This window comes from Dermochelys coriacea, chromosome 13, assembly GCF_009764565.3.
Source record: "Dermochelys coriacea isolate rDerCor1 chromosome 13, rDerCor1.pri.v4, whole genome shotgun sequence".
In the NCBI taxonomy this organism is placed as follows: domain Eukaryota; kingdom Metazoa; phylum Chordata; order Testudines; family Dermochelyidae; genus Dermochelys; species Dermochelys coriacea.
In genome coordinates, this window is record NC_050080.1 from 12,099,589 (window position 1) to 12,171,677 (window position 72,089).

At 41.2% G+C, this 72,089-nt stretch overlaps 2 long non-coding RNA genes across 3 annotated transcripts; one reads left to right on the forward strand and one right to left on the reverse strand.

Annotated features, from left to right (window-relative positions):
• Positions 1 to 15,192: 15,192 nt before the first annotated feature.
• Positions 15,193 to 18,470, reverse strand: LOC122456453. 2 transcript variants are annotated; one of them, XR_006275393.1, is made up of 3 exons: positions 17,961 to 18,470; positions 16,321 to 16,447; positions 15,193 to 15,646 (listed from the first exon to the last, which is right to left on the reverse strand). It is a non-coding gene; the product is annotated as an uncharacterized LOC122456453 (long non-coding RNA). The 2 variants fall into 2 exon arrangements; XR_006275392.1 differs by lacking the exon at positions 15,193 to 15,646 and adding an exon at positions 15,692 to 16,023.
• A 6,416-nt stretch (positions 18,471 to 24,886) lies between these two features.
• Positions 24,887 to 35,344, forward strand: LOC122456454. The gene is made up of 2 exons (XR_006275394.1): positions 24,887 to 24,962; positions 33,146 to 35,344. It is a non-coding gene; the product is annotated as an uncharacterized LOC122456454 (long non-coding RNA).
• Positions 35,345 to 72,089: the final 36,745 nt, after the last annotated feature.

The following is a 72,089-nucleotide window of genomic DNA, read 5'->3' on the forward strand; positions in this document are numbered from 1 at the left end:
GTGGAAGCTTTGCTATTGTTTTTATTGGCAGCAGGCATATGCATATGGTTGCTGTCATAGTCTGTTCCCTAACTAAAAGAGAATGGCATTTATGACTTTGAATCTCTATTTATATGCCTGTGTATGCATTTACCCTATCTTGGACTTTACTCATTCGTAGGACTCATCCGCACATTGAAAGGCTACTTCAACATGCTTCCACTGCCACTGACTAACTTTTCCAGGAAGAAAGTCCCAAGAGATTTCAGCTGTACTGTAATGCAGAGTATAATGACAGTTTAATAGTATCTCCTACAAAGTGCTCTGAAAATGGGGAGGTTGGCTGAGATTATTCACTGCTGTGAACAAATCCCCACATTCCTCTGTGCAGATAAAAAAACTCATGCCTAGCAGCTCCAAGTTGGTTGGAATATTCATGCCTCTAATTAGAGAAACCTTTATAACCCACTCCTTACGCCATTCCAGAGTTACTGTGAAGAGGATCATAAAGAGCCTGCCGAATGTACTCTCTGATTCACCTGTCTTATTATTTTTGCTATCAAGCATAGTAGGGATGCCCAATGTAAGTGTTTCGCAAGCAGCAGCTTATGGAGCGATATATTGTGCGTGGCTGTGGTGATATCTTTGTAGCATGACAACAAACAGGAGCTAATAACATAAACAAAAACAATAATGTTAATATTATTAGCAGATAAATCCTTTCTACTTTCCTGAAACTCAGACATTACTCAGTAAAGCTTGGCTTTGATATTATCCTTGAGTTTTAATTAAAACATTTTTGTTTCTGAAGTGTCTTAAGAGTCAGTTAATGCAGCAGCATCTCCTGGACCCATTGGGAATTTCCAGCAGAAATGTCCATGGAGGCATATGGTAAATACAGTTATTTAGAACCAGTTGGTCAAATCCTTCAGCCTCTTTGAAATCAATGGGAGTTGTGCCTGAATAAGGGCACAGCAGCGTAAGAGCTGGCCCGTGTGAATTGATAGCGTAACTGGGCCCCAGGTTTGTTTGCTCACTCTTGAACTGAGATCTGTTTTTAACTGTAAGTAACCAAGAGGAGACTTCTGTATATCATTTACCTCAGTGTGTCCTTTTTCTCATTCCTACAGTGTGCACCTCTGTCTCTCCTTTCTCACTGGAGTCAGACATAATAAAAAGACATCACCGACGATTAAAATTATTTCTCTCCATTCCAACACCTGCTGCTGTCTTCCAGCACCTGGGTAGCATTTTAATATTGGCATATACAGTTGGCAAATAATTATCACCAGTCATCATTGTAACTCATGTTTTATTAGCATGTAAAGTGTTGTAGGGGACTGGGTTGAACATTTCTGTTGAAAGTCATAGAATGTGCCATACTAATAACTTCCAGGTACTATTCTTCCAACTCCAGGGCCTGATTTCCCCTTTGCTATACATGAGCAATTTCCACTGAAGCCACTGAGAGATGTGCTTGAGATTTCAAAGCAGCCTAGTGGATTTAGCAAGATATATTCCATTAAAATTAATGAAAAACAAGTGTCTAAATGCCTTGGACTACTTTAATCTTAATATATTTGTAACATGAAGGTAATTAACCATTGATGCAACCTACCTAAGGCTATAGAGGATTCTCCATCTCTTGAAGATTTTATATCAAGAGTGGATCTCTTTCTAAAAGATTTGCTCTCACTAAGTCAGAAGTTGTATACTTGATGCAAGAATGACTGCTTAAATTCTATGGCCTGTGTGAAGCAGAAGCTCAGACTATTTGATCATAGTGATTCCTTCTTGCCTTTAAATCTACGAATATCCTATAGGAGGAAAAACTGGGCTGGTAATTTTCCATTTACATTTCCCTGCTATATATTTGTTTTTGCTTATAATTGTTCTTTTCTGGTGTTTCAAACCTTGTTCCAACAATCTATTATGAACTGTGTGTCACCAGGGGTTAACTAATTATTTATTATTAATTATTACTATTTATTTGTTTATTTATTCTGATCATTCATAGGAGTACCAGTCATGGACCATTGTGCTAGGTGCTCTGCAAATACAAAACAAAAAAGATAGTCCCTGGACCCAAAAGTTCAAAATCTAATTAATTGTTCTATCATATATTTAATCTGTCTAATCAAAATAACTGATGATTGTCTAGGGATCTGATTAATAGTTTAGATGAATATGAATATGCATAGCTCCTTTTTATAACTATGAAAGAAGCTATCTCATTTCTTTCTTTAATTTTCCTTTGAATTTTTTGGTGTTTTTCTGCAGCATATTTTCCTATGTTCTTAACAATGATCAAAGATCTGGAATCACTACAAGCCTGTAGCTTTCTATTTATCCATAGACCAACTGCCGGGCATGCAGACATATTGCATGCTCTTATACAATATCCTGCCAAAGAAATGTCTTTAACTACAAAAGACCTCTTATGGGACACGAGAGAGATGAGCTGGTGGGGATAATGAAAGGAAAATATTCACAAGTGTTCATTTATTTCCTTTCCATGGATATTTATACAGTTATTTATACATACTCATTGGAATGTTTGTGTGAAGAGGAAGCATTCTGAATACGTGTATGAATATGTTTGGGCACAAGTATTTCTGCTTGTAGCCGGCAAGCGGGCCTCATGTTGATAGAAGTTTTAGTCATGCATTGAACGAGTAGTGAGGACATCATGTGACCATGGACACAGGACGAATAGTCTGTTATAACTGGTGGATTCTCAAAATAATAGCTACAGTGGATAATTCATGTGCTGCCCATAGGCTGAAATGTGCTGGCATAAGCCATTTGACATATAATTCCAAGAAATGAACAAACTCTGACAACTGAATTTGAGACTAGCAAAATGGCTAAATTCATTGAATAAATTGTCTCCCAGTGCTAGAGGTAACTTTGGGTTGGATCCTGTGTGGTGTTGAGAACCATCAACTCCCCGTACCTTGGCTCCTGCAGAACTCTGTTAACTGCAATACAGTTACACTGGTTTGAATGAGATCAGACAAAACCCGTGTGTGTTGAATGAGTTTCCATACGTATTGACTTTGTCCAGGTCTTACCTTAAAGAGAAGCTTCAAAGGTTTGGTTACATCTAAAATGTCTGGTTCTGTCCTGCCTTTCATGTACACCAGGCCTAAAGCATCTGTGACCATGGAGACACAGCCCATTCTACTTGGGACAATCGTCGGCTGGTATAGAGGTGTTCCAGTGACTTCTACATCGTCCCCATCTTGTCTCTACAGGGCATACAGGAGGCTTCATTATTTTATGCTTCCACAGAGAGATTGCTGGAGCATAGGGATTATGAGTGGCATAGGGGTCATTGGTAGCTGGCACTATGTAGAGAAGCCTTGTGACTGATCTACTTTACACTAGGGACTGTGCCAGTGGCCAGACATTCCCAGTTTGAGGGATGCCTGAAAGTGGTTTAAAACTACTTTGACCCACCTATTCTTGAGTGTGCTGAGCTCAACTCAGACACTAGAAGGGATCTGGGTTGTTATTATTATGTACATCCATAGCATGTTTTAATTTGCCTCCCCAAACAACCAGAACCTAATCCAGCATTTCTTTTATTTAGAAACAGCCATGTATTCTTTAACTCCTACAAGAACAAACTAACAAGAACAAGAACAAGAACAAACTAACAAGAGGTGAAACTAACAAGAGTAAAAGAAATTCTTGGAGAGGGAACACATTTTAGCTTGAAGGGCTTATTATAAAAAAGAGTGTGTGAAAAAGCATGATATAATAAGGGGAAATGCCTAAGTGTAGTCCATTCTAAATCTCAGTGTGCATCTAAAATTATTTCTGTAGTTACCTGTCCAGATATGAGCAAGTAATCATTGTTGGTCTTATACTTATCTGATTAAAGGATCAGAACTACAGAAGGTGAGTGTTTCAAAGATTTGTAGAAAAGACAGCTCAGTGCTCAGATCAATCTGACCTTGAAATCCAAGTTTTGTTATTGCTTCTGAATCTTGGCGTTTTCAGAAAATGGATTATTTCTGGCCAGAGAGACAGCAGAAACACAGAGAGCTTGAGAGAATCTGGCTTGTGCTTCAGAGGCGTAAATCATTTTCTCTTGATTCTCTTTTGGATTTTGCATAGACCGAATTAAACTAATTAATTATGGCAATGGCTTGACCATTAGGTGCCCAGCCATGCGCTAGTTGAGGGTCGGCGAGGGTTTTCCCTTTAAAGTTAAACACTGCTTGTGTTTGGCTCTGCGTATGTGGTGGACTTGGATGTTAAACACCAGGGCTATTACAAGTGGGCTAAAAATAAGCAGAAAGGTTTGCATCCAGGATGTGAGAACTATTTAATTTTTCTCTTTTGTCCTTCTTTGTTTCCTCTGTCGCCTTCCTTCATTCCCTGGTCTTTTTCACAAGAGCTGCCCTCTGTGCCTCAGTGCCCAATGCCAGTACCCCTCACGTGCTCTACTTTCAGGTTTTTTTGTGTCTCTTTCAACTCTTCAACTTCTGTCTCACCTCATTTTTCTCCTACCCTGTCCACCATGCCAGCTACAATTCTTGCTGCAGAGAACCCATTCTCACTGCTGCAAATGAAACCAGGATGGCCTATTTATTCTAGTGGGTTTTTAGTGTAGCAAAAATACCATATTTTGTATCAATACTAGGACCCTAAGTGCTCTCTGGGTGATGCTTGATCCAAGTCGGCTTAGAAGCAGCCCTTTATTCATACTCCGGGTGAATTATGTACTGGGAGGCAATTTCCTTAGGTAAAATGAGGTGAGTTAAGAACAAGGGCCGGCCCACAACATTTTGGCACCTGAGGTGGGGAGCTCAAATGACACCCCCATGCCCTCTCGCTTGGGCGAAAACTTTGAAACTCTGGGTCCTAGTGCCCTCCCTCCATGTGGCACCTGAGGTGGCTGCCTCAGTTCACCTCATGGTAAGGCCAGACCTGTTACAAACAGACTGTAGCCTTCATTTTGATTTTTCTCATGTCTGTGGCTTTGTGTCAGGCCCTTTGGGGTGAAAATTCAGAGTGTTTATAAACGGGTGGACAGTTTTACTCCACAAATTCAAGAAGCACATTTTTTGCCCGTTCTGGTTTAGTTGCAAAATTTCAGGAGTGGAGGGATCAAATCTTGAGCATTGCTAAACAGCTAGGGTCAGCTACTGCTCTCATTGACAAAATTTGCATTGACTTTGATAGGAGCAGGATCAAGCATCTTCAGTTCCCATTGGATCTAGTCCTGCAAGGTACTGAATGTCCTCACTTTCTATGGCATTGTGGGTGCTCAGTGTCTCTCAGGAGATGCCCCTAATGTGGGGTTTATTCATGCCCCCATACCACTTTACATTACATGGGGGGACATGGGAGTGCAAAAGTTCAAGATTTTCATGAAATCACACCAAAAATAAGCTCTCAGAAAGCAAACACTTGGGTCCAGGGTTGTGCAAGACATTATACTTGCTCAAATCCTGCTAAAGACCCTGGGATTTGTGTGGCTTACACCCTGAAAAACACCCCTTCAAATGACTCCCACTGAAGTCAATGGCAAACCCCCCAGACTTCAGTACTGCAGGTTTGTACCTTAACTAAGCTCATTTGGGAGGCATGTTAGTTTTGGCAATGTGGGGAGGATGCAGGAGTGGGACTCGGGAGACCTAGGTTTTATTCCTGGCTCTGCCACAGACATGCTGGGTGACCTTGAGTAAGTCATTTCAGCTCTTTGCATCGAGTGGGGCCCATCCGCTGGATCAGGTAGACCACCTCAGAGAAAGGAAACTCCAGTTTCAAATCAAGACCAGCAGGTCTGGCCAGCTAGTTTATAAAAGTTGTGCCAATGACATATGCTGATGGGCTGCTCCGCCAACCCCAGCTAATGAGATAAGCTTTGGCTACATTTTGGGCTAACGTCTCAAGCATTAATTTTGGTGATGTGTGGGACACTAGAGTCATATAGAATTGAGACCAGAAAGGACCACCAGACCATCCGGTCTGACTTCCTGTATATCACAGGCCACCAACAATACCCAGCACCCAAGGGAGACTGCTCCTGCCCCCAGCATTTTATAATCTATAAAATAGGTTTAATCTTCTCTAAATGTCATCTTTGTTTAGCACTGACTGGGCCTTACACAATGGCCACGGAAGTCAGTGCAAAGAATCTCCTTCACTTCACTGAGCTGTGAATCAAGCCTACGCTGAGCATACAAAGTTCCTGGTCTGTGCCCAGAACTGGGTCGATGTTAATGGAAGCAGAAAGACAGAAAGACTTCACTCTGAAAATGTGCCCTCTTTTGGAATAAGTCACATGCTCAACTTTGAATTATTTTAGGTTGCACTGGCAAAAAAACCTAAAACTTGTGAAGCTGCCACTGGAACCCTGAGATTTTTTTTTTTGGCCATTTCACAAAATTTTCAAAATGCCTAAATCCTCCCATTTCACTTGCTCTGCAATGGGCTCCATACAGCTCTCTGCATGGGATGCGAAGTATTTGCTCCATGCTGCACTGCATCCCAGTGAAGCAAAAATCATTCCTTGCTGACTGGTACCCTGCTGACATCCCATTTCTGTTAATTAGGACCCTGAGTGTTTAGCACAAAATATAACTGTGGCAGGATTCCAAGCTGCGGAAAGAAAAGGGGGGGGGAAATGGTTGGACAACTAAGGGGATATGTAAATGTATTTAAAATAGATTATTCTAGCTGCAGTGAACAGATGATTTTTTTTATTCTGACTGGATGGCTTTAATCAAAAATGATAGTTCATACATCTGCTCTTTGAAGATAAGCCTGCAGTTACACAAATCACTTAAAGAAGGAGGCTGGGATGTGCTAATGAGACCTTAAAAAGTCTAACCCATGACTAGGACGATTATAGTCTGGTTACTTCAGCAAGTTGCTAATTCTGAAATATTAGGCTGAGTTATATGTCCTGTGTGAGACATGAAAGTGAAACCTGTAGATTGTGCTGAAGCAATTAAGATGTTTTACAAATCATTAGAGAACTTTCTTGATTTAATAGGGCCTTACCCCCTCCCCTTCCCAACTTTTCTCCAAATGTTTGACCCAGAAAGGTAGCCATCATCCTGGCATTTATTTTATAACAAAAGGTGGAGATTATAAATTAAAGCGAGCCAGCTTTAGGGGGATGCAGGGCTCCTCTGGAAGCTGCAGACTCAAATTTAGGATGATACCAGAAAGTATTTACTTTAGAAAGATTAAGTGACATAGATCGATAGAACTCAGATGCAATCTCAGGAGAAACAGGTTCAGAACGTATAGAAGAAATCCATTCTTCCAAGCCAAAAGAGAAAGGAAACACATACTCATCTCGCTTCATTTCCATTTGATTGATTCATTAGAAACAATATTTAAAAAAAAGAATGAGTGAATAACCTGCTTTATTTCATCAGGCTCATGTGTTCATTGTCCATGTAAAGTTGCACAGTGAGGAGCTAATTAGACAGAGACTTTGTGGCTTTGAATATGAAGCACTTGGACTGTACAGTCATCAACAAGTGTGGATTTGGGGCCTGATCCAAAGCCCATTGAAGTCAGTGGAAAGTTCCCATTAACTTCACTGGGCTTTGGATCAGGCCTTGGTGAGAATGTGGTAATGGTGTGGCACGTAGCTGCTGAAGAGATCAAAAGCTGAGGATCAGAAGAAAAAGATGGGTCCTCCTCTGTTTATCCTTTGCCAGATGTGGTGTTTCTCTTTCCATGCTATTTACATCCCCATTCCCTAGCATAGCAATGGCAGCACAAGAACTTTGTTGGCTAAGCTGCCTTGACTCCTTACTGCCCTCTGGCCCTTGTGATGGGGTCAGGGTACATTGGTCCCAGAGGATATGTTAACACGATTTCCAGCAGCATTCAATAATCTCCATTTTCACATGAACTTTTGTCTGCAGAGACAGGGAGATGTGTTTGTGGAACAGCTCTTTCCCAGGACTCTTTATTTCTTGCAGACCTATTGGTGAGGCGAAACAATCTATTTTTGAACTACCAAGTTTAAAAAAAAAACCACTGTATGTGGCGAGAGCTTCTGGAGATGTTGGGCATCTTTCCCGCTGAGTCAGAATGGTGGCTGAGTGGATGCCAATGGGTTCAGTTTGCCTGGGGTGGTAAGATTCTCTTTGGGTTTTGGATGCACATTAACCTGAAACCTGGCTCCCCCAACTCTCAAAGGAGGGACACTGTGAAACTTGATAAGCCACTCCTTCTATCAAAACAGGGCCTAAGACGCCTCATTACTTTTTCCTACTTTTGGATCTCTAGCACGTGGCAGATTGGGGCAGTTAACCACATCTGACATCTTTGTGGGACCAGCTAAGCAGGCCTGTTTCTCTTCTACTTGTACCATCTCATCACTGGTATCTTCCAGAGAAAGGTCCACCTGCCTCCTTCATCCCCTGTTCAGCAGCATTTTGAAGGATCACAAACACCTTTCTGCTGCTGATCACCTATGCCTCAGTCTGCGACCTAAGGTGTCCAAAAAGGGCACTGTTCAGCTAGGAATTCCCAGAGGTTCCCTGTTCTCATGAGCCTCCGAGCTGATAGTAACTGAACTACTGATGGCCTGGGAGGAGAGTCCAGCTGAGGCTGGGGAAGGTGGAGAAAGAAAAGGAAAGAGTGGGAAAATGTATTAAAAACCTTCAGAAAATATTGTTAATATCTATCAGTGGTTTAGGTTGGTTTTTTTATTAATTATTATTAATAAATTAATATTCCCTGGACACAGCTCTGAATGTTGTGAGCTTTTCTGACTATATTTCCCTTTGGTTCAACAATAGGTGTCTACAGCAATTAGCATTAGACTTGGGCTGAGATGTTTCATTTCCTTGCTACAAAGTGCAAGGAGCATTGAGGAGCTCCATAGAACCACTATAAAATGGCTAAAGCTCTTTAACTATTATATGGTCCTAGAGAGGATATTTTTTTATAGCTATGGACCATTATAAATTCTCTAGCTGATGAGCCTTACATTGAATTTTTTGTCCAGACTCTAAACTGTAATTGCTTAATAATTAATTCTCCTGCTATGGTGAAATAAGTAACTGGAATGCGTCGATATTGTTTACAACCTAGGATTGTTCTTCTTCTTTCAGGCCCAAGTCTGCAAGGCAACGAGCGCCTTCAACTCTGTCTCAAGAGCCTCTCTGCACCTTACAGGATGAAGCCCCCTCTTCAAGTCAGTTCAGTTTGCAGAGATTTGGGAGCTGGATCTCTCGGTGTGATGCTGTTTGGGTTCCTACTTTCATGGGTCTCATTCTCATCTCCTGGGAGGTTTGGATCCAGGATTTCAGTTTGGCCTACTGTAACAATGGATATTGTCACCACTTTCTGCTTCCAGTTTTCCCATACACTTTGTCTCTAGGCTCCAAGTCTTCAACCTCTCAGCTGCTTGGCCTTTGCTCTACCCTCTTGCTCTAACCACCTTCTTCTCTGTAGGTGCCCCTAAGATATTTCACTCTAGTGAGCACCATGATTTAGTTTAGTACATACACTTTTCAGGAAATAATGCCCTTCTTTAAACTCCCACTGACCTTTTAAGTCTTGGATAATTAAAACACAGGTGCATTTTAAAGAATGGCTCCAGATGTCCAGCACATCCAGCTGAACATAGCACAATCCATATAACATACAAACCAGGGGTTACCTGGTGAAATTAATAGGCAGCAGGTTTAAAACAAACGTAAGGAAGTCCTTCTTTTTACAATAAAGTCAACGTGGGGAGCTTGTTTCCAGGGGATGTTGTGAAGGCACAAAGTATAACTGAGTTCAGAAAATAAATAGATCAGTTGATGGAGGATTGGTCCATTAATGACTATTAGCCAGGATGGTCAGGGATGCAACCCCATGCTCTGAAGTGCCCCTACACCTCTGACTGCTAGACCTGGGACTGGATGACATGAGATGGATCATGTGATAATTACCCTGTTCTGTTCACTCCCTCAGAAACATTTGGCACTGGCCACTGTTGGAAGACAGGATACTGGGCTAGATGGACCAGTGGTTGGACACAATGTGGCCATTCTTTATGTTCTACCAGTTAACCACTTTACTTTATCAGGACAACTACATGGGCTCAGGGAAAAATACTGACAGTTTTTAATTCATTGATCCCATTCAGAAACATCAAAGAACCATCCTCCATCATCTAACAATTTGGTAGCTGCACAGGACTTTGTCTGTTCCCAATTTTATTCCACTATACTGCACTGCAGAAAGTGTCATGCATTGCCTGGAATAAAATTCCAGACCTTCTGCACCACACAAAAACACAAATCCCACCCTTTTGAGCTAAAACATGTTCTTACAAATGGGCCACTGGCCTGTTGGTTTACTGTGATACAATAATAAATAAATAATTGTTCATTAACTGTAGCAACATTAGGGCCTGTTAAGTCTGTGATTCAGCCACTTGAGAGCAGCACATCTGAGCAGGTCTTACATTCTGTATGCAAGGGGGATTGGTATACTTGTAAACGCACATACAAATATATTGCACTCACTCCATTAGTCCTATAGTTTGGGCTACATTCCAGACCTAATTTATATGGTGCCCCTTCTTCAAGGTCAGTTCAGTTTGCAGAGATTTGGGAGCTGGAACTCTTGGTGTGATGCTTTTTGGTTCCTACTTTCATGGGTCTCATCTTTCAACTCCTGGGAGTTTTGGATCCAGGTTTGTTTCAGCAAATATTACTAAGTCTAAAGGGTCCCCCCTTGGGTGAACCGTAGAGTCTGTATCTCCTATTATATTCTCAGTGCTATTATTTCTTTGTGAGGGCTGTATTTTCATCAGAACTTCTTCTTTTTTGTTGTCTCACCTCTTATAAGTGATACTATCACTTCTTCGGAAGCAAGTGTCCACCTACTCCTATGGTGTTCTCCAGATGCTTTCTGACTGTAGTGTAGAAGACTTACCTAGTCTTGGAAGTTTGCTGTCTGTATGCCAAGCCTTTTTAAAGGATTGCAGACCAGTTTGGGTCAAGTAAGAAAATGTCTGAACTTACACCCAAGACAGCACACTCATTCTCTTCCCCAAAAAGTGATTATACAGTGTGACACCCCGCTTCCCCCGCCCACAAACCCCCAGCCCATTGACACTAGTGGGAGAGTTATACAATATTTAATGGGTCCAATCCTGTTCTCATGGAAATCAGTGGTAGTTTTGCTATTACTTTCAAGTAGGATTCTGGGTGCAGGATTGGGCTCATCATTGTTATTCATGAGTTGTATCTGCAAGTATTCAGTGTAATCTTGTTATAATGTAATTCAATAAGGTATATGTTTCTACTGCTCATCAGTCATAAAGCTGGTAATTAGTCCTACACCTCTACAGCTATGACAATACCTAATAGTATTATCACAGAGAATGTATTGAGAATGTGTTTTGTATTTTCATTCTTGCAACTGAAAGGGAACAAATCTGCACTGTGTTTTTTTTAAATTAAATGTATCTGTTGAATCCCACTCTAATTTAGGTTTTAGAGGTTCCATCAATATCAGGGCAAATAATAAATATGCAGATGCTTGGACTGCATCAGTTTTCGTGCTGTGATAAAGAGCTCATTTAGTGGAAAGCTCTTGTGTTTATACATACTCTATTTCTTCACCAGCACTAAATAGATCAGTTATTTCATTCGTTCTTCCACAGAATAAAGTCGCTGATGGTACAGTGCCCAACTGCAGAGAAACCTCTTTATAAAAATGATGTTCATTCCCCTCCCACCCTGACCAACCTGATTTCATGTCTTCAGGAGCCCTGTGTCAATTATAGGCTAGGAAAGAAAGAAAAAGCTGCTGTCAAGGGATTTCCGAGGAGTGGAATTGCCATGCAGATCTAGTTACGCCATGTAAAATTAATCATTGTATTTCTGCTGCTACCTTGTTTTTCTATTTGTGTCACACAGGGATTCTTAAATGACCTAATACTGAATCTGGTGACTTACAGGCTGGAGACCACAATGTTTGCTATGCCCTGACAGAGAATGGATTGATCTGTAGGTTGCAGTTGATCCTCATTTGCTTTGGAGTCTGCTCGCCTCTTGAGCCACCTCATTAATCATTCCTGGATTTCACCCTTCCAGAAATGCGGAACTTGTAAGTGGACTATTGTTTCTTTGCAGACTATATTTTTTTTAAATAATTTAATGTGTGATAAGCACAAAATCAAAGGGACATTGTGCAATCTTTCAGAGGGTAACGAAAAGTGACATTGGAGGTCCCAGTCTGCACTCTTATTCCATCCCTATTAATCAATGCACTTTAAGTGCATGCTTAACTTTACACATGTGTTTAGGATTAAGTGCTTTGCTGAATAAGGATGGACTTACACAAATACTTAAATGTTTTGCCAGACTGAGGCACTAGTGTTTTAAAAAGTGAAAAGTAATCCTAGGAATTTGAATCAAGCTTAATACATTGCATATACTATTAAAGTTGATTTATTTGAGAACAAAGGGTTTTCTAAGCACAGAGACAAAGGATTAGGAATTCCAGAGTTCTAACATTGGCTTTCACAGAGATGTTGTCTCTGTCCTTGGGCACTTTTACTCAGTTTCCCCATCTATAAAATGGCGCTAATAATAACTCCCACCTCAAAAAGTGTCATCTGGTTAATTTTCACTGTTTTGTAAAGTGCTTTGAAGAAGAGTGTTATTATTTACACTCTATTAGTAATGCAGTTAAATGGATTATCATTTTAAAAGAAGAATGTTCCCTATAGGTGAAATATTGGTAACTAAATATTACACATTTATTTAAACTTTTTTGGTTGTATTTCTCTCCCAAGGGCATGGATTTAGACAGTGTGTTAAAAAGAAGCTGCCCTATTAATGAATTTTCAGTTGCTTGTCCTAGTGTTGTATATACATTGTATTGAGTTTCACCAGCTGGTATTTCTTGATTAGTATATTGTCAGGTGATCACTTCATTAACAGGACCCAAATAACCGTTTCTAATATTGTGACAAGTCCTGCAGCTTTTGCTCATGCAAAATGGCCTCCATGGGAGTTTTGCATGAGCAAGGGCAGCAGAATTTAAACTTAATGCTTTGCACATCCTTTTAAAGTTGATTTTTTTTGAGAACAAAGGGTCTTCTAAGCACAAAGATAGAGGATTAGGAATTCCAGAGTTCTAACATTGGCTTTGACAGAGACATTGTCACCATCCTTGGGCACTTTTACTCAGTTTACCTCATCTGTAAAAATGGCACTAATAATAACTCCTATCTCAAAAAAGTGTCATCTAGTTTAACTTATCACTGTTTGTAAAGTGCTTTAAAGAAGAGTGTGATTATTTACACTCAGTTAGTAGTGCAGTTAATGGAATATCACTTTAAAGAAGAATGGAAATTTTTCCTTGACAGTTTCCACGGTATTGAAAAACCATCTTCCACTGAAAAAAAGTTTTGATGGAAGGTTTTTCACCAGCTCTAACAAATGTTGATTTATACAGCTTCCCAACTTGTCCATAAGGTAAAGGCACAGAGAAGATGAGACTGAATGTTTCAAATGGGAATACCTAAAGTTTGGGAACCAGCATAGCACCTTAACTTTAGGCACCCTCATTTGAAAATTCTGGCCTAAGGTCAGGAAACTCAAAGATATTTAGGTGCCTAACTCCTATTGAAATTAGTGGAAGTTAGATGCCTAAATACCTTTGAGAATCTGTGCCCAAGAGACTTGCCTGTGCCCAAGTTTACATAGTTAGCCATTGGCAGAGTCCTAAATAGAAGCCAGGTTTCCTGATTCCCAGACCTTTACCCATTGCAAGTTTCATTTTAGCCTGCTAGGTCCCTTTATCAAACTATTCCCGAAGAGCCGGGTAATGGCATGGAGAAAATTGCTGTGCTTTCTGTTCAGTGATGACCAGGGCTTCTAATATGAGATTCTTAAATATGGTATCTACCTGGATGGTTGCTGATGAGTTAAATGTTTTCATTTGGGAGCCTTGATCTTAGTATTCGTAAATCGTGAGCCTGTTCTGTTCTATAGGAGTATAGCTTTCTATGTTTATAAGTATCCTTTTGAGGATGAAATTGCTGATGTCATAGTCTAGAATTTGGTAAATTAACTCTCTTTGGGCTAAGGTGGGAACTCAGTGAAGCATTGTTCTGATCCGATCCTCCTGTGAGTGGGGAGGAACCTTCAACTCTTGTCTAAGTCAATGGGAATTGAGTTTGGGAGCTCTCAGAATATATGGAGCATCTTGGAGGATCAGACCATAAGAAGAAAGAGGGCATTTTTGGCTCTCTAAGGTATACAAAGGGTTTATGTCCACCCTTTTACTTTTCAGCAAAGAAACAGGTATTTCGTTCAAAGAGACAGATCAGCTAACCCCCCAGGTAATTATCATTAGTATAAGTTGGAATATGCCCTTTTATGTTTACACTTTACCACCAGCTGTGATATTGGGCAGAATCTGAACGCAGGTGGAATTAAATAACATGCATAGAAAATGAAGTAGTGAATGGGAGACATGAAAAAAATCTTTTCAGTCTTGACCTTTTGACAACGCTGGCTACAATTCCACTAACCTAGTGATGCACATTTTGAAATTATTTCCAAAGAGCCTGGTATACTGGATGGCTGGGGGATTAGTAATGGAAAAGGGCAACCTCAGTGGTTCAAATATAGCCCAGGTCAGTAGTATCAGAACATCATAACCATGTGAAATGCATTTCTTGGTCTCTGTCCCATTCTTAAGAGCTGATCCAATGAAGTCAATGTCTGCTTTTCCACTGACTTCAGTAGACATTGGATCATGTTCTTAGGGCTCAAAATTCACTACACAGCACAAAATTCGCTACAACCATTTGCCCCCCTGTGGATAGTCTCAGCAGAGACTAGCTGCTTATGTAATCTGAACAATTCTCTCATCCTTTGAGTCGGTTCCTCCAGGAAAGGACTGTGGGCCTAATCTGCAGATCTTACACATGCAACACTGCCTCTAACTAAGTGGTATAGATGTTTTGTGTGGATAAAACAGGCAGACAAAACACCGATGCAGTGTGAAGAGGATTGCACTGCCACTGTCCATGCCAGACCTCTCCCTTGGATAGACAGACAACATCATTCCCCATTCTCTCCTTTCTGATAGGGTGGCATTCATTTCAAATAAACATTCCAAAGACACTTCATAATCCATGTGTGCAGTTCAATATCCATTGTGATGGACTTTTTTTTTAAATGATCTTATTATGAGTTTTGGCAGATATGTCTATGTAATAATCAACTGTTGTCTCTCCTGACCACCCACCGCACACATATACACTTAATATTAGAACTGGCCAGAGAGAAAATTAATGGCTCTCTATTAGACAGCAAATAAAAAATGTATTAGTCAACTATCCACTGTAAAATATTATCTCTCTGCAGGCATACTCCGCTATTTATTCACCTCAAGAAAAGTATTTCTGCTGCATCTACTGTAAAACAAGTAAATTGCTCTGTAATTGCAGAGGTTGCAAATTAACATGAAGTGGCCGTGGCTGGGTTCTGGTCCTTCAGCAGCACTCACTTGGGTTTTTATGGTGTTGTATACTCACTCCGGTTCCAGGCACTTATGTGGGGGTGCTTAGTAGCACTTTGAAGGGGAAGGATTCTCATCTGTCCAGCTGAGTTTCTCTGGATGCTCATCCTTTCTGGGGTTTTGATAGAACTAACATCTTATGAGCAAGATAATAAATGAAGGAAAAGGAAATAATCAGCCAATCCCTACTGGGCCACTGACCTCTCTTCCTTCAGAGGGGCCTGCGGTGGGCCACAGTCTGGTTTAAAGTCCACTGGTTCACCAGCAGAATGAACAGGATACAGCCCTCTTCATCTCAAGGTGATTTGTGCCTCTTTTAGGCAAGGGATTAGGCTCTGCCCTCTGCTAACCTCTCCCAGGGAGCTGGGAAGCTCAGCATTCTTCTCACCTCCAAGAACAGCCTGCTACTGAACTGAGCTTTCCTGCTCTTGAACCCCATCTGCATTCTTATCATGACTTGCAGGTCTGATGAAGCGGGGCCACTCCAGCCCCCAGCAACTCCTTAACCCATTCCTGATTGGTGCAAGGTTTATACATCATATCACAGGTAGTGATTAAAAACAGAATTCCATCAAACACATACGAGCATTTGGGTTTCTATGTCCAATCACTGTTACACAAGGGAAAGGCATAGAGATGACTTCGACTGCAATTGTATTTTTGACAGTTGGCACATCAGGTGGCATGGAAGTGCCATTTCATGAGCTTTTTTCCTGCAGTGAATATTTGTGTTTGCAAAGGCTAAGGAACTGGCAATACTGAGAAACCAAATTTTCTGTTGCCTCAGGGGCTTCACTTTTGAGTATTTACAGTTCCTTTCTGATATACACAGCCTCAGTGAGTACCCATCTGTACTGCCCTAGAGATGACCTGGAGGAACTTCTTATAGAGGGTGTTTTGTTTGCAGAAAGGAGATAGTTCAATCTCTATCATGTCTCTGAAAGACGAACATGAATCATACCAATTTTATAGAACTATTCAAGGTGCCATATGAGGCAATCTTCTGTCTCGTAAGGATTGAGACCACATGATCTATTTGACTAAGGACTCTATCTAAACTGGAATTCTGTCCAAGAGATGGCTGCTTAGTTTCCTGTGGATACTTAGTAGCTCATCTCTAGTTTGTACAGAGGTTTGGAATATTTTAATTCTATTTTTATCTTGCATACTGGTATTGTTAAAGCACAAGGAGTTGTAACTTCTGTTACTGCACATTCCAAGGGAGTGGGGATGGGAGAGTATGGCTTGACTTCTGTATCTCTTGGAAACTGTAGGAATTTAGAAAGAAATGGAACAGTTTCTTCCCTCTCTGTGGGATGGAAGGGTTTCCTTTGAAATGCTCTAGTCTCTAACTCTTTCAGTGTATTTTGGAGTAGGTTGTTTACTGATCTTCAAGTTTCCCCCTGGATTGGTTGTATCTGTGGCCTATATATTGCTGCTGTAAGAATAATACATAGGTACCTCCTCAGATAAGTCAAACTTCATGAATAGGATTGGAATAATTAACCCATCTTCACAGATTTGATCTTTGCACATGCTAGTCTGGGCAGGCTGCTCTTTTTAGATCCCTCAGACTTGAAGTCATACGTTCTTTCTCTCGAGGGAGTTTGCTGAAGTAAATATGGCAGCATGTGTCTTTTTAATAACTGATTTTTGTCCCCTGGATTTTTCATATCAGCAATTCTATTTTGTCATACTCTGAAGAAACCTTTATTATCCTTCATGTCCCACCAGGGATCTGAAGACTTTGCAAGTACCTGAAGCACTGGTAATGTAAGCTGAAAGCTCACAATTAGAACACTGCTAATTCCTTTCTACATCAGTGTCTGTACTCAAGATGGCTGGGTTCAGGGTTGGTAACATGGGAGCTATATATCAATTTAGCCTTTAGTATTCTGTGTCTAGCAAAAGCAATAACCTGATCAAACTTCCTCTTCAACTCTATAATTCTGAACTAACTCAGACACAAAATCGTGCACTTTCTTAATTAATATAGCTTTATAATCCTAGGGAGATTTATTTGGGCTTAATGTAGGGATGAAACAGGGAAGTTAAAATCCAAGGCTCTGCTTCAGAATGCTAGGGAAATTAAAGTTTGTTTACATCCTGAGCAAACATTGGCCTTATCTTTTCATTTTGAACTGTTTTTCATTCTCCACAAAGTTTAAAATATCTAGGCAGATTAGACTGGAGAGGCAGCTAGCTAGGACATTCTAAGTCATCCTGTATTTCTCAAGCAGCCAATGAAAATGTTTCTTTATTGGAAGCATAAAGAGTCTCCAGAAATTCCCACTGATATGCACACAAATATCTGGCTGGATGGAGATGCTTTGCAGGAATTGTGCAGCATCCTAAACTTGATTGGTTTGGGTAGCATTTTAACCAAATATGTAAATGCACCATTTTCTGTAAATTGATCATATGGTGTAGATTAAATAAATATGCCTTACCAGTGTCTTGGTGGGAAGGATTGTGTGCTGAGGGTTCAGAGAGTCCAAGAATGAAAATAATTTCTTGGATTTCACTTCTCAGGCTCATGGATCTCAGAAATTAGGTTTAGGCATAGATTCAGTGCTGAATAAGAGCTAGGGTTTGCATTCAGATTTGAGCTTTTCTCATAAAATTTCATTCTCAGATGGATGAAATCTTGCAAAATCAGCCAATCTCTTGAGTCATAGCTGTAAAATCAGCTGTCATTTGAAAGATTTTGGACACATATGAAAATAAATCTTCTCTCAGATTTATAATTTACCCAGAACCAAAACTGGCTGGGTGCAATCCTAGGATTTGAGTTCAAAGAATGTCAGAATTTGAAGGGGTTCGCATACATGTTGCTGGTTTGGCCTATCTCATTGCAAGGGTAACCCCTGCAAGTTGATTGACTGGATCATAAAATGTTGTTGTGACAGGGCACTACCTGAAGAACCCTGATCAATAAGGTTGCTGCTGCCCTGGGAAGGTTGCAGGCTTAACTGAAGTTAATTTGCCAGTTTCTTTTGGGGTTTACTGACACTTTTGGGTGGCAGTTGCTGGGCTAATGAGGTAATTGGCTCAGTAATTGGGATGATATATTTGAGAGGAACAAGGATGTAAGGGTGGGGGTTCAAAGAGTGAACTGGGAAGAGGAGAGAATGTTTTGTGGAAATTGCCTTTTGCTGTATAACTGTGGTTCCCTCTATAACAACTTTGTAATGGAAGATTAAAACATACCTGGTGAAATGCAAACAGCCTACACATATCTGTGGCTAGGACACCCTGAGAACATGCTAGGTAGTGCTATTCACAGGGTAGGTGAAGGGATCAATGTTGATCTTGAAGCGGGCTGGCAACACCATTAGCATTTATGGAAAATGAAGCACTAAGTGGTTAAAATCCTCACCCTGTAATGGGCGAGGTGTCCTCAACTCTTGCTGATTCCCAGCATCTTGTAGGAGCAGTTGTAAGTCTTGCTCAAAGTTGCATAGGACGTCTGTGGTAGAATCAAGAATGGAATTCAGGGCTCCTGACTCCCTGTCCCATGCTTTTAACTACAAAGCCATCGTCCCTCATTACAGAAGAGAACAGTGCTGTATCCTCAACAAGAGAACAGCACATGGTAACTTCCTGTTGTCCTCTAATCTATCACCCCTGCTGAATACCTCCCAGGGGCACTCACAAAAACTTAATGGGCTTTACAAAATGAATTAAGAGGCTTTGTAGCTTTTATGCTGTGCACAAAGGATTCTGAAAACTTCTGTCATCGGTGCAGTAAATCACTCAGAAGTAATAGGACGGAGTGAAGAAAGTAGCATATAAGGTGAAGAATACTGTTGCGTTTACTCCCAATGGAAAGGATAAGAAATAATGTTGATTTTGAAATACGTATCAATCTTAGCTGTACATTCCAGTGAATATGAACAATTCTGGAACCTTTTAAAATTCTATAATGCCCAAAGTGAGTCAAATATGAAAACTGCCTCAAGCTTTCTGAAGCAGTGTTATTTGAATGAACATTAAAAGTGATATTCTTATCTCAAGAACATAATGGGTGCTGCTGGAACAATTTCCCATTGGTGTAAATGGGAACTGGACACTAATTCCAGGACGTAGAGCAATTCCTCCTTGAGTTATTAGAGTTGCTCAGTTTTTTTTAAAGAGTCCCAATGGATAGCAATGCTGTCTGTTCTGTGGTGTGACACTAGATGCACTTCTGCTGAAATACACCACTTTTGTGAGCTTCTTTCAGAGATTAGTTGAATCCTATCCATGAGGACTCATTATAAAGTGTCTGTCAGCCTTTTCATTAAAAACCCTATTTTCCGGGGCTTATAACTGCGCATAAGTATTAATTCCAGGCTGCAACCTATGATCTCAGTTCAGGAGTAGATTTTTTTTAAGAGCAACAAGTTCCCCCTTTAGAAGAACATTGTGAAGCTTGAGAGCTTGTCACTTCTACCAGGAAAAGTTGGTCCAATAAAAGATATTACCTCACCATCTTGTCTCGCTCATCTTCTGGGACCAACATGACTACAACCACAGTGCAAACAACAATAGAAGATTTTTTTAAAAATAAATTTAACAATAGCTTTATCAGGGTTAATGTTCTGGGAAGTATAAAAAAGTGAGAGAAAGAAAAATGCTTTAGAGGCTGCTTGAGTCATTTCAAACGTTTGGTTCAGGTTTTAGCAAAAGTTTTAGCTGATTCTTATTTTATCCCAGCTGGTTCTCCATGTTTAAGACAGGTTTCAGAGTAGCAGCCTTGTTAGTCTGTATTCGCAAAAAGAAAAGGAGTACTTGTGGCACCTTAGAGACTAACAAATTTATTAGAGCATAAGCTTTCGTGAGCTACAGTTCACTTCATCGGATGCATTCAGTGGAAAATACAGTGGGGAGATTTATATACACAGAGAACATGAAACAATGGGTGTTATCATACACACTGTAAGGAGATCAGAGGTTTCAGAGTAGCAGCCGTGTTAGTCTGTATTCGCAAAAAGAAAAGGAGTACTTGTGGCACCTTAGAGACTAACAAATTTATTAGAGCATAAGCTTTAGCTCACGAAAGCTTATGCTCTAATAAATTTGTTAGTCTCTAAGGTGCCACAAGTACTCCTTTTCTTTTTACTGTAAGGAGAGTGATCACTTAAGATGAGCTATTAGCAGGGGTGGGTGGGAGGAAGAAAACCTTTTGTAGTGATAATCAAGGTGGGCCAGCAGTTGACAAGAATGTCTGAGGAACAGTGGGGGTTGGGAGGGGGGAAATAACATGGGGAAATAGTTTTACTTTGTGTAATGACCCATCCACTCCCAGTCTCTATTCAAGCCTAAGTTAATTGTATCCAGTTTGCAAATTAATTCCAATTCAGAAGTCTCTCGTTGGAGTCTGTTTTTGAAGTTTTTTTGTTGAAGATGGCCACTCTTAGGTCTGTAATCGAGTGACCAGAGAGACTAAAGTGTTCTCCGACTGGTTTTTGAATGTTATAATTCTTGATGTCTGATTTCTGTCCATTTATTCTTTTACGTAGAGACTGTCCAGTTTGACCAATGTACATGCAGAGGGGCATTGCTGGCACATGATGGCATATATCACATTAGTAGATGCGCAGGTGAACGAGCCTCTGATAGTGTGGCTGATGTGATTAGGCCCTATGATGATGTCCCCTGAATAGATATGTGGACAGAGTTAGCAACGGGCTTTGTTGTAAGGATAGGTTCCTGGGTTAGTGGTTCTGTTGTGTGGTGTGTGGTTGCTGGTGAGTATTTGCTTCAGGTTGGGGGGCTGTCTGTAAGCAAGGACTGGCCTGTCTCCCAAGATCTGTGAGAGTGATTCACAGGATAGGTTGTAGATCCTTGATGATGCAATGGAGAGTCTTAGTTGGGGGCTGAAGTTGATGGCTAGTGGCGTTCTGTTATTTTCTTTGCTGGGCTTTGTAGTAGGTGACTTCTGGGTACTCTTCTGGCTCTGTCAATCTCTTTCTTCACTTCAGCAGGTGGGTACTATAGTTGTAAAAATTCTTGATAGAGATCTTGTAGGTGTTTGTCTCTGTCTGAGAGGTTGGAGCAAATGCGGTTGTATCGTAGAGCTTGGCTGTAGAAAATGGATCATGTGGTGTGATCTGGGTGAAAGCTGGAGGCATGTAGGTAGGAATAGCGGCCAGTAGGTTTCCAGTATAGGGTGGTGTTTATGTGACCATCGCTTATTAGCACCGTAGTGTCCAGGAAGTGGATCTCTTGTGTGGACTGGTCCAGGCTGAGGTTGATGGTGGGATGGGAATTGTTGAAATCATGGTGGAATTTCTCAAGGGCAAATACATCCCTGCTGTAGCTCCAGTGGTATGCATGAGGTGAATTTTGTCTAGTATGTTTTAAGAACTTACATGATGTAACAGAATGTCTCCAGAAGTGGTTAGAATTTCAGTTGCATTGGCATCTTTCAAGTCTTTTTTACATGGCAGGGGAGGGCGGGGGTGGAGGGGAGAGAGAATAAATCTATTGCAATCATTCTATCCATAGCTTCCTTTCCTTGATGGTTGAATTACTGGAACTTGTGGCTATATTTCCATCCCATACTCACTCATACACTGTTGGCCTTTTGACTAGTAAGCGGATAGTAGCGTTTTTTTTCCCAAGATTTGGAAAAAAAAAAGAAAAAAGGTTGAAATTTCAAATATAGCTGGGAGGCTCTGGAGATCTGCCAACCAGATAGAGGACAAATATTCCTTGGACTAAAAGAAGAGCATAGTTATTGCATGCTGTTGTTCTAATAAAGGGAGCACATGTGCTGAGTATCAGTGTTTGTAATTGCTGTGCCTTTTAATGTTGTGGGGAATATTATAGTTTATTGATTGGGAGTTGGTCAAAATAGACTGGCAGGGAACAGCATATGGGTGTTTTTTGCTCAAAACCTCAAAAGTAAATCTGTTCTCAATTTACAAGTAAAACAATGTTTTTTCTAACTGCCAGCAGCATACACTTAAAGGATACTGGACTTGTATGGAAGTAGCAATATGGGCACAACCTAAAAACAATGGGATTGTGTAAGTGAATCTGAGAGCATCCTCTGATACATTGTCATTCGTTGTATCTTTGCACAGTCCCACTGGTATAATAAAAATGTTAAATAATGACTAACATAATTAGTCCTGCAGACCCTTTTTTGTTGGGATGATGTGATAGGTTAAAAAAACCAAGCCATACTGAATCCAGGCTGCGTTTGTGGGGCTAGTGGCTAGAACAATCACTGTGAAACATAATGGGTCTGATTCTCCATTGCCCTGGATCTTGCCTAGTCATTTACACATGTGTAAAGTGGGTATAAAACGCCATCCAAATAAGAATCTTAGAGAGAAATCCTGGCCCTCCTGAAGTCAGTGGCAAAACTCCCATTGACTTCAACAGAGCCAGGATTTCTCCCTTAATGTTTTGCATTCACTTTGCTGTGGTGTAAATGATTAATCATATGGAGAATCAGACCCCATGACTAGGGAACCCTAGTGCTATTTTTGTGATCTGTTTTTAAAGGCAGATGCACACTGTAAGTAAATGATTCCTTCTGGTATCCTTCTCCTGTAGAATTACTCCAGTGGAGATTGGGGAGAAATTGTCTTTTTTTTTTTTTGTGAGGCAGAAACCATTGTTTCAGTTGGGGCTTCCCTCAGATATTATTAGCAAGAATCTCTCCCAATGCAGTATAGTATTACAGCTTTGTCAATTTTTTCTTGAGACAAAAAGCATTGAGGCATAGACAGAGTCAATTTCAAATGGACACTCCAGTTCTGACGATTGTTCTCATTAAATTAAATGGATCATCATTTGAGCAGAGAGCTTATTACCTGTCTGATATTGGAAAAGATTCTGTTTACGGATACATTTGTTTAGTGTCCTCTCAGTTTACCTGTTTATTGTGAAATGATTCATCATCTTAGGGGCTTATTAGATTCATCACTATTCCTTGCCTGTCATATTGCATCCTGGTCAAGAAAAACTTTTGTTTCGTCTGCAGCTAGCCAAAAGATAACACCCTTTTTTCTCAGATGCTAACTGACCACTGTTATCCACCTGTAGGCATGACTGTCACAGTGCTTTGTACCTAGCAAGAACCTTGATGGCCACCAGATACTTTGACTAATGCAGAATCAGAATGAAGATGCCCACCTTCCAAGTGGAGGAGAACCTAATTACTTCTGTGCTGTTTACCTTGTACTGGCTACAAGTCCACTTCTGTGTGATATTTAAGGTGTCACTCTACCTCCAGACTCAGAGTCTGCTTCTGAGAGCTGGATGTGGGAAATTCGTAGCAACAGTTAGACTCTGTAATTCTTGTCTACTGGATATATACCTAAGATTCAGAATTGGTTACAAGTAGAGCTGAGTGAAATTTGTTGCCTCTTCTTTCAGTGAAAAATGCAGATTCTGAAAGATTTCGTGAATTTGTGTCAGTTTTGCCATATTGTTCATTTCAGGGGGAAAAATCCCCAACCAAATTTTAAAAAAACATCAAAACATTTTGTTTTGAAAATGTCAAAACAAAACACTTCAATTTTTCCATTTGGAATGACTTTGTGTGTCAACGTTTCCTTTAATTTGATTTCAAGAATTCAAAACTATTTAAAAGTGGTCAAAATCAAAACATTTTGTTTGACCTGAAACAATTTCTTCCCTGAAATCTCAAAAACTCTGTTATTTTCCCAGCTGTAGTTCCAGGATGAATCAGCTGAGCCCTACTCTTCCCTCCCCATAGGAAGGCGGGCCCACAAGCATTCAAGAGACACATGAGCTCATTTGGCTACCCCTCAATTGTAGCAATACAAGGACCTGTGATGCTTATGAGACTTCAGGTCTGTAAAGTTTCTTTTTCCATTTCCATTTTCTCAATCCAACTGAGACTGTTAGTTGGGTAAACTTTTAGCTTGTGCTTTGTATTCTCCTGAGATCTTTGGATCTGCCAGTTATATTAATCCAGATTGGTCTGCACCTTTGCTTATTGAATATTATCTTTTTCCCCCTTGCCTCTTCTTTCTAGAGAGGGGATGGAATGAGAGCACTAATTAGACTCTGGTGCCAATTTACTGATGCACCACTGCCTGTTAACCCCGGAAGAGAGGGATTAACAGCATTTTGGAGCTCTTAGCGAGTGTTACTAGCATATGATATTTGTAGTAATTCTGTCACCAATGATATCTGCATGACATGCAAATTAACCTTTTCTCCATATTGAACTCTATCATGTACTCTTTCATTTGAAACCCCTCCCCACCCCCAAAAAACTTCACAACTCCTTATCCAGCTAGAGCCATAGTTTTATTGCTGCAATAAGTCTCTAGATATTTGGGGAGTAGAAATCTCAGTGTTCCTATAAAGTCCTTTTTTTTCTTAAACAAAGTCATTGACATTCCAGGTGTGGATATGGAAAATTTGTTATGGGAAGATAAGCTGCCCATGCCATTCACTGTTGGAAAATGTAAAGTAATGAGGTAACGTACCTTTACAGTTTAACAGCAGCACAGCTCAGAATACAGAGCAAGAGAGAAACCTGAGGTGACTGTGAATAACCCACTTTATCTCTCCGTAAAATATTTAGTAGCAGTGTGTAGGGAATGTGTTTTGTGGAAGCTATTTTGATATAAAACAAGGTAATAGAGAGACTTCATTTTAAAGAGGTGAAATTTAATGTATGGTCTTATATAATAAACGACAGAATGAGACAAAAATGTGGCACATCTTCATAATTATTATTTCTATTGTGGCAGCCTTTGGATCCCAGTCAAGGATTCTGGGCCTTATTGTACTAGTCACCACAGAAACAAATAACACAAAGACCATCTCTGCCTCAGAGCTCACAATCTAGGGGTTTAGACAATACACAACAGATGAATAAACAAATAAACAAGGATGGGGAGGAAGACACAGTAACAGTAGAGGGAAGTGTGATGACATAAGGGAGTGCATAGGGCAGATAGTCCCCAGCCTGACCGCTTTTCACAGAGTGCCCTAATGGTAGAACATTACATTGCCAAATTAGCTAGTGAATTCAGTGTCCAGGGGATTCCCCATTTGTCAACCAGGATGAAAAGATTATGGACCATTTACTTGTCTCTGTGTCAGGGCTCTGGTGAGAAGTTTTGGGATCTCTCTTTCCCTGCTGTCCAATCACTAATCCATCCCATATAACACAGATGCTTGCCAGTGCAAACACATGACTGGGCAAGCCTAGCATTACTTTCCTGCTAACCTTCCCCCAAATAAGACTCATTGGTTCAAATGTATGCAGAAAGTGGGCACAAAAGTACAAAACTAATTCCTTTTTCAGTTCAAATGCCCCCTCTGCTCCCCCCCCCAGCCCGCCCGACTTGGGAAGATATTTGGTGATATTTGCCCAGCTCCAGTTCAAGTATGCAGTAAATTGCCTAGCACAGCGATAGAATTGAATGGGAGTAAATCAGACCTAGAGGATGTTGGACAAAATAATGGAAAAAGAAGGAACCTGACGGTGCAGCCAATAGCTGGATGTTTGGTATTAAGATGTGGGACACATGGGTTAGTTTGATTTAATGCTGAGAAGTTAATTAATCCAAACATATGAAAAAAATAAGAATCCCAGGGCAGTCACAGCAGGAACTGACACATTCCCCTACAGTTAAAGAGAATCATAATAGAAGCAGAGGTTTTTAAGAGTCTTCCTATGGAACTTTTTGTCTTTGAGTTTGCAATATGGGAGGGTTGCGCTCCTCAGTGATAAATTCTCTTTTGCAAACTGGACTGAGAAGGAGGGGGGATGGAATCAATTACAAACCATATCAGACATTTAAGTTTGAACACACGACCTTGCAAAGGCTTGCATGAAATCTTACTAGCAATATAAACAGGATTGGTGCCAAACTAAGCACCAGAAGTATTCAATAATAAAATACAGCTGTCTCCATTGGCATTTACCCATGAAAGTTTGTCATTTTTACTGTTAGAAATGCTGACAAAGAGAAATCTGTCAAATGAAAACATTTTTTCAGAAGAGGGAGGCTTTCATGAACTGCAGCCTAAATATTCATTTAACATTTGAACATTCCATAAAAATAATTTATAATATAATTTCTTCTTAGAAACTCATTTCATATGAGTACTTTCCAAAGACCCTAGTTGAGCTTGGCAATGCTAACAGCTTTGCTTTGAAACCCATAATTCTTAATTATTAAAATACTCAATATACACTTTTCTTGGATTCTAGCAAAGCACATCAAAGCAGGGGCCCCTCTTTGCTTCAGCTTAATGCACACCATGTCAGTTAAGGAGGAAATAGGAGTGACACTGGTCTGTAGAGCATACGGCTTGGATTTTGCAACCCTCGTTTATGTAAGCAGTCCTAAAAAACTGCATAGAGCTGCTTGCATGAGTAAGGCTATTTGTATAAGGGAGGCTTTGCAGACCTGGATCCCGTGGAGGCACTTACTGTACCTTTTGGCCACAAAATAATATTGTGAAACTGAGAAAGTAGAACTAGACCAGCATTGGTTATCACTCATAGGTCACCCTACCTACTGACATTGATGGGAGTTACTTGAACCTTGTGGCAGGACAATAGGGCAATTGAGGTCCCAAACATGGGGATCAGCTTTTCAGTACCCCTCCCACTCCCTAAGCATTAACAGGAAGGGAAATGAGAGAGAGACATACAGTGAATTGTTAACTCGCCCACATACACTCTGTAGCTCTCACCCATTGTGCCTATTTCCTCCATTAGGATAGTCTTCTGAATCAGTTTAGCTTTTTGAATATTGTGTTATTTGATTGGCTGCTTGTCCAAATTCTTTACTTCTATACAGCCTTTCATCTGAGTAGCCATTCAATCAAAATGCACAGTGCTGAAGGGATCAGGTAAGTATGACGTACCCCCACAGTAAGACCACATCTCAACACATGGGGCCACATCCTGAGGTTTTAAGCATAGCCCTTTCTTAAGCAAATCCCCATGGATATCCATGGATCTTTTGTCTGATTAAAGGAAGAGTTGAGCCATAGATTTAGTTTCAAGTATCTCCTTCTTATTGCAGAGAAGGTGACAGTTGCCCCCTCCATGAATCCCTTCACTGGATGCCTGTCTCTTACCTCAGTAAATTCAAGCTTCTCTTCCTCACCTACAGGACCCTACATAGCCTTGTCCCCATTTTCCTGCTTTTCAATTCCTGCTCTCCCAACTCTCTCGTCTGATGGCTCTGGTCACGGCTTCACTCATGCTTCTCCTTGCTTCACTTCTCCTTCCTCACAAAGAGCTTTCTTGCTTCTCCTTAAAACCAGTCAGTCCTTTCAAGACCCCTCCTCTTCTTTTTTCCCTTCTTCTGCAGTCCTCACGGAGAGAAAGGGCCTGAAGGAGGTGTAAACTACACCAGCTTGGACTGCCTTAGGCTCAGCTCTGGGTACAGCACTACATTTTTAAAGCATTGTAAAAATATGTGGTTGTTTATAATAATGATAGTAATCAGTTTTCCAAACTTACAATGATAACGGGAGGATATACACTCTTTCTCTTCAGATTACCTACATTGTTTTCTTCGTACCAAGTCAAAGGTCCTTAAACTGACAGATTATTAAGTGCATTTAGTCCCAGACATGAGAGAGAGAGAGTGTTGTAAAAACCTCCTCTTGTTAAAATGATGGTCCCTGTAGTGTCCTCCTTGTTAAAATACTGCATAGTCATAAAATTCAGCTTGAAAATTATATGATCGGTCTCAAAGCAACTACCATCAACCATTCTCCTTGTCAGTCCTTTACAGTTTAAGTACCGATTAAATTCTATAAAGGTGGACAAAAATGACATTCCAGGTTTGTGAAGCTGAGATTGCTTGGAGCTTGTAGGTAATACACGGTCCAGCAATTATTACTGTTTAACTGAATGACATTGCAAGTAATGAGACGACACTGTAACTTTAAAAGAGTAATTTCTTTAAAGGCTAAGAATGACTTATCTTTTTTTAAAAAAAATTCTATATTTATTCCAGCTTAGCCCTTAACTCTCAGCTGTGCTATGTAATAATAATGGAACTGCTCAGTCAGCAATTTACCAATGTGCTTGAGGCCCTGTCAAACCACATGGAGTGACGCCATAATCAAATTCACAATGTCTTATCTTCCTCAGATAAAGTAATCATCAAAGGAGTGCTGGCATGAACAGAGAAAAGATTCAGGGCATAGACCTATCTAATATATTGAGCTGGGACACAAATTTGGCTGTCCTTGTTTGCCTTTCTTCTCTGTCTCTGTTTCCAATTGGTCTGCCAAAGCAACACTGCTAGTTTGATTTCACACCATCTATTTGAGACAACAGACCTTTAAAACAAATACATCTAGAAAGGGTTAAAATTCAGACTGCAGTATATTTTTTCCTTTCCTTCTTTTTCCTTTAACACACTCATTGACTGACATTATAAAGAGTAAATCCATAGACTAGAGATTTTCTATTAAATCAATAAAATATTTTTTAAAAACTGAGTTAAGTGCATTATCTGTCCATTACTACATTGTGGTTTGCCCTCAGTCATGAAACTGAGATAAAGGCTCCCACAAGGCAAATCACATTTGTTGTTAACCTATATTAGATTTTCCATATAAGGGAGCTATTTCAGGGCCTCTCTTCTACAGGGTACTTAAAGCACATGACTAACTTTAAGCACAATGAGCAATCCCACTGATGTCAATGGGACTACACACATAGTTAAAGATAAGCTTAACAACCTTGAGTTGAGTATTAAATATTCAGTATAAGCAAAGTAAAAAGAAAAGACAAGTGTTTGATATTAATGCCTATTTAAAGAGTAATCTTTTCAATTGTTTAAGGACAGCTAAAAGGAGAGAAGAGGTAGAATCAGAGTTTCCATCAAATTGTAGAACTGTAAGACTGGAAGGGACTCAAAGTCATCAAACCCCGACCCTCCACCCCTGCATTGTGGCAGGATCAACTAAACTTAGACCATCCCTGACTGGGAGTTGTCCAACCTGTTTTTAAAAACCTCCAAAGAGGGGGATTCCACAACCTCCCTGGGTAACCCTGAGTGAGAATCACTGATCTAGACCACCTTTCTCTAGTTTGCTTATGAAAATGTCTCATGGGGCTATGTCAAAAGCCTTACTAAAGTCAAAATATATCACATCTACGGCTTCCCCCCATCCACTAGGCCAGTAACTCTGTCAAAGAAGGACATCAGGTTGGTTTGGCATGACTTGTTGTTAACAAAGCCATGCTGGCTATTTCTTAAACCCTGTTATCCTTCAAGTGCTTACAAAGAGATTATTTAATAATTTGTTCCAGTATATTTCCAGCTATTGAAGTTAGGCTGATTGTTCTATAATTTCCCAGGTCCTCTTTGTTCACCTTTTTAAAGATAGGTACTATGTTTTCCCTTCTCCAATCTTCTGGAACCTCAACTATCCATCAGGAATTCTCTAAGATAATTGCTAATGGTTCTGAGACTGCTTCATCTAATTCCTTAAGCACCCTAAATTGAAGTTCATCAGGCTATGCCGACTTGAATATATTTAACTTATCTAAATATTCTTGAACCTGTTCTTTCCTGATTTTAGTGTTCATTCCTTTCTCCTTTTTAATATTGTGCTGACTATCAGGTCACCATTAAATTTTTAGTGAAGACTGAAGCAAAATAGGCATTAAACACCTCAGCTTTCTTGATATCACTGGTTATTAGCTCTCCTTCCCTGGTACATAGTAGACCTATACTTTCCTTCATCTTTCTCTTGCTCCTAAAGTTTTAAAGAACTTTTGTCACCTGCCCCCTTTGACCCTAGTTTAAAGCTCTCCTCACTAGATTGGTGAGTCAATATGCAAAGACGCTCTTCTCTTTCTTGGTCATGTTCACCCCACCTCCTCCCAGCAGACCTTCTTCTCAGAACAGCATCCAATGGTCTAGAAAACTGAAGTTCTTCTATCAACACCACTTGTGCAGCCAGCCATACATTCATCTTCAGAATATGTGTGTCCCTGCCTGGGCCCTGACTCTCAACTGGAAAGATGACAAGAATATAACCCTTTCCTCTGACTCCTTCACCCTAGCTCCCAGAGCCCTGTAGTAACTGCTGATCTGCTCAGGGTCAGACCTGGCAATGTCATTAGTGCTCACGTGGCTGAGCAGCATGGGGTAGTGGTCAGAGGGATGGATGATCCTCAACAACCCTTCCATAATGTCTTGGACATGGACTCCAGGCTGGCAACATATCTCACAAGACATCATGTCAGTTCCTTTCTAAGGGCCTGATTCAAAGGCCAGTGAAGTCACTAAGATTCTGTCCATTGTCTTCAGTGGGCTTTAGTTCAGGGCCCAGTTGAACAAATTATAAACTGGCCATGATCCAATGATATAAAACTCCATCCAAGACCTAGAATTGGGATGCTAGCTTTGCAGAATCCTGCTCTACCTTCTTTTTAATTTTTGTGGATTTTATTAGCTACAAGATAATGAAGGTCTAATCCTGCAACCTGCTGAGCACCCTCAACTCCCACTGACTGCAATGAGAGTTGAAGGTGCTCAACACTTCACAGGCAATATGTAGCAACTTGCAAGATTGGGCCCTTATAATTATGTTAATTCTTTAGCATTAAGATATAGCTATTTTCCCTAAATCGTTACACTCACAATTAAACCAAAGAGTATTTGCATTCCCTGGGACTTCAGCACTTGTAAGAAGGGGAAGCATATTTGATCCAAACCCTTTTAGCCTTCCTCACAGGCATAGTTCATTTGATTTTGAGTCCAAATCTGTAGCAACTCACACTGTTACTTCCCAATGTGAACTAACTCCAGCAAAAGTTGTAACAAATTTGTATAATTCAAACCCGGAATATAGATTTTTTTTAACCTTATCTTAAATGTATTGTAAGATTTGTAAAGCCCACAAGTATACTATTCTGAAAGGGAGGGGGGAAACACAAAAAAGACTCTGTAGGAAAATGTACTGCAACATTCCAGAATTCTAACCACTCCTACACTGAGAGTGTTTTTGGTTTACCTTGTTTTGCAGAAGGGTTTTATAAAGTCAGATTTTGGAATAACTACAACCCCATCACAACTAAAAGAGCCAAAGATGTGCATTTGACCTAAAGGAATGTTTTCTGAAAGATAATGATGAATAACTGGCTTGTGCTTTTATAACCATGCAAATGCTAGGTAGATAGAACCACACACAATAAGAATATATTCAATAAGCCAAATGCTCTCCCCACTAATAACCCCCTGCAACTCTACCAGCTCCAGTGCGAATTCACAATCCTGGCAGAATTTGGTCCCAGCTGTGTGTATAGTGGGCCTGCTCCCATTCCCAGTGATGTCAGTTGCACAGGCACAAATGCCTCTTCACATGTCTCCAAACAGAGGGGAACCAGTGCCTGTGGATTCTGGCTATAGGGGTGCAGAAGGAGGCAGTTTCCTTCTTTCTGCTTATCCTGTAGAGCTCCATGGGTCTCTTTGGGTTCTAGCTCCACAGGTTGGGAGAGGTCATCCAAGCTCCACCAGATTCTTGCCCCCACAAATGCACAGATCATAGGGGCACCAGTTACTGCACACATTCCCTGTCCCTCTGCAATAGGTTCCCTGGAGCAGGGTAGCAGAAGAATGGCTGTGCTGGGACAAGGTCATCTTCATATACGCTGTATGCTGGGAAGATGGTTTCTTCAACAGCTCTGAAAGTGAAGCAGAAAGGAAGATTTGGGGGTGGAGTCACTGGATCCATACCTATGAATATTGTGCATGGAGGGGCAGTGTGGCTACTCCAGGCCACAGACTGGATCAGTGGTTGCACAGATGTACAGAGCACCGCATCCCCACAGCCTTCTTCAGGACTGGAAAGGGATATTCCAGTCCCTGTTTAGCTCCAGTGCAAAAATTAATTGTCTCAGGCTTTGAATAGAGGTTAGATATCACCTAGAGAGGATTAGAAATGAACTAGAGCAGTCAAGGAAGGATTTCTGAGTACCGGAGTACCTAGCTGCTGAGTTAGATGAATTCACATCAAGTGTAGGATTCCTCTATTACTCAGGTTGAAAGCTCTTTGAGCAGGGATTGTCTTGTTTGTTCTGAGTTTATACAATGCCTATCACAATAGGGTCCTGGTCCATGACTGGGGCTCCTAGTGATATACTGGGCACTACAGTACTACAAATAATATAAAAGCAATTAATAACGTGTGACATCTTGCACTGCAGGTGCCAATTTCAATGTGTCACCAACTGTGACACATACAAGAAGCATTGTGGTTGCAGTGCCTACTAGGAGGAAGCAGAATTCAACAATTCCAGTTCACAAAGTTCAATAATAAAGGGAAGCGTTGGTGTGATTAAAACTTTCTTTTAAAAAATCAAACTTTTTCCGACCATCTTTGGACATTACTTAGGTGGGGGGAGGGGTTTCTCAGTGCTTGGGACTTCTTAAGCGGATGCAGGAGGGAGAAATTTAAAAGTTTTACAAGGGTTTTCCTAACTTTGTATTATGATTATTGGTTTGCTTCTGGGTTTAAGTTATTGTCAAAGTTTAGCATAGATTTCATGGGACCAAACTTATAGCAAAGTCATATAGCATGAACACAAAATAGGTAATACAATAAAGGAGAGACTCTTTTGTTTTGTTTTGTTTTGTTTCTGAAATGTTTGTCTCATGTTCAGGAATCCTGAGCATAAGTGTCATATTCTTGCAGGCATGGTGTGTGGAATTCTCTGCAAAGTATCCCATCCTTATCCCTCAACTCTGATGTCTCTCTGTATATTCACCCTTATCATAGAGATGGGTGTCAGCCAAGTGATGGATCCAAACATCTCAGAACCTTGGAGAGAAGAAATGGGAATCAGAACCCAGATCTGCATTGTACATCTGGCTTTTGTCTCGGTAATGGGCCAAAACAAAACACTGGATCCAAACGCTGCTTTTTGGAGAGGGGGGCGTGCTTTTGCATTTTACTACTCAGGCCTAGATAATGTACACAATGAGTCTATACTCCTATATCCATATGATTTATCATTTATGCAGTCCCATAGCTGTGCAAAGGGATTATATGTAAAACTTCATCTTTTCCAGGGATGCTTACCATTGACATACTCTGGGCACGTAGCAATAGTATGGGATTTGCTGAGACCTGCAGCAGGTGACGAGTGTTCACTACTCGGTAAATTCCCAAATCTGCTTATTATAGCTGGGTTTTTTTGTCCTTGCTTCTAGGCATATGTTCAATACAAGCAACAACAAATCTCACCCCCCCTCAAAAAAAACCCAAACAACCTCCCCAACTTCTACACAAATAAGTTATGAACTCATCTCACTTTTTTGAATTATCAGGATGAAGATATTCCCTCCCCTTTATCTCAGTTACCCCCATGTTAGCTCACCCCACTGTTTGAAAGACTGGGAGGCACTGTGCTTAGGGTCTGTTGGAATAAGGGTGGAAAGGCAGAGGCGGAGGGGTCTGAGTGAGAATACTTTGCCAGTAGCCCCCAGCCCGTTAAACCAAAGCATAAGCTCAAGTGCATTTACTGATCTCAGCTGGTGGTATTGCATACACAGCTGGAGGAGTAACGATAAGAGAGCAAAAGTGGGGCAACAAAACTACCTCTATGTATATCACCTAAGCCCTCTGGGGATGGATTTCAGTTCCCTTTCACATAATACCAGATGAAGCATCAGCGAGAGAAATTCTTTTAGCCTTTTGAAAATTCTGTCTAGACACTCTGGGAACGTGGTTCACTTCACTACACCATAGTTACCCATAGGACTTATCAACCAAGATAAATCTATGTCAACAAGAGCAATAGTAACTTAGGCCAACAACCTTGGCAATGGCATTGCAATTTTTTACTCGTTTTCTGTTTGTTGGGTGTCTCCGTGAAATCTTATTGCCTCAGCCCCATGCTGCAGCCCACTGGTCTGAATCCTGCCCCCCTAAAAACCTCCCTGTTGAGCAAAATGCAAAAATTAAAGACTCAGAAGAGAAAATGAATGGTCATGCACAGTGCTCCTTAGGTCCCATTTATCTCACTTTGATTGGAGCTGAGGTTGTGGATTCCACAATGAACTCTGCAGCTTGTAGATATTGTTTTGCTCCCATGGATATCGTCTTAGGCTGAGAGACACCCATTGTTTTTTGTTCATTGGTCTCAGCTGGTTCAGATACATAGAAGCATAGTTATATAGACATTGCCTTTCTGGATCAGACTAGTCCAGTCACTTGTCTCGAACAGTGGCCAGATTCTTCAGAGGAAGGTTCAAAAACCATCAGAGTGGACAGTTCTGGAATAATCTGTCCCTAGGGGAAGTTTCCATCTAATCCCAGCCCCTTAGTAGTTGGATGAGCATTTAAATTGTTTAAACTATCTAATGTAACAGTGGTGGTTCTCATTATCCATATAAATAGCTAATACTGCATTGCTCCTGGAAAAGCACATGAAGGAACATTGGTATACACTGGGGTTACGCAGATTTGTGAGAGTTTTGTTTCCTGTAGCCCAAAACCATTAGCCATTTGATCCTGGACAATTCACATATTAAAGATAATGATAACAGGGCACCTCCACTGGGTTAACACTTTAGGGTTGGGTTTGTACTGTGGGAGTGGTGACCGAGTTGCAATGCAGTCATTGTGCAATGCTTTTGTTTTCATGATTTACACTTGTTCACAAATGTCTGTTATTGGAAGCATGGAACCCCAATTAGCAGTTGATATGGAGCAGGAATCCCTATTAAGGTTAAACTGGTCAAAGTTTCCCAGTGTTGAGTGAGAAAGAAGAGCTGTTTAATCACAGGGTAGTAACTAAGCAGATGCCTTTGTGGTTACTTGAATTGTGAACTAAGTCATAAAGACGTTCATCTATGAATTTCCTGCGCTGTAGATTTCTCTTATGTTGGGAACTAGTAATGCTTTCTGTTGCCACATATCACTAATCTCACTTTGCCCATCCCTTCCATGTATCCATTGGACTCCTGGTATTTCTGAACCTGGTGGTGAAACAGAAAAATAAGTGTTTGCGGTATGCTGGCACCAGACAGTTACACCACTTCATTCCACGTTCTGTGAATCGCGGGGCCCAATCCTGAACCTGAAAACGTCTGTTCATCGTCATTAGGAAGGAGAATTCAAAGTCAAAGAAACTATAACATTTATAAAAAGTACTTGATGGAATGTGTAATTACAATATTGTAGAAAAGAAATGCAAACCAACAATATTTAAAATGTAATGGGACTGAACAGTGGGCAAATATTAATATCTCTGCAACTCTTCTTGCCCTCCACCTGACAAGGAGGGGAATGACAGGGAGAAACTGTTCTTGGGAACAACAGGGACATCTCTTGCATGGGGCTCAGGGAAGCAGGCACTTGGTGGGGTTCAGAGGCTACCACAGACTCATTGTTCTTGTCCTGGATGTGCAGGGCAGTTCCCCGATGCAGGGTTTTGGGTGCCAGTGGAAGGTAAGATCCCAGTAGTACTGAGCTCCTTGTTTTCCTTCTTGTTTGGTGGGGGTGGGGGGGAGGGTTGACCCCTCTGACTGAGCAGCAGCACCATCGGCAGCAGCTGAAGGAAGAGGAGATGGAGGTTCATGGACAGTTACAGTGGCCATGGCAACAGGTGGATCCCAAACTCATTTGGCCACCAGTTCAATAAGGCCCTATACTTGGGAATGCTCCTGTTCCTTATGGCATGCCTCCTGCTACATGAACCAGTTCACCAATGTCTCCTCCTGCTGAAGCACCCGCTTCTCCCTGGCCCTGAGGAATTCAAACTGCTCCTGGTTCCTCCTGTCCATCCCTATGAGCAGCTCTTCCAGAGTCCTTCTCAGGCTGTCTCCGCTGTCCCTGGAGTGTGGCTTCCTGGAAGAATGGTTTTGCTCTCTGGAGCCAAAGATCCTGCCACTTCAAAGACAAGGGTCGCATTATATTTTGTTTCCTTTAGAAGAAGCTGAGAAATTCCACCCCCCTCCACACACACACATAACATAACTTTGCTGTCAATGGCCACAGCATTGATATTGCTCAGCATTCCAGGAATGAGATTATCCTTGGTTCTCAAACAATGTGGTGCATGAGGAAGAAGCAGAAACTCTGCTACTGTTTTCTAAAATTTAATTTTTTCATATTGTCTCAAAGGAGGGTGGCAGTTCCTTCTAGGGGTTATGTTACCCGTTTGTTTTTCCTTAAAGGCTGGCCAATTTTGGGAGAACATAGGCATTTTCAAGGTACCAGAATGGAAAGAGAGACGGCTTTTCAGTCTTATGAAGAAGATCTAGAAATCTGTGCCAGAGCGATCTTTCCGCTAATAGTCGCCCGCTACATATTGCTGAATGGAGGGGTTTGGTCAACTATAAAGGTGGACCAAGCAGATTTGCACTGCCATTGAACATCAAGACCCAGCTGGATTTTCTGCTATACCAGAAATTTGTTGAAATTTGCACTGGGAGGCAATTCGACTGGGAATTGACTATATTCTTAATTAGCATATGAGCTTCTATGCAAAGGGAGATGCAAACTGCAACCCACCCCCATTCCCTGGTCTCAGCATCACTAGAAAATCGTGCCCAACAATGGTGGAATAGACACCGAACGTTTATTTGGTTTCCCGATGTTTCAGGTCAGCACCACAAGCCCCTCACCTCTCCACTGAAAAGGGGCACCACACTGTGTGTATCTAGCTGCCATACCAGATCCTTCTCTCACCCCTATTTCCCTTGGCTTGTGCAGCAGGACTCAGCCCCGAGAGAGGCCAGACATGAGGTACAGACAGGGTAAACATTTTGTGATCTTCCAAGGGAGAAAGGACTGCTGTGACGAACTTCCTCAGATAACAAAGGTGTTACCTTCCTCCCTCTATCTCCTGATTCCACATAGCTCCCATTGGTAAGGGGATGGTAAGACAGGGGGGAGAGAGGGGCAGAAGCATTGTAACTGCAATTTTCCAAGGGACAAAAGACAGCTGTTACTAACTTTAGACAAACAATGGTAAGTGTTTGTCCTATCCCCAGCTGGTACCTTTCCAACACTCCGCCTCACTTCCGCTGGTCTGCGAGAAGCCGGAAGCATCACTGCCTGTGTGTTGGCTGAGAAATGCACAGACACGGGCACAATGATTTTTTTGCTATTGTTAATACATCTGTTTTTGAGCCATAGATTCAGCCAAATGTATAATAGTGGTTCATCAGAAATCAATAAAGTCATTGATTTGTAGCCATGTCTTCTTTGGAGTCATTTCAGGGTGGAGTGGTGTGGGGCCTGGGCTTAAAATCAAGAATGTCACACCAAAGCAAGAGGAGATATTGATAGGGAGGGTGGGGTTCCGTTGTAATTTACCAGCCTTGAGGTCTGCTTCCTACAGCGGCTTGGCGTCCTCCTCAACCAGTTTCTTCAGGTAGAGGTGCAAAATTACATGCTCTCAATCTTCTGGGACTTCCTTCTTGCTCTGGCCTTCCACAACATCCTGTCGAACAATGAGGCAGGCTGGCTTGAGAAGGGGGTCATGAGCCACTTCAGGCTCTGTACTGGGAGCCCATGACAGCTCCCAGTCCAGCCCATTGTAGAAGGGGCATGAACGACAAGCCCTCCAGAGCGACTGTTCAAGTTTTTTGTCCTCCTGTAGAGGAGCCTTAAGTGCTTTAGACGTTCTTGGCATGGAGCTGGAGTCCACTAAATGCCCATCCAGTCCAGCCTCCAGGAAATTTCCTAGTAGAGGTAAATGTTCCTGCCACTCCAGAAGAAGTCATGGAGGACGGTATGTGCTGAACACACATTGATCAGCAGCTGGGTGTAGTTGGCAGGACAGGCAGCTGCTCTCGGAGCAGGAGCCATGGTTACCAGTTGTATTGATCAAAAGAATGCAGTGGAAAGCTGTTCTGATGTGGTCAATACAGCTCGCTACCGCTAATGGACACAAGGGGACCTATGTAGACTAGGGAAGGGTCCGGAAGAAAAGGATTCACTACATTATGGGACTGAGGGTGGAGGACTAATGAAACTTGAGACCTGGTACATGCCTCTTACCCCCAACCACACTGCAAACCGGCATGGGTACAGAGTTGTGCCACAGCCTGAGGCATGTACTTACCCACAACCCTCAGGTGTGCTTGCTTGCTCACCTCCTATTCACTTTCAGACATCTATTTCTGGGTTTAGAAGTGGACAATATGGGGGTTGGACACATGTACAGTTACTAGCATAGATGTGCCCAAAGAAAGACTTCCTGAGCAGTATTGTGTCAGCATTGGCTGTCAAGCTCAGAAAACAATGAAGGTCCTCAATACCAAGTGCCAATGGCATCGTGACTTTTCTCCTCCCACTTCATTTTCCTACAGTGCTGAAAGACCAAGGCTAGTAACTGTCTGCAGGACACAAACAGCTTGAGGCAATGCAGTTCCAATGGAGGGATGGTATGATGTCTGGACACATGGGGCATCATTTAAAGTAAAAGGAGTACGAAGCGATATCAGCTGGCTGATCCCCAGAATTCATCCACAGGGGCAGTTTCCTAGTAGCAAGAAACCATCAGTACCTAAAGCCTGCCAGTGCTTGTTAGAAGAATGCTGGCAGACATGCTGTACAATACAAATCAATCAGCAATAATAATCATTAATAACACTTTGTACCCATGTGACACTTTTTGTCTGAGGGTCTCAGATCCATGAAAGGGTAAACATGACTTGAATTTTACATTTTGCTTAAGGTCATAGACAAAGTCAATGGCAGAACAGAGAATAGCTTTGTTGAGTCAGGCTTCCTGCTCTAACCATTAGACTCATCAGTTCCCTTATATAATCACAGATATTAGCAATAGAAAACCTAATGTTCTTGTCCATCTACCTAATCCACCTAGTCCATCTATCTAAGCTTTAACCTGCAATTTTGTGTTATCCATGATAAATCAGGAAAAAGATTTGGGTTCCTCTCCTAATTTAGAAAACAACTCCGCAGTTGTAAAATCACAGAAGCTTCACAGGCAAAATCCTCGACACAAGTCCTGTACATGAATTCAACCCTCTGGTGGTGAATAATTTTTACTGAAGTTCATTCAGACTTCTGAGAACTAAGGAAGGAAACCCTGTTGAATGTCAATATGATGTTGGCACTTCACCTTGGATAAATACTGATATTCTGCTACGATGACTTTAAAACACACAAAGATAAACAACCCCAGAAAGGTTTCAGAGTAGCAGCCATGTTAGTCTGTATTCGCAAAAAGATAAGGAGGACTTGTAGCACCTTAGAGACTAACAAATTGATTTGAGCATAAGCTTTCGTGAGCTACAGCTAACTTCATCAAACCCCAGAAAGATATGTCTTAAAGCAGTGCCTACAACTTCACCATAGTTCAGACAAGGTTTTTATTCTACCCCCCTTACATTTACATAAACTAGTACCAAACTCTCTGTGAGTTGTCCTGTTGAAAACAATGTGAATACGGCTGGCAGAAGTGAGTTCCATGATGCAGTTTGGTGTCTGACTTTTTTCAAATTACATTAGGCTGAAATTTGGATTTGGAAGCTTGGTTAGCAATTGACCTACAGAGGGGAAAAAAAAAAGTTTATTTCATTATTCGGCAGCAAGTCCATAATTTTGAATCAGTTTCAGAGATGTTTTTATTGTTAAGTTCTTCAAACAAAAGAAAAACCTCAAACCAATCAATCAAACAAAAAACCCCACCACAACTATGCTTTGTAGTGCTTGTGATCTCAAAGCATTGAAGAAATATTAACTAATTCTGGCAACATCTTGGACCAGCACGTAAGTATTAGTATCCCTGTTTTACAGATGGATTAAATAGATCCATACACATCCAGAGTTATATACTGAATCAGGGGCAGAGCTAAGAACAGAGGAGAGTAGGTCCACATCCCAGTCCTTGCATTCTAACCACTTCATAACACTCCAAATTGCAACTGCAGGCAGCAGTTTAAGGTGGATTAATGAACTGGTTTATGTTAGTACCGCATTTTGCAGATGCTATAGACGGGCTAACCATATTAATTACAAATAGTTATATATTAAATAATATAATTTGGTAAAAACAATAGTTTGCTACGGGCCACAATTTACCTGTTTTAGCTACTTTTCACACCCATGATTTCCCAATCCTTTCAATGGAAGCCTATGAAGATATTATTATAAGGTCAACCAGAGATGCATGGCAACAGACAGTGAAAGTCTCACCTTGGTATTTTAGGACAAAGTGATGGCCCATGTGATGGGACACACTGACCTGGTCCATAGGTTGGCAGGGAAAGGGCAAATTCTTTCTCCTTGGGGTTAGCTGAAGGAACACAGCTGCCTGCCCTGAGTGCAGAGTAGCAGAGCTGAGCCAGCTGTAGAGAATTCATTAATTCCCCACAGGAACATTACAAAAGGAATGTGCTGGCGAGAGTAGAGGTTTGAGTGTGGCAGCCATAGTCTAGGCAGACCAATCTCTCGGGAGATCGTTAAAGGGCGTGGGTGTGCGTGTGCAGGGGCATGGGAATCCTTCTTTTCTGATTAACTTGGTGGAAGTGAGCTATGCTCAGAGTGTTGCTTTGCACGTTGGTTGAGGGAAATTTTATATTCATGGTCCTAAAAGGGGCAGAGCATGCTTTCGAGTGCCACTTTCGTTTTCCAAGGAAACAACAAGTTAAGGGGGATTAAGTTCCTCTGGACCCAGACCCAGGGCACTTTCCTCCTCCAAATGGAACGTTCTGACTCTCTAGGAAGCTTCTAACTCTGTAGATACTTGCTACCACCCAGGCAGTGGGAATTTGACTCCCACACTTTGCCAATTGGAGACAATGTGGTGGTGGTGGGTTTTTTTTGGGGGGGAAGGGGGAATTAGCTAGAGTTTAGAGGGGTGGGGACAGTTACGCTTAGTGGCTCAGATCCTCAGCTCAATAAATTGGTACAGCTACACTGACTGACCCTAGCTGAGATCTACTGTTCTGTCAGACATGAATTACCTGCCTGGGAGCTGCCAGGGCAATACAAGGCAAAACTACTGAGTTACTGGCTAATTAAGTGACAGAAAAAGTGAAACTTCTTCCCCCATTGTAGAAACAGGAGGAAAGCGGCTAGACTGTCCAGTACCTGAAAAAGTTCTGAAACCACCGTGGCTATTAAATGAAGCCAAGATTTCTTTCTTGCAGACACTAAGTCATCGCCTTTAAAAGAACAAACGTCTAGCTAATGAGAGGAACTTCCAGTCTGTCTTCACGGCTTTTCACACAGGATGACCTTGTCAGCTATTCCACTGGGTATTGATCCCCCCCAAAGCCCCGCTCCTCCCAGCCTTCCGCTTCAGACCCGCCACCCCGGTCCCCTGAATCTCACCGCACAGAAATGGGATCAACACAATTGATTCACGGGCCTGTAAACCCCCCCCCCCCCCGCCCCTTTGCCTCGCAGTGCTGCAGCGGCGGCAGCCCCCCCCTCCTTTTTTTTGTTCTTTCTTCAAGTCGCTGACTTGGGGGAGGGGGAAAGTCGCTAGCCACAATGGATCCGAGTTCTAGGTCTTTGATACTATAATGCACCCCCCTTCCCCCCCACACACACACTCTGGTTTTCTCACGACTGGAACTGGTGCTAAAATCTCTTCCCCTCTCCCCCACCCAGTTCAAAATAAGTTGAATAAGGAACTTCAAGGCATATGGGCTACACCGGTTAATTGTGCAGAGCAGTCGCATTTTATGGGAGCCATTTCCCAGCTGAGAAAGGAAGGAGGAATTTCCTTATTTCGGTTCAGTTTCAGGCAACAGACCGTACACAGAGCAACTTCCAAGCCATGCAGAAAACACACCACTTTTCATCCTCCAAGTGCTGTCCTAATTAATCTTTACCATGCCCCATGAGGCTGGTGAGCTGTGGTTACAGGTGGGCAAACTGAGGCACGGAAGTTCTGAGGCTTGTCCAGTGGGATAGCGGGGGCCCGTTAGAACCCAGGAAGGCTTGGCCCCCAGGCCTTTGTTTTAGAATGGCTAGGCGATTTGTATTCTTCTACTTATAGGGGTAGAAATAGGGAAACCAACAAAGTATGTCTCAACAGGAGGTGAAATCATTCCCTCTGATGAGGCTTTAAGTTGTATCCTGAAAGCTCATGAGCCCTGTCTGCCTTCGAGTAAATAAGAGAGACGAGGTGGGTGAGGTGATATCGTTTATGGGACGAACTTCTGCCGGTGGAAAGGACAAGCTTTTGAGCTTTGAGTAAACAAACAATGGAGAGAGAGAGAGAGGTAGATGGATAGCCGTTTGTATTGTATAGTGCAAAGCATGCTCTGCTCAGTAAATAACACCCAGCACAGGATGGCAGAGGCTGGGTGCTCGGTTGCCTGAGATTATTGTACGAAAATGAGTATCTGGGGTTGAGCTGAAGGTTTTCAGATTGATACCTTGCCCCGTTGGCAGAATGACTCCCCAAGGATTCATTCAGAACTTCAGGTGTCGGAGGGGTAGCCGTGTTAGTCTGAATCCACAAAAACAATGAGGAGTCTGGTGGCACCTTAAAGGCCAACTGATTTATTTGGGCATGGTTTCTTCAGAACTTCTGTGCTCCCCTCTCCCCAGGGCCTGCTCCCATGGAGTTTTCTGTCAGAGGAGCAAGCCCTTTCCTTATCCTCCCTCAAACCATACTTATATTCACTAAGAAAACATACAAGAGACCACAGGTAGGTTGGGCAGCTGCATTCTGTTTCTGGCTCTCCCACAGATCCCCCTATAAGATCTGGAGAAAGTCACTCTCTGCCCCTCAATTTTCCTCTCTAGTTTCTCCCATCCCAGAGATGATATGACTTCCTCCAAGGTTGTTAGGAGACTTTGTTCTTCAATGTCTATAAAGCCCCAGAAGATTGGCTGAGGTGAGGTGCTATGAGACAGCAAAACACATTGCTGTGATGTGTTTAGTTTCTCTACTGGTTGGGGTAACTGCCTTGCTTTTGACATTCTTTCCCAGAGGATGTCTCGGAATGAGAAAGGGTTGCTGGAAATGGCAAACTCTTACTCATCATTGATATAGTGCAGGGTATCTCATCACTCCTGTCACACAGGTGGGTGTTTTCAAAGTACCTGTGATGAGTAAATCCTATCCTTTAAATTAGAGTCGGGGCTGAAATATTCTGTCCACTGGGGCTGTTCATCAGATGAACCATCAATGGTGGGGAAACATGAATCACTTAGTGCCTGAAAAAGTGCCAGCCGGCTGGCTGCTTTCAAGCTGATGAAATTACCCAACAGTGCCCTGGGGCTGCAGTAGGTATTAGCTCCTTGGTAGTCAGCACCATGCCTATTGCTCTAAAGGGGCATGAACGATAGAGGCACACATACAATAGACTGGTCGAGAGTGGTGAGAAAGGAAAAAGCTCATTTTAAAAAAAATCACATTATTCATAAGGAAACAGGTAATTGTGGGTCACTAAATAAACCAACCTAATGTATTCTTGTGTGTCTCATGGAGTAAAGGCTTACTTGGAAAATCTATCTTGTCACTGTGGTCAATGCCAAGGGATAGATTCCTTTAATTCCCTCTTTTAGCTTCCACGTTCCCATACAGCAACTTTTCAAACTCCATCCACAAAGCATCATTTTGGATGGCTCATTTCTAGGCACAGGTGACTTTCCTATCAGAGTAACATCTTGTATTATAAAGAAATGAAGCTTCTGTCTGGAGCAGTGAGTCAGGTTAGAGTGGTATATAAGTAGGCAACCTTATGATGTCCACAGGGAGAGCTCCAGAAAATCTGCACTATCCACAAAGACAGGCAAATTTCATAGTTAATCTCCGAAATATTTTTGACTGCAATTGAACATCTGTCTCCTAGTAAGATCTAAAGACCTCAGCCACATGCAAAGATAATTGTTTTCCTACTACCAGTGTCTGCTGAATCACATGGGCAGCTCATACATAAATAGCTATGGGCTCAGGTAGGCATCTTCTCATCTCTGCTCTCATGGCATTCAGTTCTTCTGCAAGATCATATGTGATCCACCCCTACAGAGCCACCAACACCTCCATCCCAAGTAGCATGTAGCTCTGCTCCAAGGGAACAGGGAAGGTGAGCCACCAAAACTAAAGAACACAAATTTGGGAGAAAAATGACAGAGAAAAGAAAAAGATAACAGAGAGAGAACCTGTGGTGAAAGAAAGAGAGCAGCTACATTGGGGCATGGGAACAGGGGACATAGCACAGTTGCTTTCACAGAAGAAGGCTATGCATCCCTGAATTAATGCCTTAGGCCTCTCATCACCCTTTTACAATATTTCCCCCCTTTTACATATGGGAGAACTGAGGTAGAGAAGGGTTAAGGCCCTGTTTGCATTTTCAAAAGTCTGCTTCTTTGGTGCACCTTTATTTTGGTTGCTCCATCCCAGAGTTTTCAGCAGGGATCAGCAACCTTTGGTACGCAGCCTGTCAGGGAAATCTGCTGGTAGGTCAGGACAGTTTGTTTACCTGCAGCGTCCGCAGGTTTGGCCGATCGCAGCTCCCACTGGCTGCGGTTCGCCGTTCCAGGCCAATGGGGGCTGCGGGAAAAAGCGCGGGCTGAGGGATGTGCTGGCCGCCGCTTCCCATAGACCCCATTGGCTTGGAACAGCAAATCATGGCCAGTGGGAGCGGTGATCAGCCGAATCTGCAGACACTGCAGGTAAACAAACTGTCCTGGCCCGCCAGCGGATTTCCCTGATGGGCCGCGTGCCAAAGGTTGCCAATCTCTGGTTTTCAGAGTTGTTGAACACCCATCACTCCAGATGGAGTCAATGGGAGCTCACCTATTAAAAACAGGTCTTTGGCATCTCATGATGGGCACCCAAAATTAGTGGACACTTTTGAAAATTTTGGCTTTAGTGTCTTTTGCCTTAGTCCAAAATTAACTTCCATCTTATTTAATGAATATGTTTTCTATATATTACGTTACTCCATTTTAATTTAAAGTTAGATATAAGACTTGATTAGTAATTGTCTGTGTCTAGCAGTACTGAATCCTGTTTACCACTGCTTTAATGGCTTCCTTGAGCCCAAGCTCCACACATCTGGTGTTGATGGAAGTCACTCACCTGCCCTGACATTCTGTTCTTTGAACAGATGTTTTGTAGGATACAGTTATATGCATGTCTAGGAATGGTGAAAATGGTTAGCATGTATAGGATGGATGAGTAAATTTTCTAGATTCCTCCAATCCGACACATTTCCTCACCAGAGCTATAAATATATTAAGCAGAGGAGATCTGCTTCTGATTGAAGTCAATGGGAGTTCTGTGTAGGGAGCAGCTTCAGGTCCTAGCTCATGTGTTGTACATTGTTGTAACTGTTGCAACTTTGGACACCACGTGCTCCTCTTCTTTGTTGCAGCTCAGACATTTCCATCAGTGTTTTCTTTCTTCCCTTTGTTACCCCAAATTGCCAAAATTAGAGGCATCTGACATAAGAAAGAAAGTCAGTTTTGTTTAATTCATCTCAGATTTATTTTGTGACATTTCTGGATGCATTTATCCATCACATTATTAAACAATTGTTTACTTTCTGGAGGCCAGAGCTTCAGCTTTGGCTATATTTCTGTAAGACAGGAATTCAAATAATGTCAACACACTGAGAAATTAGTCTCTTTCAGGTGCTTTGCAGGAGACAATTCAGAACTCTCCTATCACACTTAATCATAGGCCTCAGGCCTTTTAAAAATATAATCTTATTTTTACCCTCATTTGAAATGTAAACAGAGAATTTTCACAGAAGAGAAGGAAATCCATCAGCAGATATTAAGGTATTTGTTTTTTGGCAATTTGGTCCTTTAATTATGATAAATCTCCATTTGGCAATAGCGCAAAGGAATATGCTTTTGCATAGTTTTTGCAGGTTTTTATGCTTTTTCAGGTTTTTAAGACCTGGCTTGACAAAGCCCTGGCTGGGATGATTTAGTTGGAGTTGGTCCTGCTTTGAGCAGAGGGTTGGACTAGATGACCTCCTGAGGTCTCTTCTAACCCTAATCTTCTATGAGTCTATGATATCTTTGTTCCATCAGAGGGACTATTAGAAGCCAGGTTGATCTCCTTCAAAAAGAAGTTCAACTATATGTCCATATGAGTCTCATAATTTGCCCAGCAAAAAATATGAAGGACTTTTTCTTTTCTTTTCCCCATGGGAAGAATACTTGGTTGTGTTTCACAGAACATCTTTTTGCTCTCTACTTGGGCAAAGTCTGGCTCATGGAGCTGTACACAAAGTTCCAAGATCAAACTGACCTCATCTCATAATAATGCTGTGATGAGTAAGACGCAACGAAACAAGTTTTCTGCTGAAGTAAATGGATTCAGCTTGATGACTTCATTAACATTTCACCCATATATACCACTAGGGAACTTGGCCTTAAAGGCTTGGTTTGGCTCAAATTAGGGATGATCCCAAATCAACACCACCAATCTGAAGCCCTCCCCCCAAACTTGTGGCTATTGGAAACATGGATTCAGATCCAAATTTTGCAGCTGGAATCCATGTCTATATAAAGGATCATTCAAAAATTTTAGAGGTTATTTAGAAATTTTCTCTGGAAACTGGTTTAGAAACTTAATGAAAATAATCTTTCTTGTGACATTTCTCACAAGTTTTGGAGAAACGTGTAAAGTTGGTCTTTCTGCTTCCTATCCAGAGATAGACAAGTGGAGAGGTGCAAGTGTAAAAGAAAAACATAAATAAAATCATTGTTTCAAACCTTTTAAAGGGTCCAGATTTGGCCTGGTTCAAGAACCTAGACTAAAATTTTATTCATTTCCCCCCCACACACACACACACACAAAACTAGTTCACCCATCCCTAGCATCACACATTCCTAGAGATGTGTATTTGTTTTTGATTTATATTTTACTGAAATTCCCCTAGCCCCTCTATAAAAAAAAGACAAAAAGAACAAAAAAGTGATATATTTAAGAACAAAAGAGTTAAGGCAGTTTTTATTACACATTTCTGGGACTGTTAAATCATTCCATATTTAACACTATATACAAGTGATGGTCCACTTGAAACTTTGGAAGACAGTATGGTAAAATCCTTTTGATCTTCAGTTAATACATTCCATCCATCGCAGAACTCTGCTCAGACAGACTCCAAAAGGTTTAAGATGGGCAGGACATTGATTTTATTAAATGATATGAATTTAAAATACAGTCAGAGGCTGAACAGCAAGAGAGGGTTTGGTAATTATGAGCTTTCTCCTTTAGGTCATTCTTTCAAATCATCTAGACCAGAAATCAGTCAACGGAGCTACCCTGATTTATGCCAGCTGATTAAATTGCTGCTGGTCTCTGTTTTGGTGGTCTCGGTCCAGTTTGTGGCAGACAGGTGTCTACAGCACAAAACATCACCCTCACAATGGGTAGCCTCAGTAGATAGGCCAAGGATTAAAAAAAGGAGGACTTGTGGCACCTTAGAGACTAACAAATTTATTTGAGCATATGCATCTGGTGAAGTGAGCTGTAGCTCATGAAAGCTTATTCTCAAATAAATTTGCGAGTCTCTAAGGTGCCACAAGTACTCTATTTCATTTTGCGAATACAGACTAACACGGCTGCTACTCTGAAACCTGCCAAGGATTAAGTGATCCATGGAGACTGAATACTACATTGTCAGGCATTAGAGGTGAGAGGCATATTTACAGAGGATAGTCTACGGTAAATTTGCACTGCTGCTTCCCATTCTGTACCTATGCACTGATTGAATAGAGCACACCAGTCTATGGAATCGGCACCTTTCATGAGCACTAAGTTCACAGAAAATGTTTGTTTAAATAAATTTGAGAAATAATAAAATCTCAGAATGTCCTGCTTTAAAGAAGAATAAATAAATTACTTCAACCTCCAAATGTGGGCCAAAATGCTATTGTGAGCCACAAATGACCCAAGGGCTTCACTTGCTTCTTTAGTCTTCCATCCAGTTAAAATATATACTTGCTATGGCAACCCCTGCCTTCCACGTACATATGCAAGCACTGAGACAAGAAGCAAAATGCATCCATTTGGCAATGCAAAATGTACAAATTATGTGTTGCACTAAAGAGTTCAGCCTTCTGCATTTAGAGCCGGTTTGATGATCAGTTCTTTTACCTTTAGAACTGTTAAAATCTTTTGGTTCTTTTTCATCCCCTTGCTTTCCCCCCCCTTTTCCACTGCAAAATAAAAATACTTTGTTTTTGAAAAGGAGGTTAAAAAAGAGTATACTTGGCATCTTTTTCTGGGCTGATATTATGTTGTTTGGAGAAAGTTCAAAAGTGTTTCCAGGGCTATTACAACAGAAGAAATAAGAAATAATAAATTCCATTCATTCATCATAATGTGTTCATTAAGATTACTAGTCCTTGGATGGGTAGGCATGAAGTTCTCCATCTACCCAGACTTAATTTCTGCATGTCAATTGCACTGGTTCACTTATACGCTGTCTATATGCTGACACATAGTCATTTGAACCTTTCCTTGTTCGTTTTTGGGGGAAAACATCATAAACCCCACAGCTCAACTCTACAAAAAGAAAATATGAAACACCCACAGGGGATAGGAACATTTCATATTGCTCAAATGCTGCACAGGCTTTTATGAAATAACTGTGTGAGGAATGTTCAGAATTCAGAATAACTGAATGGGCCCCTATAGAGAGAATAAAGCTGGATGGACCAGTCATAGTTAATGCTTTATTCAACAGATGTATCCCTTTTCTATTTTCAGATTTACCATGAATGGATTCTTTTAAACTACTTTGTATGGTATACTGTTTGATGCACGCTTTGTATGTATGTAGTTCAACCTATGGATTGTGAAGGAGTTATTCATGTTAAACTGTTTATGGTGTTTGGATGGTTACCTAAGTCAGATGGTATTTTTTTCTGCTTCTTGACTGGATGACTGAAACTTTTATAAAATGGTGGAGGAAGCAGAATAGACGTTGAAATCTCAAGATGACCTTGCAAATACTTCCAAAGCAAATAGTGGGAGGGAATATATTTGCATAAGTATTCATGAGATTTGTGTTTTCTGTAACATTATTGCAAACAACAAAATAAAATAAAATAAAATAAAATACATCACTAGTATGAATGCTAGTGGAAATGAATAAAGAGAATTGCAAACATGAGAATGAAGCTTGGTTTTTATTCCAAGGAATAGTTTCTGGCAATATTCGTCTAGAGCTAATGCAGAGGAAGAAGTGAAGATGCATTATTCTGTTTCAACATAGCTCACTGTGTTAAACTAAACAATACTTACTGCACAACTCAGTAAATCCCTCCCTTTTTGTGATGTTCAATCTAAGTTACATGAAAGTGCAAAAATACATATTGAGAATGTTTCAGTAGTGCTTTTGTAACATGAGCAGTGCATACTTCCTGAGATGCTATACAAATAGTTTTGATCAGACCACAGAGCAACGTAAATTGTATTGTCAGCGATTTCATAAGAGTTGCTGAATGAGTTCAAAAATGTTTTATTACATGACAATGCTAACCAGCTGTGTGAGGTTCTGAGGATATCCCCTGCAGATTCCTGCCTAGAACTTTGAAACTATCCTAGAACAGAACACACCCAAAGAATCCTTCCATGCTCATATTTGACCTTGAATACAGTCTGCTAAGAAAGAATTTTGGGAGTCTAATCACTGCTCTGTGATTACAAGACAGTGTATCCTGGATCAAGCAAGCTTGTAGATATTGTCACGCTGACTGGAGTGGCTCATGAGACAGAATACCAACCTCAGGGCAGACTGTTAAGAAGCAACGCAAACACCCCAAACTGCCTGTGAGTTCTATACTTATTTCACCAACCAAATATCAAGTATAAATTCTTCTGGCACTTTACAGCCTTACCATGGAGTCATGGACTGTCTCCTTGGGTTTTCCAATCTATCTTGTCACCCAGGCAAGCTTGACTCTGTGATAGATGGTTACTTTACAGCAAAGATCACAAAATGATCAGGTTACTCCCAGTCCCGAAGGACCAGTAACTTTCCTTAGATCTCACACCAAAGATAATGCTTGTAGCCAATCCTATAGTAAACTAAGTAAGGATTTATTAACTAAGCAAAAGATATGAGCAACATTATTTACAGGGTTAAAACACACACAAATGAGTTGCAGTCTTAGGTTTCAGATGGTGATAGAGCTGCTGAAATATGCCAGATCTGTAAATCCTTTACGGATAACCCAGCTTAATCCTGGGAAACTCTTGTTTATGTTTAGGAATCTTTGCCCCTTAGAGTCCAAACAGCATTAAAGGATCCTAATTCCTTCTGGCCAGGGATATTTATCCCCATCTCCCTACAGTCCAAGCTGATGTGACGAGGGCTTCTGCACATCTCCCTCTTCATGGGTGTGCTGGGAGAAATTAACAAAATTCTTGTTCTTTGATGTTTTACTATGGCCCATTTGGATTCAATAGTCCCTCCTGAGGAGCGGGAGATCACCCCTCTTCGTAGGTGCAAACCAATATTTCACACTTAGTGATGTTTCTTCCCTGACTGGATTTACAGTTCAGAGCAAACATTTTTACAGTTATAGAACAAACACTCAAGTATTACCTTATAGCAGGGATCGGTAACTTTTGGCCTGCGGCCCGCTAGGATAAGCCTCCTGGAAGGCCGGGCCAGTTTCCTTGCCTGCCACGTCCGCAGGTTCGGCTGATCGCGGCTCCCACTGGCCGCGGTTCGCCGTCCCAGGCCAATAGGGGCTGTGGGAAATGGCGCGGGCTGAGGGATGTGCTGACCCCCACTTCCTGCAGCCCGCATTGGCCTGGGACGGCGAACCACAGCCAGTGGGAGCCGCGATCGGCCGAAGCTGTGGACGTGGCAGGTAACAAACTGGCCTGGCCCGCTAGGTGGCTTACCCTTGCGGGCTGAGGGCCAAATGTTGCTGATCCCTGCCTAATAGCATGGGTTACAAATACTATCAGTGAGATTAATGCATGCAGCAAGTTAGAGGCATTTCATAAAGTCTAAATACATTGTTACAAGTCTAACAATTAGTATTTTAGCAATACTAACACACAGGTGAGTCAGACTGGTTTCCAGCTATGCATTTGATAGTGTTCACTTGATTCCTAGGGACCTTGGCATAAGTAGCACCTGGTCCACTAACATCACAGATATCTATCTCAATGCTTAGTCTCAATGTCTTGATTCAAAGACTAGTCCAGTAACTTTGGACATAACATCAGTAGATTGATTCTCCAGGACTATGATGCTATTAATATCCGAGGGTTGGTATGTTTGTGGGTCATGATATGCATAGTACAGCAGCTGATATTGTTCAAGTGGATCATTGGTCAACTGAAGGAGGAAAAGATCAAATCGACTAAGTTTCCAAATATATCATTATTCAGAGGTACTTGAAATAACCCAACCATTAGCTCCTTTCTAATTCTGGCTAGAAAGAGAAGAGATTGGTAGGTCACCTTAAAAACTCCTGGGAGTTCTGCTCTATAACACTGCCTTACTGTGCATACTTTTCAACCCCTAGGACCAGAATGAGTGACACAAGCAACAACCAAAACCAACCAAACAACAACAAACAGGAAGTTTGCAAATATGTTGGGTTCATTTATTTAACCTAATGGATACTTTCTATACCTTTGGACTATGTGATTTTGTATTTCTAAGCATAAAAATGAAATAATTAGTGGTGAGATAACATCTTATTCGCATGGGGCAGAAGTAAAGTTGGGTCTGAAATGACGGGCATTCTTCATAAGAGACATACATTCCTGTACTATAGAAACAACTAACTTGGCCTAGTTCCCAATTTCAGTGGCATTAAGGAATAGTTACTGATTTGCATTGTGGTGTGATCATATGAAAGATTAGATTCATAGACACTAGTGATGATCGACTAGAACGGTAAAAACAGAATCAATGTGGTATGAGGTAGACTTTATTTTAATATTCCTGTTCATTGAATACTTTACAATTATGTTTGAATTGACTAGAATGGCACTTAATACATGGCAATCTAAATGTCAAAAGACATCCAAACGGTTAGTTTAACTTACAAGAAGAAACAAGCCTCATTTTAAGCAGATTATTTTGCTTAATATAGGGAAACAATATCATTGTTTGTCCTTTGCGAAAAGCAAAGGCAGTTATGAATGGTTTACAATAAATTTCTTATTCACCTAGTTTGGGGCAGGGTATATTTTCCTTTGATATTTATGCATAATTCCTGTACATGCTGTTTGAATATCACTTGAAAGTCAGAGATGGTCAGGATCTTCACACTTCCTCCTGTCCATTAAACTCTCCACATCTCACATCAGGTTTAGCTGGAGTTTTTCCCATCTCCACTCCTTCATCAAGCATATTTACTGTGGTAATTCTGCAGTTATCTCAACAGAAACTGAAGAATCCAACTAAATCAAATCAAGTGTTGGGGGGGGGAGAAGTTGCAGGTGCTTTGTTCCCAGAGGAATATGTCTGCCAGACAGGAAGTCAGTTTTTGTTACTCAATGCAGTACTTTCATCCAACATACATAAGGAAGGTCATACATTGTGCAAGGCTTTTAGTAAGTATTGCATACCTTTGGCTACAGAAAAATCTACAATTACTGATCAGGGAATGTTGAATTACAGAACTATGCCAACATTTATACTACTTAGAATTTGCAAAGGCAAAGGTTTGTGTGATCACTAAATAGATGATTTTTCACTGCCCTAATGTATGCATAGCTAAGACGCATCCCATGTCTGCTGTTGATTTCGCCATGTCTTTTGCTAAACTGGTGATTACTGCCTCCTTGTTATAATCTTCAAAGCCTCTTGGTGACCTTTTGAGTCTATGTGTTTATGCTCTGGTTTAATGTGATGCCTGCTATTTCTCTTTGTGTCCCTCTTTGTTCCAGTACCACCGTGCTGTCTAGTATATGGAAATCTGGTATTTCATTCCATCTTCACACTTTGTAGTAGGACTATTGACCCCTGTGCTGATGGCACACTCTCTTTATTGGGAAAAAAAACCATAAAGACTATAGCAGCAGGCAGGGTGTCTGTGACCTGGAAAATGTTCACTGTGAGAAAGTCTAGGGTCCCTGGCAAGTTATCATTATGGATTTCATTTACTTATCAAAGTTTTTAAACCTCTTGCAAATCTGGGACATTGCATCTGGGGCATAAAAAATTGCTTACTATGCCTACAAAATGAGAAATCATAATAAAATACTATTTGTATATGAAATACCCTCCGTATAGGATACACTAGTTCTCTAGGCACTATACTACTGTTTATAGACAAGATGAACCAAAGCCTCAGCTAGTGTAAGTCAGTGTAGCTCAATGGAGCTGCACTTACAGTACTGGGGGATGGCCATTTTCCACTGAGAGCATGGACATTTCTTTGTCTGGGCTTTGAGATAAGGAGGGAATGTGACTGAACTTAAAAGGTCCATTTCTTTGCGTAACCATATCAGCTCCATTCTTATTATTCAGAGTTAACAGGTTGCATCCTTCCAATCAATTGCTAGAAAGGATGAAATCTATAAAACCATAGACAATATCAAAATACCAGTCTGCCACCCAAATAGTGCCCATGGCTGCCATGGAAGAGTCCTGTTTAATAGGAACTTGATTTTCCTCATTCCAGCAACAGATAGAGAACTTCCATTACTTGGCATATAGTAGAGACTGATTCTGATTAAGGACACGAGAAAATGTATTCTCTTTTCCTTGTACATGTATCACTAGCTTTGGAAACATGCCTTGAACTGTTCCAGATATGAAAATAAATTTCCTCCTGGCCTCAGATAGTAAACTGAAAGTGGGTCAGAAGGCTGATCATTAAGTTCTGGTGTGTGTGTGGTGTGGATGAACAGCAGTAAACATGCAGGGTAAACTCAGCAGTGAGAGGCAGAACATAAACTGCTGCAGATAGAAGCCTTTAGAGGCAAATGGCCTGCTTGTCAGTTCATGTCCTTCAGGGCATGACTACAGGTATTTTTCAAACTCTCCCTCATGAGAGTCTCAAGCAGCTGATTTGGGACACTTTCCTTCTCACCTTGATGTGGGATTTGGACAGAGATGAGCTGCTTATTACTTTTAAATAACCAATCCATAATTTGACAATTACTGCAGCTCTTGCAAACAGTACGGACATGATCTTAGAGTGATAAACACCAGTGTTCATCATTGTGGGTTATGCCCCTGGCCATTCTAATGTACATGTCTTTAGCACCTTTCAGTTTGGGGACAAGACAAGGGTTCACCAAAAGAGTCTTGGGCAGTTATCTTAGTTGCCCACAAAAGCATTCTTTCCCATGTGTACTAGAGTATTTTGCTACAAGGCAACATTTCAGTTCACCCTTCCCATTAAAACAATGGTTAGGTGATCTCCTTGATCTCAGGTGATGATTTTCTTAACTATCACAGGCCAAGATTTCCTCTCTCTTCTCAAATGTTTAGTTAGCTAGTGTGTTGCATGTATGCACCATTGCAGGACCTGAGATAATGGACATTCATGTTAGAGGAGGTCATCTGTATGTTATCAACTGGATTTTTTTAATAGCTCCTCATTTTTCATTAGAAGTCCAGGTCACCACCAGTGAACACCTCACAGCCCCAATCACAGTAGGAAAGGGAGACTTGTTAATGCATACTCCTTTGACTTCTTCCATCCTTGGTGGCCTATTGGGAAAGTGAATGTGTTCAGCCTCCTTAGCCCTCATCCTAGAACTGATAAAGATGACAGGTGATAGATACCTGTTTGCTGTTGCTTATCTCAACTTACTCTGTGAAGCCCCAGTGCAGAGGAGTAACATTTCCCTCCTACTCAAAAACCTTTAAGAGGCTGAAAAGTTCTCAAGAGGCACTTCTGTTTGGCTGATGTTCCTTCTAGTCCTATCTCTACCACTGATTTCCTAGAATTGTTTATGTGTCAGCATCTAAGTGGAATACAATTACTTTTCATTATAGGCTTGACCCAAAGCTCACCAAGGTCAATCAATAGAAAGTCTCCCATTGACTCCCAAGAACTTTGGATCATTCTACTGACTTCATTTGAGCATTGGATCAGGCCCCATGTGCTTGAACATATCCAGAAAGCCCGCTTTGGGTCCTCACAACTTGGCCAGTCTTTGTGACTTCTCTTAGCTATATAGGAATAATAGGATATGCTCAGATCTTCTCCTTACTATGGGCAGCATCTACTGCACATTTAATATAGGAAGGGAGAAAGGACATTTCAGTATAATGTTTAACCTGTGAAACAAAAAGAAAACTCTTTTGTCTGTGGCCTACTGGGGTTGAATAAGCTATAACTGAGATAGTGTTAGCTGAATGTTAAATATACATTTAAATATTAATGCAGTCTTTGTTAAGTTTGCCTTTCTTGTAATCCCTTTTCAATGTTCAGAAAAAACAAACCCCATTGTATATTGCTTGCCAGAAGTGACCTCAAATTTTCTGTTGTATTTGTTGTATCAATTACCTGTATGCATAAGTCACAGTGAACTGTATCACTTTGTTGGCAGAGCACTTCTTAGAATCTATCCACATCATTTTTTCCCTGAAAAAGTTATTGGCTCCCCATTGTGGGAAATGAATTTACTGTGGGGTGGAGGCACTCTTGGTGCCTATATAACTCTATAGGTTCCTCACTTTAAAGTCTTTTAACATAGGGCATATTTTACTTTTTTAGCCATCCAGGTTCAGAAGATGATAGAAGGAGGATTCTTCAGAAAGCTTCTAGTCAACTAAATGAATTAATGTAACTTGAAAATGTTTGCCATAGATACTGATCTATAACAGGCTATATATACATAATTTGTTGCAGGCTATATGTACATTTTATAATTTAGATCACTGTGTACTCATGCTATGTCTCTTCAGTAGTGAATTGCTACTCTTTGTTCAGGACTGGGCAACTCTCCAGTAGCTACATTCTTACAAGGAATGAATTTTTCATTCTTTTGATTTAATGACTATTCTCCAAGCTACAATCACTTCCTTTCTCACACTATTTTGGGCTGTGTGTGGTCAACTTTAGTGCTACTGTTCTCAGAAAATCATGGGATTTTTTTATGCAAAAAACTAGTTATGCACCAACATGACCAAATATTTTTGGTTAGGACGTAATTTAGGATCCTTCTTTAATGGGCATATCCTGAATTTACATAACAGTTGAGGCCAAGATATTTATTAGCCCAAGACTGGTCGTGAGAAAATCCTCCCATTTTATTTTTATTATAACTGCGGTAGTTCCTAAGAGCTCCAGTCATGGACCAGGACCCCATTATGTTAGTTACTGTACAAACACAGAACAAAAAAACCTTATAAGTGCAATTATGTCTACTGATGAAATATTAGACATTTTTCCCATTCTAGCAGCTACATGAAATGATAAATTAAGGCAGCTGTTAGCTGAGGATATGGGCAGTGAACATGAAAGGTGAGAGCAAATCCAAGTACAGGAATTGCCTTGATGCAGACTTACTGAGAGCTACTGGAAAGTGTTGAGTGGGTGAACGTGTGACATCCCTGCTCTCTCATTGGTTGAAACTGTTCCATTTCAATGTCATTTTGTATTCTTTGAACACTGGGCAGAATTATCATTGTTTTTTCCCATTATTCACACATAGCCAAGTGTGCTCTGCACATGGATGCTCAGAGATTATTTCACATTCCTTACATTCATGGTGAGGAGTGGCTGTCGCAGCTCCCATCTGTATCTTGGTGTCCCCTATAAAGAAACTATTCTGTATCTTTTGCTTTCCAATAGGGGCTTATGCAAAGCCCCTTATTTTAGAGGCCGAAGTGAAGGTTTTCATTGACTTCAATGGGCTTTGGATCAAACCTTTAAAGAGAGTGGGTTGACCAGATGAGTGCCCTGCTTCACCATTGTCCTATGTCCATTTTAAGCAGCCAGGCCTGGTCCATTTAGCATTCCTTTCCTGCGCAATTTTTTAGAGCAGGTGGAAAATGTTCATTCATTTATTCGGGGGGGGGATGAAACTTGACTCTTTCTCACAAATGGTGACTTTTAAAAAAATATATATTTGTTTCATTTTCAGTAGAAAAAAATAATTTTTTGCACTTTTTATTTGTTGTTAGAGCTTTTGCTAACTTCCTCCATCACCAGTTTTGATCGGGTTGGCTTAGTCAAATGGTGGGAAATTTTCATTTTAGAAAACTACAAATTTTCAACAACAACAAAAAAAGAAAGCATTCTAGGAAAAAAATTCAAAGTCAGCCCATTAAAATAAAATGAAACAAAACCAGCTTTGAAATTTTCATGTAAAAAAAATGTTTTGACCAGTTCTATGCTCAATTCAGTGACAACGGATCTCATAAAATGTACCTAATTACCTCTCCAGTAGATAACAATTATTCAGTGTAATTATGATGAGCCTGTTTGTTTTTTAATTGACAACTCGATCAGTGTTTTATGATGTTTGTTTGACCTTGATGCTCATCGTGCACCATGTCACTATGTGTTGCCAAATGCATTGCTTGTTGGATTTCCATCTCCACTGATTGCACTCACTATTTGTTCTCATTGTTGTCATTCTGCTGTCTGACTTGTCCTGCACCATCCCTCAGTGACTGCCACTATATCATTATGATCCCTCATGACTGATGTGGGGATGCTCCCAGTTGTTGCCCCTCTGCTGCCTGCCCATCCATGTTCAATGAAGGAGCAGTGTTAAACGGCCGAGTATGTAAGAACAATGCAAAACATAGCACTTGGAGCCAGATAAGATTACTCACAGTTGGGACATCACTTCCCGTATCTGATGGTTTTTACATGTAGTGGATATGGATTTTGCAATGATAGCCTTGCAATCTGTTTTCTACTAAATGTTCCAGATAGTTCAATAACCAAACATCTGTCCTGATGGAATAAATGCATTTTTTGGATGTATCATGAAATATTTCAGAGGATTTTTATTTCTCCCAGAAAAGGCAGAATAACATTCCTTTGCTATCCTATCAATAACTGGATCACAAGGTTTTGTGTTTCAGTATCGTACTGCCATAAAATACAATGTTTAACAATATTACCCTCTGACAAGATATCATAACAGTGTTCTTTTTACTAAGAGTTATTGGGCTAAAATTTCAGTTTCACTAATTTTTCAAAGATGGATTCCAGAAACTTCAGGCATTTTCCCTTTACTGAATAGAGCCAGGCCAAATGAGAAGTGATGGATGAATTAAAGTTAGAGAGGAAAGATAACCTTGTGGCTAAGATACTCAGCTGGGAATAAGGAAACCTGAGGCCAATTCTGAGCTCTGCTACAGACTTCTGTATGGCCTTGGAAAAGTCACTTAATGTATCTTAGTTTCCCATCTATGAAATGGAGCTAATCATACTTCCTTTCTACTACCTCTTTTTGTCTTAGAATCTAAGCACTTTGGGGCATGGACTGTCCCATATAAGGTGTGTGTGTTCAGTATCGAGTATAATAGGACTCTGTAAACTATGGGCATTATTGTAGTACTACATCTATTAAAAATAAGTGTCTGAAAAAAGTGGGTATATTAATACTGTGTATACAATGGCCTCATAGTATTCATTTTCTGCAAACTGCTAATGAGCTTCAGGCTGCTTCAACACAACATTCATCCTGGCACAGTAGCACTTTAAAAAATTCTGATTCCTTCCTTTGAAATGTAGTTGTATTAATTGCAGCCATTGTTTTCCAGGTGGAGAGGAATAAAGAGTCACTCCCTTCACAGTTCTTTCAGAGGTCTACTAGAAGGTTCTTGTCTCATACAATTATTTCCCTCCCATGAGGAATCGACCACTCAGTAGCCACCAGCCTGGGTAGTTTATAATTCTTCATCCACATTTCAATTCTTCATCCACATTTTTCATGGGTAAGAGCTTTAACTGGTCAAGAGCTCCTGTGATGCTGGCTGTTATGAGGCATATAACAGACATACATAAAAATTATATGCAGTGTTGTTGTAGCCATGTTGGTCCCAGGATATTAGAAAGAGAAGATGGGTGAGATAATGTCTTTTATTGGACCAATAAAAGAAGTTTATTAAAATAAAAAAAGAAGTTGATCCAATAAAGATATTACCTCATTCACCTTGTCTCTATAGTAAATAATTAGCTAGTCACACACTTACTAAAATCAAGTTATGTTCAAGAAATGCTAAGGGTGGAACATAATCAAGGAAATTAATAAGGGCAGATCTCTTGCAGTGTATCCTTATTATGCTTCAAGGTCCAGAATGGATAAGCATCCACAAGTATGCAAACATATCTTAACCCTGCCTATGAAACTCTATGAACCTCTTGAACCAAATTTATCTCTGGGGTAAAGTAATCAAAGCCATATTAAATTAAATTAACCAGGGACAAATTGGACCACTTAAACCTGCAAAATTGGGTTTGAAACTACCCAAAAATAGGCTTTCCCCTGATATTTCTTGTTCTTTCCGATTCCATTAGGGATGACAATACACTAAGAAGAAGCTTTTTCTTCATCATATCATCTGGGCACTTCCTCCAGGCACTCTTAGAATGTACAATGGGGGCACAAGACTGAGTATTAACTATTACAATGTGCTCAGCATTGTTTTGCACAGCACTGCCAAAGAGAACTGCCATGGTTCCTGTGCCAGAGTTCAGAATTTGGACAGACAAGAGGTTACAAATACTAGCTGCTCTTGATGACTAGAGAGAGGTTATCATAAAGAGCTACAATTCTGTTACCTTAAGAGCCTCTGACTGCCCATTGATACAGGGTTCAATGTCTGTAACAGCAACTGCTGTCAACCCTGACAAACTCACTTCACCTAACACATTGCTGTCATGATATTTATCTATAGAGAATGTTGTGTGAGATAGCCAATGAAAACCAGTGACACAGTGGCCATTAATACCATTGTGAAACATATGTATTAACACTGTATCAGAAATTATGGATACTTACTGATATTATACTTTAAAATCTGTAAGCAAACAAAGGGAGAAACAGGGGGTTTTTTTGTCAAGAGGGAGGATAATTATTTCCCTGCCTCTAATGTAAATTGAGCATGGTGATGCCAGAGACAAAGGAGAGTTCGTTTGAGTTGAAGGTAATCAGGAGGAGCAAATTAACATAAAGATGTGAAATCTGCATGGGAAGACACTGGCATCTGAACTCTAGGTGTTCATCCTAACTCTGGTGACAAAGACAATAAAGTCTGGGGGAATAAGGAGAGGCAAAAAGATGTTTTGGTGATCCATCACTGAGGTCAGTGCTCTTTGCATCCAGGAACTGTGGAGCCCCAGCCATGTGGGTTAGTGATGCTAAGTGTCTTTAGGTGAGAAAACTGCCTTAGAAAAGGACTGTAGCCTGTTAATTTTTAATCACTAGAAAGTGTGATTACAATTTTGTTTGTAACCATTTTCTGTTTCAATTATCTCTGCTTTAGTGTCACTTAAATCTCTGTTCTTTCTTAATAAACTTATTCTTGTTTTATTAAAAATTCATCTCAAAGCTGTTATATTTATTAAATACATCTCAAAGGTGTGAATACTCAGCTGAACCAATAGGCTGGTTTTTTACTTCCTTTGGAGACAGCTGACTTGGTAATTTCTGTGAGTGTCCCGTGACAGGGGCTGGATACTGCAGAGGAATAAACACTCTTCCAGGGGGTTCAGGGACTTGTGTGTATCAAGTGTTACCCGCAAGGCAAAAAGGACTGGCAGGCTAACACACTGGGGTGAAAGTGAGCTGCTACTTGGTTTAACAGCAACAAACCTCTCTCTAGCTTAGAGGGTAACAAGGTCATCCATAGTTCTGGACACCTCACAAAAACATCACAGGGGACCTGGTAGAACTTCTAATATAGATGGCTGACCATAGTAGGTTATGTTTTAAGGAGAGATTTCGATAAACAGAGGGAGTTAAAATGTACAACGAAAGAAAGAACAAAAACAAGAGGAAAAAGAAAAGGAATGCACTGAATGCATCTGATGAAGTGAGCTGTAGCTCACGAAAGCTTATGCTCAAATACATTTGTTAGTCTCTAAGGTGCCACAAGTACTCCTTTTCTTTTTGCGAATACAGACTAACACGGCTGCTACTCTAAAAACAAGAGTGGGGCAAAAAACTAGAAAGGGAGAAATGAGACAAGAGAAATTAGGGAATGCATAAGACCTGGTTGTCTCACGTGGTATAGAATATAAAACCAAATGGAGGGATTTGGAGAGAGGAGTGACAAGATCCTTGAAGTTCCTGGAAGGTGAAGATGATATTTTTAGATCCTGTGGTTTGGATAGACTGGAAGAGGATAAAGTGGGAACCAGCAAGGGCCAGAGAACAGAAGGAAGATGCAGAAGTCAGGGAGGAGATATAAATATTACCCAAATATTTTCAAATATCAAAATATTGATTTTGAGGCCTAGGTGAAGATTTGGAGCTTGTTCTTGTTCCTTTCAAACAATTTACTAAGTCCCTGCTTGATGGGAAGCACCTGTTTGCAAATGAGATACTCCTGAGAACTATCTTACAGGTTCAGCTCTCAGCATTTTCAAGCACAAGGATTAGCCACAACAGATATGATTCTTTGTCAGGAGGACATTTTGGAACCTACATTTTTAGGAACTTAACATTAGTGGGCCAAATTCTGTCTGTCTAGGTTTTTATAAGGTGGCCCATTGTTGTGGCATCTGACATGAACTCCTATCTGCAGTGCAATCAGATGTAATGGTGAAGCCTGGAGAGCCAGATTCTCAGCAGGTGTAAGATGGAAAAAGTTCAGAAAAGGACAACAAAAATTATTAAGGGTATGGAACTACTTTTGTATGAGGTGAGATTAATAAGACTGGGACTTTTCAGTTTGGAAAAGAAATGACTAAGGGGGGGATATGATTGAGGTCTACAAAATAATGACTGGAGAAAGTAAATAAAGAAGTGTTATTTACTCCTCACAACAGAAGAACTAGGGGTCATCAAATGAAATTAATAGGCATCAGGTTTAAAACAAACAAAAGGAAGTATTTCTTCAAACAACACACAGTCAATCTGTGGAACTCTTTGCCAGTGGATGTTATGAAGGTCAAGACTATACCAGAGTTCAAAAAAGAACTAGATAAATTCATGGAGGATACGTCCATCAATGGCTATTAGCCAGGATGGGCAGGGATGGTGTTCCTAGCCTCTGTTTGCCAGAAGCTGGGAATGGGAGACAGGGAATGGATCACTTGATGATTGCCTGTTCTGTTCATTACTCTGAAGCACTTGGCATTGGCCACTGTCAGAAGACAGGATACTGGGCTAGATGGACCTTTGGTCTGACCCAGTATGGTTCTTATGTTCTTATGATATAGCTCCACTGATGGTACTGGAACTATACTGTTTTACACCAGTTTATGAACTGGTTTTCATGTTTATTTTTGCTTTTGCTAGCATATGCCTTCTTGATGAATGGGATTCCATAAAGACAAAACTCCAATAAAGTCTAAACCCCAAATAGCTTTGTGTATCACTTACAGACACAAATTATAATCATTGTAATATAAGATTTAGAGATACATTGATTGGCTTCATAATAGAAAATATCCCTTGGGGTCCTTATAATATTATCTGACCTTAAGAGTGAAATGGCATTTACGCAAATGCCCCTGGAATGGATTCTGTGCTTTTCATCTTGGCATTCATAAAGTAATTCACACATCAATAATAAGGAATCATTTTTCAGCAAAAAAACCCCCCAAAAAACAAACAAAAATCGGGGAACACATGGCTCATTGTTATTGATTTTAAATTACAACAAAGACATTATCTAAGTAGCTCCAGAAAACCAGCAATATTTTCTCAAGAATCTAAATCTGATCATGGCTCATTAACACCTCAAATGATTTAAGTTTAGATCTTACCCATTTTTTTTATTTTTCCATGTCAAATTATTAGCACACACTATTGCCATCTTACTGATCTAGGATTCACTTTTTGCTCTCAATACATTATATGAGGGCTTGAGAGCACCTGGTTGCGTCTGTGGTGCATTAAAAATCTTTATATGCATGAGCTCATTAATGTGCCCTAAACATTTTAAGGTGGGCTGAAATGTAAAATTACAAGAGTTCAGTTTGGGAACAATTCTCTCAAGCTGCAAAAATATAGCATAAGTACAAACCCAAAAGTTTTCCTATTTTTTGTATTGTTGGTTCTTCTGACACTTAAAATGTTTGTTTTCTTCCAAACAATTTTCGATTCCTTTACACACACTCTAGAACGGTGGCTCTCAGCCAGGGGTACACGTACCCCTGGGGTACTCAGAAGTCTTCCAAGGGTCACATCAACTCATCTAGATATTGGCCTAGTTTTACAACAGGCTACATAAAAAGCACAAGAAAATTTCATACAGACAATGACTTGTTTATACTGCTCTATGTACTATACACTGAAATGTAAGCATATTCCAATTGATTTATTTTATAATTATATGGTAAAAATTAGGAAGTCAGCAATTTTTCAGCAATAGTGTGCTGAGGCACTTTTGTTTTTTATGCCAGATTTTGTAAGCAAGTAGTTTTAAAGTGAGCTGAAACTCAGGGGTAAGCAAGACAAATCAGACTATTGAAAAGCGTACAGTAATCTGGAAAGGTTGAGAGCCATGACTCTAGAATCTTTGTGAGCTGAGCCAATAGATACTTTGTGATGAGTCGAGCTAGTTAAAGAAATACAAAATTAACTTTTTTTTCAGCAAAACACTGGGATAAATTTTTCACAAAATGTCCCCATTTTCCCAATAGCTCTAGTGACCAGGGGTCTCTGTGGGTGGGGCTGGCTAAAAACATTTTCTTTTCAGCAGCCAAGAGAGGCAGAGTTGCTCCCAGTGGGCCTAGTTCTCCCCTGCTTATGACCTTGTGTTGTCCTTACACCTCTGCAGATTGGGAGGCTGTGTGGTGTAGTGCAATGGTGCACAAACTTTTACAGTCGTGCCCCTGTTACCAGTCACAAAATATGTCTGGGAGAGGTTGCAAGTGCTTTGGCAGATAGGATTATAACTCAAAGTGATCTGGACAAACCGGAGAAATGCTGTGAAGTAAATAGAATGAAATTCAATAAGGACTAAGGATAAATGCAAAGTACTTCACTTAGGAAGGAACAATTAGTTGCACACATACAAAATGGGAAATGACTGCCTAGGAAGGAGTACTGCGGAAAGGGATGTGGGGGTCATAGTGGACCACAAGCTAAATATGAGTCAACAGTGTAACACTGTTGCAAAAAAACAAGCATCATTCTGGGATGTATTAGCAGGAGTGTTGTAAGCAAGACACGAGAAGTAATTCTTCTGCTCTACTCTACTCTACGCTGATTATGTCTCAATTGGAGTACTGTGTCCAGTTCTGGGTGCCACATTTCAGGAAAGATGTGAACAAATTGGAGAAAGTCCAGAGAAGAGCAACAAAAATGATTAAATGTCTTGAAAACATGACCTATGAGGGAAGATTGAAAAAATTGGGTTTGTTTAGCCTGGAAAAGAGAAGGCTGAGAGGGGACATAACAGTTTTCAAGTACATAAGAGGTTGTTACAAGGAGGAGGGAGAAAAATTGTTCTTCTTAGCCTCTGAGGATAGGACAAGAAGCAATGGGCTTAAATTACAGGAAGGGAGGTTTAGGTTGGACATTAAGAAAAATTTCCTGTCAGGGTGGTTAAGCACTGGAATAAATTGCCTAGGGAGGTTGTGGAATCTCCATCACTGGAGATTTTTAAGAGCAGGTTAGACAAACACCAATCAGGAATGGTCTAGATGATATTTAGTCCTGCCCTGAGTGCAGGTGACCTCTCGAGGTCCCTTCCAGTCCTATGATTCTATGAATTAGTATGAAGGGATTGCTACACTGCAACTCACTGGGCCACAACCCGGTGGTGAATTAAAACCCATGTAGCCCTGCCTGACCCCTGGGGTCAGAAGCACTGCTTTGCCCCAAGAGAAAAGTGGGTTTCTTTCAGCCCCTCTCTCTCCTCTCTTTGCATAGGTGCTCGGGGAAGGGGCAGAAGTTGGCTGCATGGAAGTAAGAGGGGAGAGATTGTGTTAAGGAAAGCCAGGCTCCACACTCAGGGTCATAGGTCTGTGCTGAACCCCAAGCTGGGGAGATTTCTGGTTCTTCTGCTGCTTTTGTGAGGATATTTTGCTGCCTGTTATAAACATTATCCTTGGGAGAAAAAGCCCTAGCTGGCTGTCCCTATGTATCTTTTTTCCCTGATGAGTCATTCCACCACCAGATACCCAATCATCAGTTAAGCCAGACAATGAAGTCAATAAGCTTTCCTGAGAGCAAAATTGGCCACATTATTCACAACCACTGTGTCTACCTAGTTATTGATAACATACCACTCAGGGGCTGGAGACCTAAATATGATGGAAAATCACTAGGGACAGGAAACCTTCATTCCAAACACAAACATTTACTGATGTTAGAAAAAGGTTGGGTTTGTTTGTGTGTGTTTTCCTGCTGTCAGCTGGAAGCAGAAATGCTCAGGTATTGTCAGGAGAGTGGCTATTCCTGTGGCATTTCTGCCATGGCTGTAACCATTCTTGCAAAATTCTCAGCCTGGTTTCTGGACCCAACAAGATGGACGGGCAGCAGAGCAGACATTAGAGCCAAATCTCCACACTCTTTGATGTCTGCCCATCACAAAATAGCACAACGTGAGTACTAGGCAGAAAGGATGGATTGCACGAATAAAATAACCAGCCAACCTTCAGAAGGAGATTGTCCACCAGCAGTGGATGTAATCTTCACCTGAAGTTTTCCAAGTGGACTGACTCAACTCAGCCAAGGAATCAGTAAACTTAAGGCGGCTAGACCAGATTCACCCTGGGGTAAATTCATAGATGTCAGTGGAGTTACACACAGGGATGAGCTAAACCTGTTGTCAGGTTGTGAACTGTGCTCCTTTAACTGGGAGAAAAGGAGGACTTGTGGCACCTTAGAGACTAACAAATTTATTTGAGCAAAAGCTTATGCTCAAATCAATTTGTTAGTCTCTAAGGTGCCACAAGTACTCCTTTTCTTTTTGCGAATACAGAGTAACACGGCTGCTACTCTGAAACCTGTCTAACTGGGAAGGTCAGCCTTAGTCTACCAACACGAGCACAGCCAGGAAACATCTATCAGAGTCTCATGGTTTTTCTGCTAGCAAAAATAATGAGAAAAAAGGACAGTCAATAGAAAGTATGTATGCATGTATTTATTTATATCACAGTAGCATTAAGAGGCCCCAAACTTAGATCAAAGCTCCATCATGCTAGGTCTGTCCGAACATGTGGAAAGTGACAATCTCTGCCCCCACAGAGCTGGCAGTCTACAAAGAGAAGGCAGATAAAGGATGACTTGGGCAGTGACGAGGCAGGTCACACAACAGGTCAGTGGCTGAGCTGGGAATAGTCTAGAGGTCTTCTGACCCCCGTCCACTGCTCTCGCCACTGAATCACACTGCCTTTCAATATAAATATAAAGAGACTGTGTTTGCCCATGATGTAAGGTCACACGATAGCCAATTAAAACCTGAGATAATGATTTATAGCTGGTCATTAGGGATCTTTAACAGTTTGTTGAGAAATTCCATAATAAACGCCAATATTAAACCCTTTGCAAGTCCAGCAATGGTGATCAGCTGCTTGCATGTATAAGGAAAAAGCAGTAAAGGCAGAGCAGACATTAGAGCCCCCTCTTCCTTCCCTTTCAGTATTTTTAATTAAAAGAAAAATGTTCCGGTCATTGGTGAGCTGGCCAGTTCCAGCAAGAACAGTGACCATCAATATGTTGCTGCCATGCCACAGAGTCTGAGTTAGAGCATCTCATTGTGGAACATGCTGGATTGATTCTCCTCTTGGTTTTACATTGGGACATTATTATTTATTTATATCCATTGCAGTAAGGCTGAGGAGCCCCAGACATGGATCAGGGTCCCGTTGCACTAGGAGCTGTACAAACAGAAAAAAAAGATGGCCTCTACTCCAAAGATTTTACAACCAAAGTAATCTTGGTGTGCCTTCATTGAACTCAGTGGTGTTTCTCCTGATTTATAGCAGTGTAAGTGAGGTCAGAATTTGGCCCTCAGAGCTCTGTTGTGTTTGGGGTCCTTTTAAACAGAGTTTTGCAATGACCACATTGCAGACAGACTCCTTAATACTGAGCTATTGTCAATTAAATTTCCTCTGACTGAATGGTGAAACTTACTCTGCTATTTGGACCATCTCAGTATCTCAGTCCAGAAAGCAACAAGTTAAACTGCATATTAAAATGATCTTCTTTTTTCTCTCCAGAGTCTCCTTTTCTTACTGGCTGGCTGCTTTCCCTGCTTTCCTTGTCAGTTTTGGTGTGAGCCTTTCTTTCCCCTCTGTGCTCTATTACACCGGAGGGTGTTACCCCGCACCTCCCACAATGTGGCAGTTAAAAAGAAGGCTGCAAATATTGAACAAACTGCTGATGTCCCTAAGATGCAAACATGTGAAAAAGACTTGCAAATGAGTCTAGCACACTCAGAAACAGTCTTAAAATCTGTTCATGCCTGGGTACCATTTCCATTGCTGGGAAAGGCCAAATTGTCCTCCCTGTCATTTAAAGCTAGTTTTCTTTGGGTTAAAAACACAGAAGGGGAATGAATTCAAATCATAGAATCATATCACAGAATCATAGAAGATTAGGGTTGGAAGAGACCTTAGAAGGTCATCTAGTCCAAGCCCTTGCTCAAAGCAGGACCAACCCCAACTAAATCATCCCAGCCAGGGCTTTGTCAAGCCGGGCCTTAAAAACCGCTAAGGATGGTGATTCCACCACCTCCCTCTGTAACCCATTCCAGTGCTTCACCATCCTCCTAGTGAAATAGTGTTTCCTAATATCCAACCTAGATCTCCCCCACTGCAACTTGAGACCATTGCTCCTTGTTCTTGTTCCACCACTGAGAACAGCTGAGCTCCATCCTCTTTGGAACCCCCCTTCAGATAGTTGAAGGCTGCTATCAAATCCCTCCTCATTCTTCTCTTCTGCAGACTAAATAATCCCAGTTCCCTCAACCTCTCATGTACCCCAGCTCCCTGATCATTTTCGTTGCCCTCTGCTAGACTCTCTCCAATTTGTCCACATTCTTTCTGTAGTGCAAAGAATAATAAACTGTATTGATTGTGGATGTGTGATGGTGGGGAGACAATGGGGAGTTATACAGGTATAATTGCTAAGATAGTGGTCCTCACCTTTTTCCTTACTGGACTTCCACCTCCTGTTAGCAATATGGGAAGGGTAGTGTGGTTACAACCCACTGATATCTGCTGTTAACCCTTTGGGGTCATGATCACCAAACTGGGGACCCATGTGTTGGAATATTAGTTTGCACTATCTGTATGGGGCTCATTAACTCTTTCCATGTCAGAGGAGTATGCCGCGAAAAAAGGTATCAGTACAAATGAGGATGAAGCAAACCTTCCTTAGAATTTAATAAAAATAGTCACAGTCCTGAAGTCCTTTTATATTCACTGACCTGCTGACTCAAATGAGTTTTGCCTGATAGTAAATATTTCAGGATTTGGCCAAAAAAATAGTAGTAGTATTAAAAATAATAATAATTAATAATTTAAACATATTTAACATCAGTGAGACAGGCACATTATAAAGACAGACCGACCAACAGACAGTGGCAGAGCTGGGAATCGAGCCCAGGAGTCCAGGCTTTCACTCCCCTGCTTTAACTGCAGTGAATAACTGCAAATGTAAAAACTACAATTAAAAACCCCAACAACTGGAAACCCAGAAAATGAGAAAATAAAGGTTTCATTTCATTTCATTTCAAATGCTAAGCAGCCCCAGCAGTGTAACGGCTTTAATTTTCAAGGCTGCTGCAGTAACCTTCATTTGCTCTGACAGAGCTGAGGGATGGTGACTGCTCAGGATGACTACCCTAATTCTGTGTCCATTTCACACAGATGTCACATGAGCAAGGACGTTGAGCTCTCTGTGTGTGCCTGGTGGAGAGAGAGGGCTGCTGCTGTAAAGACCTCCAACTGGCTTAGAGAACAGATTCACACAAAGCTGTCCGGGTGGCTGAATCCAGCAGGAGGTTGGGACATCAGTGTAACTGGAAAAGGGGAAAAAGGCTTCAGAGGACAAGTTGTAACTTTAAGTTGGCCAGATGTAAAGCACACCAGGACTTGTACAATAACTTGAATATTGAAGGACATGTAATGACTTTATTTAACCATGATTAATTAATTAGTAATTCCATTCCAAGTCATTTTTATCATTATAAAAACCTGGTGATGGTAACTACGTCTGTGTTACAATTATTCTACCCTCATCATCTATATTAGGGGAGGGCAAACTACAGCCTGCGGGCCGGATCCGGCCAATCAGGACTTTAATTCTGGCCTGTGGGACTCCCGGAAGCAGCCAGCAACACGTCCCTGCGGCCCCTGGAGGTGGGGGTGGCAGAGGACTCCATGCGAAGCCCTCGCCTGTAGGCACCCCCCCTCCGCTGCTCCCATTGGCCGGGAATGGGGAACTGCGACCAATGGGAGATTCGGGGGTGGTACCCACAGGTGAGGGCAGTGCATGGCAGAGCCTCCTGCCCCCCCACCCCAGCAACCACTGCTGGACATGCTGGCCACTTCCAGGAGAGGCATGGGGCCAGGGCAGGCAGAGAGCTGGCCTTAGCCCCACTGCATGCCGCTGCCACCACGGAGCTGCTCGAGGTAAGTGGTACCGGGCTAGAGCCCACACCCCAAATCCCTCCTGCACCCCACACCTCAACCCCCTGCCCCGAGCCTCCTGCCTTTAGCCCCCTGCCGGACCCCTCCTGTACTCCAACCCCCTGCCCCAGAGCCTCCTGCCACACCCTGCACCTCTACCCCCTGCCCTGAGCCCTCTCCTGCACCCCAACCCCCTGTTCTGAGCCCCCTGCCACACCCCACATCCCAACCCCCTGCTCTGAGTCCTCTCCTGCAGCCCACATCCCTCCTGCACCCCAACCTCTTGCCCTGAGCCCCTTCCTGCATAACCTGCACTCCCTCCTGCACCAGAATCCCTTGCCCCAGCCCTACATTCATGGCCCTGCATATTTCCCCCCCCAGATGTGGCCCTCGGGCCAAAAAGTTGGCCCACCCCTGATCTATATTATTGCTATTAGTCCTTTTTGAAGGATATGTTTTGTAAGTAACAAGTTTTATTGCTGATGCAATACTGAGAGATGAAATACTTTCTCTCTGAAAGGATATTGTGGAGCAAGTTTCCCTATGACTAGGAACAAAAAATACCAGCAGATGGGCTACAATTTGAGCAGAAACAATTCTGTGAAATTCCAACTTAAAACAGGCAATAAAACTAGCAATAGCATTTCTGCAGGAATGATCTTTATTGCAATGGAAAAGTCCATTGGAACATGCTAGTTGTTTCAAGAATGGTTTGACCCTGCAACTTTGCTAACAATCCTGGTGGATTTGAAACAAGAAGCATGTTATGTTCATATCCCTCTAAGGTGGCCAAGGAAACAAACTGGATTCAAAGTAGAAACCTACAGAGAAGGGAGTTGGAGATTTTCTCCTTTTTGGGTGGGTGAGGCTGGTTTTGTTATGAGAATGAGCCAGGCCTGTTTGATGCTCTTGTATTGTCTTGGCCAAATTAGTTCTTAAAACTATTCAGATCCAATTTTGGAACCAGTCAGTATTACTGGAAGGCGAGCCTGCCGATTCAGGGATTTTTCACTCACTCTTTGCTCCCCGGAAAGATATAATTTGCCTTTAATCCCTGCTTATTTTCAGCATCAAATAGCCTTCTGTATCCCTAGAGTTATTCTGACTGTTGGTGCTGCTCATTATGGGCCTGCTGTTGCATCTATTGAAGTCAGCTGGGATTTTGATATTAGGTGGAGGATGGAGCCTAACTCCTTCCTATGTTTTGTCTTCACCTGACTTGTCTCCTGCCACATTTTTTCCATTGACACATCCAACATCCTTCTATTCAGTAACCCTCGTATTTTTTTTTAAGTATGCAGACAATCCATAATAGGTTTTAGCTCATGATGGCCCTACAGCAAAGCATAGCTTTAAACACAAGAATAGTCTCATTTGAAATCAATAGTATTACACCCCTCGAGTTACATGTGTCATAGCTCAGGGCAACTGCAGCTGCATTTCCCCCTCTATGATCCCTAGGGGGTACACACACTTTCGGCTTCTGCCTTTTCAGGTGTCCTCTTTCTTGGGCAGAGACCCATACTTCTCTCCCTCCGGACCGGGGTTTTTTCAGGCTGCACAGTTCCCTGCCTCCTTTGTGATGTTCCAGCAAACCAGACTGCCCAAACAGGCCAGAATCTGTGCTATGCTTTCTCTTTGAAGGCTTAAGACCAGCATAATCACCAACAGCTGTAAGTTACCAATGTCCCTTTATTAGCAAGCACATTTATTCTTAAGATCAAAGCATTACAGAGAAAACATATAAAGGTTCCTATACACATGCTAAAAGCTTACCAGAGGTCACCCATCAGTCTTATGGCCTCAGTAGGCCAAAGTCCTTTCAACCCTTCCTAAGAAGGATTAGATTCTACTGCCCCCTCACCCTCCCCTTGGACAGGAGGTCCTGTCCATTTGCTGGATCAGAAAGAAGGCCCGGAGTCAGTTTAACCTGAGACTATTTATGCAAGATTCCTTTTTCTGTTAGTTGGTCTCTGGAGAAT